The sequence below is a fragment of the Berghia stephanieae genome, chromosome 4, assembly GCF_034508935.2.
Source record: "Berghia stephanieae isolate SIO BIC M18660-M18661 chromosome 4, UCSD_Bste_1.3, whole genome shotgun sequence".
Classification (NCBI taxonomy): domain Eukaryota; kingdom Metazoa; phylum Mollusca; class Gastropoda; order Nudibranchia; family Aeolidiidae; genus Berghia; species Berghia stephanieae.
This window is the reverse complement of record NC_088363.1, coordinates 63,109,734-63,169,733: the sequence shown is the minus strand read 5'-3', so window position 1 is coordinate 63,169,733 and position 60,000 is coordinate 63,109,734. Positions and strand designations below refer to the sequence as shown.

Genomic DNA, 60,000 nt, shown 5'->3' with positions numbered 1-60,000 from the left:
CGTTAACATATAGCCTGACACAAGAACCCTCCAGGACTGGCAGTTTGACGTCATTTTTTAGGTTTGTGTAGCGTCTAGTGAGTTGTCGTTAGTAGAGATCAAGGAAACAAGTTATTTCATTGGAAAGGCACACATTAAAAAATGTGGCCAAAAGCTCGTCCTTCATATTAATAATAATAATAATAATAATAATAATACACATTTATATAGCGCTCATTCTCGTGTAAAACACAAGCTCTGGGCACTTTACAATATAAATATCAATTTTAAGTGAAAAAATAAAAAAATAAAATAATAACAACAATAACAATTCATAGCCAAATCAAGGATTCATATAGAGTCAAGAAAAACAAATACAGTAAAAATGTGTCTTGAGATTCTTTTTAAAAGTAGGTAAAGACTTGCACTCCCTCAGACCACGTGGTAGTTCATTCCAAATCTTGGGGCCGAAACAAGCAAACGATCTATCACCAAATTTTGTTCTTGATCTTTTTTCCGAAATTTTCGTTTGGTCATTACATGATCTTAAAGTGTAATTTTCAAATTTACACATGACCACGTGATCTGTGAGATATGCCGGTGCTATACCAGCCAAACACTTATAAACAAGACACGCTGCTTTGTAATATTTGCGCTTTTCAATGGGCAACCAGTGGAGAGAGGCCAACAAAGGGGTTGCATGATCAAATTTTTTTTTTGCCAAAAACTAATCTTGCTGCACTGTTTTGCAGTAGTTGCAATTGTTTAATAGAAGCCGGAGGCAAGTTGACAAGCAGCGAGTTACAATAGTCTAGTTTCGAAAAAATGAGGGAAACAACCAATGTTTTACATGTTCCAATTGCAATATACTGACGGATCGAACTGATTTTCTTCAATTGAAAGTATAAAGATTTACAGAGAGCAGAAATGTGAGCTGACATTTTCATTTCTGAATCAAAATAGACACCCAAATTTTTCACAGTCTTTGAAACTTTGATCTTTTCACCCCCAATCAACACCTCAAGACCATCATTCACCTTCAACTGCCCTCTATTTCCCACAATCATCACTTCTGTTTTTGACTCATTCATTTTCAACTTGTTTGCATCCATCCACTCTTTCACATCCGTCACACATTCTTCCACACGTTTCACAACATTTTCGAGATTTTTAGTTTTATCAGTAGCATAAAGTTGCGTATCATCTGCATAGAGATGATAGCGCAGCCCATGACCAGTGATGACATTAGATAATGGAGAAGTATACAAAACAAAAAGAATTGGACCCAAAACAGAGCCTTGAGGAACACCAAAAGACAATGTATGTTGACGAGAAAGTTTATCTAAAATCATAACCTGTTGCTTTCTGCCATCTAAATAAGATTCAAACCACTGCAAGACAGTCCCAGACAAGCCAAAGGTTATATTAAGTCGTTTAATGAGAATACCGTGATCAATAGTATCAAACGCCGCCGAAAGGTCTAACAATGTCAGAAGAGAAACAGAACCTTTATCTAAAACATCAAGCAAATCACTCGCAACACAGCACAGAGCAGTTTCTGTGCTGTGGTAAGAACGATAAGCTGACTGAAATTTTTCCCATAGATTGTTTTCATGGAGATGTTGTGAAAGACGTCTGAGTACAACTTTTTCAAGGATTTTAGAAAGAAATGGCAGATTTGAGACGGGACGGTAGTTACTAAGGTCATTTACATTGAGATTTTGCTTTTTTATGAGAGGCTTTACAATTGCATGTTTATAGATATCTGGGACTTGTCCTGAGATAAGTGACTGATTTATAATATAAGTTATGCAAAGTAACAATTCAGGAAGACATAATTTCAAAATATTAGTTGGTAAAGGATCTAAATCACATGACTTCGAGGAAGATGAAAAAATTATTTTAGAAATTTCTTCTTCAGTTGTTTCTTTAAAACAAGAGAATCCCTGTGAACCCGAAAAAGGGTGGAAATTTATATCTTCATTTTGCACGAGGTCCAAATTGTTCCGAATTTTCGATATTTTTCCCGAAAAGAAATCTGAAAATGCATCCGGCTGCTTTTCTACCGGGATATTAGTGGGTAGACACATGCCCTTTTCTTCCCCTAAAAGTTCCTTTGAAACAGAGAAAAATTCCTTAGTGTCCCTCACTGATGACAGTTTTGTGTTATAATAGTTTCTTTTTGCTCTTTTGCAGGTGGTTTTATACTTATGCTTTTTTGCTATATATATCAGCCGGTCAATCTCAAGGCCCGATTTTCTCCACGATGCCTCTGCATTCCTTTTTTCCCTTTTGGCAGTTTTTTCACTCTGGTTAAACCACGGAGACGGTTTCCTGGAATTTATTATTCTAGTTGTCTTTGGCGCATGCCTGTCGATGACGTTGCGCAGTACCTCGTCTGTTTTCTGTGCTGATGGTATATCCATTCTTCCTAGTTCCTCTGACAGATTGTTTTTGAAGGAACTAATGTCTATTTTTTTTGGTATCCCTAGACACTATCTTGACTTTCTTTGCTTTCTCTTTGATGCATTTGAGAGTTGCCAGAATCAGATTGTGGTCTGAAATTTCTTTTTTGATATTTTTAATTGATTCAACAAGCGAGGGTGTGTCAATGATGAACCAGTCCAAGATGTGCCCCAATCTTTGAGTTGGAGAGGTCACTAACTGAGTGAGGCCATGTTCATTCAGCATATTTTTTATAATTTTAACGAGACTATTCTGATCAACATCAAACTGAATACTAAAATCGCCGATATAAATTTTTCGCTTATTTGATGTGTCTTTTGATACAAAATCTGAAAATTCGTCAGCAAAATCATTCTGTCTCAGTTTGTTCTTTTTGCTTGGGGGTGGTCTGTAGATACAAGTGATTAAAAATGAAATTTGAGGGTAGATCAATGTGGTTTGGACACACTCGAAACTTTTGAACGAAATTGGCCTGTTTTGTATTTTAGACGAAAGAGCGTGTTTGTATATGATGGCGATCCCCCCTCCTGATCGTCCATTTCTTGGGAACGATTCCATCTTGTAGCCGGGAGGTGTCATTTCTTTCATTATAGGTTCATCACCGAACTGACGCAACCATGATTCAGTTATATATAGAATATCGATATCGTGTTGATCTATGACATCGATTATATCGAATGTCTTGTTTCTCGATGACTGTGCGTTAATATGGCCAATACAAATGTTATGATTTCCATGACTTGGTCTTGTGTCATTTGTCAATATTTTTGTTAACGTCTGTGGTGGTCGAGTTGAACGATGACAGTTCACTGGACGTCGCGGGACTGTTGTTTCAATTACATGTTGTTTACGTCGACCACCACGTTTACAGACAATCTTTTGTTGATTGTAATGGTGTTCACGTTTGAGGTCGGAATGTGTGTTTTCAATTTGTAAACAATAAAAGCGCAGGGTGAATAAAAGTCCAACGACAGCCGACAGTAAAAATTGGTTGTGAGAACGAGTAAAAATGGCGGGGTCTTGGTGAAACATTGTAAAATAGTCCGAAACAATTTCGATAAAAATGATGTCAAAACCGTATAAAATATAATTAAAGCAATATCACAATGGTATCTTACGTGTTGTACAAAAATCCTTGAATAAAAATTGAATTGAAATAAGACGTGTAAATCCTTGAAATCGGTAAAAATTGAAGAGAAATGTCACAACAACAAAAACACGTCTTGCCTGTTAGGCAACTACACACAAGTTATTAATATCGATCGAATAGAATCTGGGACCTAGCGCGATGTACCTACCGTGTTAATGCATGGATTTGATATAGCCAGACATTCCTTAGAAAACGATTCAGACCATAACCGCCGATATAATAATAACTTGTACTGCATAAATTCTCTCAATGAATAATTCTAACTCCTTAACGTAAAGTAAAGTTGGATAACAAAATTAATTATTTGTCACAAAAAAATCAAACAGCAAAAATAACAACAAGAAATAAACAAAACAAAACAAAAACAAAACGAGGAAAACGACAACAACAAAAAAACAAAACAAAACAAATAAACAAAAAACAAAAAACCAGTAAATAGAATAAATCAAACATCAACGTATCTAATATTATAAAGCAAGTCATATTGATACAAATGCGCGTCCATTTGTCTTGTGGCTCAGAGGTACTTTTCATTTTTCAAAACCTTTTATAGGTAATTTTCTTTCAACGCAATATTCAATCGCTTAAAATATCCCAGCTCATATTATTCAGATCGACTTTGGTTGCTGAAAATAGGACAAATGTACAGAAGAATCTGGTATTGTATTGCACAAATTAACAGATCTGACAAACCGAAAGCAATTATGGGCCTAGTTTAACATTGCTATAATGGACAAATATTTTGCGTCATTTTTTAATATCTTTTTTTTTTTAGATTTTCATTACAACAATGAGCTCATTAAAAAATTAGGTTATCAGACCTTCAAATCAACGCATATCGTATTAAGGCAAATAATCTCCCAAGTAGATATTTATTTCAGTACAAGCACTGCTGTCCATTCAATGACGTGATGATAAGTCGGTCGACTCAAAAATTATGATTCAAGTATTGAATAAAATTTGAACTCAATTTCTATAGACACTTAGATAGCCACGCCTCTCGGACAGTCGTCATAATGTGAACGATGGCAGTGATTGGTAAACATAGCGAACTACACAGGTTTTACTATCGATGTAATATGTCTCGGTAAAATACTCACTATTAAAAACCGCTTGATCAATAGAACCAACACCGAAAACTATGTGTAAATTTAAACAATTATAATATTATGATCGAGAAAATCGTGTGATAACTAGTCACCCATTTGGCATAAAACAATAGGAATGATGAGAGATCTGTCTTTATCATTCACGTTATGTTTTATTAACAACCAACTATGTTTGTCCGAGCACTTGTGAAGGTGTGTCATAAATTCTATGATTTTGATTGATCTACCGGTTAATTGTTTTAGTGTCTTACAAGAAAATACGTTTTTCAACTTCGTAAGAGAACTTCACTGGGCTTTTTGTTTGACACAAATAGATATTTTCTGCATTTGATATCTTATTTATCTCGCTCACCTATCAAATAATTATTTCCCAATGTTAAGAACGGAAAATGATTCATACAAATTTTAATAAATTGATTGTATTCAAAATAATGAGAGGAACCACGAAATGGTATCAATTCATTGCAAGTACTCCTGAATCATTGTCATTCTCCTTAACCGAAAAGTTGAAATATAACCCAGTGCTAAAAATGATGGCATCAATTTTTGATGGGATTTGACGAAACAAATTAGATTTTTCGATAAAATTAACACGATGTCAAATCAATCTCATAACATACGCAAACCATCTTTATGTGAATTGTAAACACCATGCAAAATTTGGTGTCGATAGGTCCAGCTGTTTCGGAGCCCTAGTGTTACTGAAAAATCAATTTGCCAACTATACGATAAGATTTTGGTAACAGTAATAGTAATAGTAGTAAAGTTAGTAGTAGCAGTCGTGCTAGTTGTAGTAGTAGTAGTAGTAGTAGTAGTAGTAGTAGTAGTAGTAGTAGTAGTAGTAGTATAGTAGTAGTAGTAGTAGTAGTAGTAGTAGTATTTGTAGTAGTAGTATAGTAGTAGTAGTATGTAGTAGTAGTAGTAGTAGTAGTAGTAGTAGTAGTAGTTAGTAGTAGTAGTAGTCGTAGTAGTCGTAGTAGTAGTAGTAGTAGTAGTAGTAGTAGTAGTAGTAGTAGTAGTAATCGTCGTCGTCGTCGTAGTATTAGTAGTAGCAGTAGTAGTAGTAGTAGTAGTAGTAGTAGTAGTAGTAGTAGTAGTAGTAGTAGTAGTTGTTGTTGTAGTAGTAGTAGTAGTAGTAGTAGTAGTAGTAGTAGTAGTAGTAGTAGTAGTAGTAGTAATAGTAGTAGTAGTAGTAGTAGTAGTAGTAGTAGTAGTAGTAGTAGTAGTAGTAGTAGTAGTAGTAGTTTTAGTAGTAGTAGTAGTAGTAGTAGTAGTAGTAGTAGTAGTAGTAGTAGTAGTAGTGGTGGTGGTAGTAGTCGTCGTAGTATAGTAGTAGTAGTAGTAGTAGTAGTAGTAGTAGTAGTAGTAGTAGTAGTAGTAGTAGTCGTAGTAGTAGTCGTAGTAGTAGTAGTAGCAGTACTAGTAGTAGTAGTAGTAGTAGTAGTAGTAGTAGTAGTAGTAGTAGTAGTAGTAGAGTGAGAGAGGAGAGAGAGAGAGAGAGGGAGAGAGAGAGAGAGAGAGAGAGAGAGAGAGAGAGAGAGAGAGAGAGAGAGAGAGAGAGAGAGAGAGAGAGAGAGAGAGAGATAGAGAGAATTAATATTATTTGTAAAAAGGAATGGTGCATGGGGGGTAACCCAGTATATGCTAATTAAACTTATTTAAATAGTAAAGTTATATCCCTTCTTATCGATGTGCGCCACTCTGGCAAGGTTACCAAATTGAAAACAATTTGGTAACATTTTGCTAATGTAAATGTAGGGAGACATTTCTGCAAATTATTTTTTTAATATCAAGAGACCGTGTTGGCAAGGATACTCAGTGGGTTTAATATCATATGTAAGTAAATGATATCAATGAAAGTTGTTGTATGCAAAGAAAATTAAAAAAAAAAAATTGACTCCCGTTTATAGTGCAAAATTCGAATTTATACGAATCGTACTTAAATCTTTATAACGATTTATGTGTATTTATAATGATTGCAATACTTTACAGCAAAGCTTACATACGAATATTTTCTTTACCATCAATGAGCTTCTTGATTTTTTAAAGTTTGATATTATTGTTCTTTTAGTGTACCTTTTGAGCTGGAAAAAGTTCAATAGTATTAAAGTCCAATGTAAGTGAACTTCCTGGCAAATCAAACAACACTGAGTGAGTAAATAAAGCATCAAAATGGCAGACTATGTTTCTGGAAAGAGTATGACAAGGAATGTGATGAAAGTAATATGATGGGAATCGGATTCCCGTGTAATACGTAATTTATGGTTAAACATCTTACTTGGCAACAACTGACATTATCTTGAAATTCGAGGTAAATGTGATTTTTAGTCCCAATATAGAACATTTATTCGGAGTCAAAATGTCAACAACAGCAGAATGAAAATGAATGATGGTTGAAGGTTCTTCTTCTTCTTCCTTTGATTGCCCACAATCAATTGGTTGCAGGGACGGCTGGTAATAATGGGCAGGGTGGGCAAATACCAGCCTGTTTTTTAAAGTTATATGCTGTATTACCAGGTCCGAAATAATCTAATTTAAATTAGATAATTTCAAAAGTTAGTACTTAAACTTGATACTTCGTACTGAAATCAATTTGTGTGTATTTTTGATATATTGAGAATCACCATGCACCCCGTAATACATAAACCAGGATACGCTCCTGTTCTTTTTTTTATCAACCCCCCCCCCCCCCCTCTCCCCAACCACTCCACTCCGCCCACATCGTCATCCCATCGTCACGTCGCCTGACGCTGAACTCCGAGTTTGCTGTCTGGCCTCTCTAGTACTAGGTCGGGCTAATTCAAATGAGCCCACCTTATAAACTAAATGCAGATTTTGGCAAACGTACTTTTTCTAATTTATTGCCTTACTTGTGCTGGTACCATTGATGTAATGGCATTGGGAAGATTCCAGTATTGAATTTAATTTATTAATTTACTAATATATCAATTTAGTATTAACTTGTGTTGTTTTTATATATTTGTTTAACCATTTAAATTTATTTTTTTCTCGTTTTCTTTAGTGCTTCTCAAAACTCATTTATTTAAATTGTTTTCTTATTTGATTTTTTTTTTTGTTTTTTTTTTTTAACAAATTAATTTGTTCTTTTTTTTTCTTCAAATTCTTAAAGTAATTACCGCTGTATTTTTATTGCCATACTAAATATTTTTGCAAAACAATGTAATTTTCTATTGCATTTCCTCTAATAAAACAAAACACTTTTATTCAAAGGTCACGACTAAATAAATATATAAAATACAACCACCATTTTGGTTTTCTCAACAATTGAATTAGTATACGAGAAATACTCTTTTGAGAAAAGAGACAGTTGAATTCTAAGAGGAAATAGATACGAAGGGTGGGCAGATTCCGTACTTGCCCGTCCTAAAGCTAATACATACATAAGATAGTTCGTGATGAAGAGGCGGGAAGCTAGGGGTTGGTTGGGTAAGGAGTAAAGATAACACGGTCGTTATTGTTATCGTCTAACGAATGCATGAGGAGAGATTAGTAGCAATATTTTGTCTTAATTGTATTGTATGAATTATTGGCGAAAGCCTAAGATTAAATAAACTTTGTTTTTGTTTGTCTTTTTTTTTTTTGACTATGGAACTCATACTTAATAGCAGACCTGCCTACTTGAAATAGGAAAATAAAAATCGTAGTTTTCAGGGTTAATAAAATCGTAGATATTTTAACTACCCTTTAACAAAATCACCGGAATTTTCGTCTATTATAGGTATCAAATTTTAAAAAACGAGAAAAACTGATTGGAAACGTAATTATGTTGGTGGTGGTAGTAATGATGAAGGTAATACTTGTATTATTATTGTTATTATTATCATTTGTTATTATTATTATTATTATTATTATTATTATTATTATTATTATTATTATTATATTATTATTATTATTATTATTGTACGTATTGGTGGTATTACGATTTTTTTTTGTTTTTTTTGTTTTTTTTGTGTGGTTATTAATGGTATCAGTTTATTGTTTGGTTCCATTTATCATTTTTTTCCCACTTTCATGTATGTTGTCATCAAATTTTATGATTTATTGGCGAAAGCCTAAGATTGAATAAACTTTGTAATATCGTATTGTAATCATCATTGTCGACGACATCGTCGTTGTCATCACAATCATCATCATCATTAACAACAACAACAACAACAACATTAACATCAAGTACTACAATAGAAATAAAAACAATATCAACATCATCATATAATTTCCGTCATCGTCTCCACAACTATCATTCTAACCAACAGCACCATCAAAACCACTACCATAATTACATCCTCCCTCACCGTCTCCTCTTTCCTCCTCCTCCTCCTCCTCCTCCACCACCACCACCGCTACCACTATTCCAACCACTACCACCACCGGCACAATCATTCTAACCACCAAGAGAGCAGTAAAATTATGCAATTTGAGCTCTGAATGAAACTCGAGTCATATCGCTGTTGTTGCTTCTCGATAAAAACTTTACAGTTACTACGTACTACTGAAAACCAGTAATGTAACAGAAATATTAATCTCGCAGTTGAGGGATTAAAGCATCTCTTTAATTTTTCGAGTGAACGAGATGGACTTGTATTGTGAAGGTGTTGTCGCATTATGTCTCTTCGCTTTAATTTTTTGTTGTATTCTCTTTCGTGATTCATTTTTGATTACGTTTGGAATCATTAAAATCTACTGGTATTGTCATTGCATTGTGAATGTGATTATTTGTGGTTGAAATAAAATTTTTTTAAGGCGAACAAAACAAACAAACAAACAAGACAAAAAAAAAAAAAAAAAAAAAAAAAAAAAAAAAAAAAATAAAAAAAAAAAATATATATATATATATATATATATATATATATATATATATATATATATATATATATATATATATATATATATATATATATATATATATATATATATATATATATATATATATATGACCGACTCATCTTTGCCCGACCACTATAAATAGGCTAGAACCGCCACTGATTGGTTGATTATTATGACAAATATGAAACTACTTTCTAATCTCTCTGTATTCCATGTTTATAATCGTTAGTCTAAAATCAATTTCCAGGGACATTCAGGGGTCGTCAAGGTTGGTCATTGGTGGTTTGTGTAAGGTCTAAGTCTAAGTAGATAACAGTAAGTATTTGCATAGCAACTTGCCACAAAAAAAGCATCAATTATAGTGGCTTCGGTCACTTTAGCGTCAAGCTGGTTCCAGTCTCTGACCGTACGCGACAAGAAGGAAAAACCACGGTATTGTGTTCTGTGTGTTATGAGGCTGTATTGGTTGTTGTTACCTCTTCTCTGTCTCAAAGGTCCTGGTATCAGTTTTTTCTTGATAACTGGGCATTCAGCAAGGTGGTGCTTGATTTGATCTTATATAGCATTGTTAATCTTGCTGATTTTCTGCGGTGTTCTAATTTCGGCCACTGTAGTTTTTCTAGCATGTCTGATACACTTGAGGTGTTGTGATGTCTGTTCAAGACGTAGCGTGCAGCTCTTCTTTGCACTGATTCTATTTTTGAGATGTATTTTTGGGTGTGGGGATCCCAAGCAGTGGAAGCATATTCCAGAACAGGTCTTACAAATGTTTTGTATGCCTTTTCCTTGATTTTCGAGGAGCTAATTTTTAGGTTACGCCTTAAAAATCCCAGTGTTTTGTTTGCCTTACTTGTGATCTTGTTAATATACTCATCCCATGTTTAGGTCTTTTTTCATGCTAACACCAAGATATTTTGCAACATTCACTGTCTCCAATGTATGTCCATGTAAGTGGTATTCAGTTATCGTGGGTGTTTTTGATCTTGTTATTGACATTGATTCGCACTTCGCTGGGTGGAACTTCATATCCTAGCTTTCTTCCCATATTTCTAGTTGACGCAGATCCGCTTGCAGTTTGTCACTGTCAGTGCTGTAGACTGCAGTATCGTCTGCAAAGAGTCTGGCTGTTGTGGTTAGATTAAGTGGCAGGTCATTAATGTATGCCAAGAATAGACAGGGTCCTAAGACAGATCCCTGAGGGACACCCGATCTATTAGGTACTTCAGTCGAGCGACATCCATTCACAATAACAGCTTGCTGGCGGTCAAGTAGGAAGTTCTTAATCCATGTTTGGGTTGTGCCCTGTATGCCGTAATGACAGATCTTGTGCATAAGTAGGCTGTGATTCACACGGTCAAAGGCTTTGGCAAAGTCCATGATAAGGACGTCTGTATGGAGTCCCTTCTCCAGATTGGTTGTCAGTTCTTCCGTAAATTCCAGCAGTTGGGTTTCGCAAGATCGCAAACGTCTGAAACCGTGTTGGTATTCGGTTAAAACATTGTGTTGTTCAAAGTGGTTCATGATGTTGCTGACGATGATGTGCTCTATTAGTTTGCAGGTGATGCATGTCAAGGAGATGGGCCTATAATTTGTTGGGTCGTAGCGTTCTCCTTTCTTAAAAACGGGTGTTACATTGGCATTTCTCTAATCTGATGGTATTACACCTGAAGCCAAGGAGGACTTGAAGATGGCTGTGATGCCTGGGGCAAGTTCTGGAGCCAATTCTTTTAAGATGCGGGGGGATAGGTTGTCAGGACCACTGGCTTTGTGGGGGTTAAGTTTAAGTAGTAGTTTCATTACTCCTTCTTCTGTGATGGTAATGTCATTCATTATAGGAGTGTTGGTGGTCTTCATTGATGTCTTGTTAAGGAACTCTGCATTTGAAAATTCTTTTCCCTCACTGAAGACAGATTGGAACTGTTTGTTAAGGATCTCTGCCTGCTCTTTGGGGTCTGAAATGAGATGTCCTTCCTTTTTTAGTGGTGCTATGCCAACATTATTAGATTTTTGTTTTTTTATATATGACCAAGATCTTTTATTATTTTGTGATTTATTTTCATTTTCATCGCTTAAGATGCCGTTGAGGTGAGACCAGTAACTACGTCTCATTTCGCGCTGTATTGTCTGCTTCAGGATGCGAATTTCTGTTGTTAGTTTTTCATCACCAGACTTTTTCATTTTTCTGTACAGGTGATTCTTCTTTGCGATCATTCTTTTTAAATTTGATGTTATCCATGGCATGCTGGTCTTGCTTTTGGTGGTCTTGTGAGGTATGAACTCCTTGACGGCTTCCAGTAATGCGTTTTTGAAGTCGCACCATAGGTCTTCAGTTGGGGACTTATATTCATTGGTGAGAATATTGCAGCTGATATTTTTTGCAGAATTTCTTAAGTTTTCCCAGTTTGCCTTGGCGTAGAGGGGAATTTCTCTAATAGGTTGAGCCTTTTTTGTTGTATTGAGGCTAAACTCGCAGTATGGAATATCATGGTCTGAGAGGCCTGGAATGATTTTCACCCTTGGTATTAGTTGTGGTGAGTTGGTAAGGACTAAGTCTAGTGTATTTTCTCCCCTCGTGGGTTCATCGATTATCTGTTGTAGTCCATGGTCGTAAACAATATCCACGAAGTTAAGGTGTAGGTTTGGAAATGGGCATTTTTCTTTTAATTTCATAGAGTTCCAGTTCCATCCTGGAAAGTTGAAGTCTCCACCAATAAGGAGGTGCGCATTCTTCATCTGGGTTGCTCTTTGTAGGGTTATTTGGAGCCCAGCAAGACTGTCAGTGTCAGCAACATTTGGTCGATAGAATGATGCAACATAGAGTGAGCGCCTTCCTTTTAGTTTTATGTGTGCCCATATTATTTCATAATCTTCCACTTCCAGGTCTGGTACTTTGTAGCTGTCAATGTTGTCTCTAACCGCTATCAAGACCCCTCCTCCACTGCGATTTCGGTCCTTTCGATATAGCTTGAAGCTGTGTGGGAAAATTTCTGCCTCCGAAATGTCAGGGTCTAGCCATGTTTCAGTACCAATAATAATATCTGGTTTTAGACTGTCAATGAGATGGGGGAACTCTGCTCTTTTGGAACTTACGGACTGAAAATTAATATTGAGTATTCTTAGTGGCCTGTCTTTCCATTTGTTTTGTTGTCCTGCTCTAGAAGGGGTGGAAGCATGGAAAGGTTTGAATGTTTTGGTGGGGGTGGCGCCAAAAGAAGAAACACTCAGAGTTGAGAGAGAATGGGAAAGGTTTGCTAATCAGTCAACACCATGGAGGTCAAAAGCAGTCCTGCTGTTGGGATTGCCACATACAGCACAGTACCATTGTTCGCTGCTATCATTTAGTTGGTTATAAGTTGCTGACCCGATACTCTGACAGAGTCCATGGTACCACTGATTACATCTATCACAGACTACTCCTATATCATTCCATGTCACTGTTGCGTCACAAGTCCCACATATCCAAGAAGATGTGCATGATGTATTGTCATTGGACATCGTAAGGCACTTGAAAATGATAAAATTTGCCAAAAATATTCAATTTGTTTACAGAGAGAAAAGAATGACCGCCATCTTGGATGGCAGTTCAGCAGTCATCAGGTTGAAGTTGAAGTGACTGCTGTCTTTAAAAAGGCTGTGTCTACGATTTAGAGTAACTGTAATTCTATTCTTAGCGTTGTTAGTTGGTGTTGATTGATTAATATATTTCAGATAATTAACACTAACACCCTCCCTTCTCCTTCGTTCATCGGCCATCGAGTTTGTTAGGGTTTTTTTTTGTGTTTTTTAATTTTTTTTTATGGTGCATTTTCAGGGCTGAGAATCTTCCGCCTAAAGGCGGATTTCCGCCTAAATGGTAGTTTATCTCCGCCCATCCCATCACATTTCCTCCTTTTTCAAATTTGTCAAACATTTTCCTCAAAACCACAAAATCACCATTATGTAATATGTCATATTTTGACACCTGTGCTCAGTCTCGTGAAATTTAGTGACGGTCCCGTTTTTATGACGTTGGGCCAGACAGTATGGCACCAGATGTCACAATAGACACAGACGACCAGTAGTGTTCTTTGATTAGTTAGTTGATGGTTGAAGGGGAAGGGGAGGGACAAATGGGTCTGGATTTTTCCCCCCTGTTGTAGGTACCGATTACCTTTTAAATCTCTCTCTCTCTCTCCTCTCTCTCTCTCTCTCTCTCTCTCTCTCTCTCTCTCTCTCTCTCTCTCTCTCTCTCTCTTTCTCTCTCTCTCTTTTTTTTTTTTCCCTTTGCCTTTCTTTCTATTTCTCTTTTCTTCTTTTTTTTTTTGGATATAGAATTCAAAAGGTCAATACATAAGTTATTCTGGTAAAGAAGTCTCTCCTCCTCCCCCCCCCCCCCTCTCTCTCTCTCTCTCTCTCTCTCTCTCTCTCTCTCTCTCTCTCTCTCTCTTTCTCTCTCTCTCTCTCTCTCTCTCTCTCTCTCTCTCTCTCTCTCTCTCTCTCTCTCTCTCTCTCTCTCTTCTTTCGCAACCACATTAAATCATCTGGTATATAGAAATGATATATTAGAACAAAGCAATGGTGGTTGGCTTAGTTTAATCTTTTTTCTTTTTACCTTTTGACTATGGCTTTAAATTTGAGAGATTCTTGGGTTGTATTTATAAGCTGACTAACTACTAGGTTTCTTTGCTTGTGTTTGATCGATAGACCGAGAAATGTTCCTCCTTTTTGACAATTGCTATTATCATCACTGAATAAAAAAAACACTCACCAAAACCACTACATCAACATCTCTACCACCACTACTATTATAATCACCACCACATCATCATCCCTACCACCACTACTACTACAAATAGCACCACATCATCCCTACCTCCACTACTACTACAACTACCACCACATCATCAACCCTACTACCACTACTACAACCACCATCATATCATCATCCCCACCACCACTACTACTTCAACCACCACTACATCATCATCCCTACCACCACTACTATTACCACCACCATCACACCATCATCCCTACCACCTCTACTACTACAACCACCACCACATCATCAACCCTACTACCACTACTACAACCACCACCTCATCATCATCCCTACCACTAATACTACTACAACCGTCATCCCTACCACCACTACTACTACAACCACCACAACATCATCCCTACCACCACTACTACTACAACTACCACCATATCATCATTCCTACCACAGCTACTACAATCACTACCACATCATCCCTACCACTGCTATTACTACAACCACCGCCACATCATCATCCCTACTACAACCACCAAATGTTGTAAATACACTTTCAACTTTTGAAATTCCACCGAGTCGTGTTAGAAATTGCTGCGAGACAAATTTTGGATCGCATCTCAGTAAATTTTAGTGAAATTCAAATTTATAGGTTATGGTCGCATGGATGGGTTATGATCTTCACGATGAAAAATTTCCTCCTTTTTTGTGACCAGTCATTCTCACCAAAACCACTACATCAACATCTCTACCACCACTACTATTATAATCACCACCACATCATCATCCCTACCACCACTACTACTACAAATAGCACCACATCATCCCTACCTCCACTACTACTACAACTACCACCACATCATCAACCCTACTACCACTACTACAACCACCATCATATCATCATCCCCACCACCACTACTACTTCAACCACCACTACATCATCATCCCTACCACCACTACTATTACCACCACCATCACACCATCATCCCTACCACCTCTACTACTACAACCACCACCACATCATCAACCCTACTACCACTACTACAACCACCACCTCATCATCATCCCTACCACTAATACTACTACAACCGTCATCCCTACCACCACTACTACTACAACCACCACAACATCATCCCTACCACCACTACTACTACAACTACCACCATATCATCATTCCTACCACAGCTACTACAATCACTACCACATCATCCCTACCACTGCTATTACTACAACCACCGCCACATCATCATCCCTACTACAACCACCAAATGTTGTAAATACACTTTCAACTTTTGAAATTCCACCGAGTCGTGTTAGAAATTGCTGCGAGACAAATTTTGGATCGCATCTCAGTAAATTTTAGTGAAATTCAAATTTATAGGTTATGGTCGCATGGATGGGTTATGATCTTCACGATGAAAAATTTCCTCCTTTTTTGTGACCAGTCATTCTCACCCCTGAAATTTTAAAGGTTCCCATGTTCTTGAATATGGATAAATGATTAAAATGCGGAGTTTCAAAAAAGCGTCTGTGTTAAACGTACATCGTTATTGCCAGACACTATCTGGCATTTCATTAATCGTTCATCGTTATTGGTATTGTAGGCTTGGGCTTGAGTTTGAGTTTCAAGTTTCAGTTTCGTATGTGTTTAGTCTGAGATTTTCCCCTTGAATCAAAAGTCAACACTGGATTCTTGGCAAATCCGTCATATCCAACTAATTTATGACAAATGAAATACTTTACTCAATTTGAAAAACATTATTAATATATGGCATTTATTTATAATAATAGTATGGTCAGTATGGTAGTGAAGGAACCATTTCAATCACAAATCAAACCAACAATTTCTCTCAGCTCACATCTGCATCAGATTGTTTTCATTATGATAATTTGAGAGAATGCTAATTAACAACAAATAATATTCCCTTTATTCATCCCATAAGGAAATTTGTCTCTAGGGTCTATTCCACGGGAGGTTGAGCTAGGGCGAGGTGACTTGCTCAAGGCTCTACAGTGCAGCAGCGGGTTATCGAACTCGGTACCTTTCAGGTATGAAGCAAAGACCATACTGCTGAGCCATGCAGTTTCATAAATTCTATTCAATCAGTTTTATCTGGGACAAATTAGCCTCAGGTTGAAAATTTCTCCTTGCGATTATTTGAAGATTGTTTGTGATTATTTAGTCCAGTGACTAAGTCTGATACTGGTAACAAATGTAATGATAAGATAACGTTAATGATCATAAAAATATTAATAATGTCATTCTTACACTTACAGTTCTAGTAATCTCATTTCAGGTATTACATATTGTTTTTATGCCAAGAGGTCCACCAAAGCATTGATCAAGATAATAATTGTAATTCAACCCATTGAGTCAAGACCATGGAGCCTGGTTTAAGGGTGGTGAGAGGTCCCAACTGGAAATGGGGAAATCAGGATAATGGCGAAGGTTATTTAGGAACAGTCGTTGAAATTGGCAAACCAGGCAGTCAAACTTCCCCAGACAAAACTGTTGTGGTGCAATGGGACTCAGGAGCTCGAACAAATTACAGAGTGGGCTACCAAGGTGCCTACGATCTTCGCATTTTTGATAATGCACCAATTGGTGAGTTATAGTCAATTATCAAGGAAGACAGAATTTAGCTTATTTAAATATTTATTAATAGCCATGAGGGAGTGGGTTAAATGTCAGTGAGTTTGTTATAAATCTTTGGAAGAAACTTAAAATTTTGAAAATATTTGTTTGTAGCCGTCAAGGTTTTTATGTAGATAATTGTCAACCATTTATAAGGTCTAATTTTTCCCCCAAAACAAACTTATATTGTTTTTGTCATTTATTTCAAGGGGTTTGGAAATATTTGTAACCATCAAGGTTTTTATGTAGATAATTTTCAACCATGTATAAGGTCTATTTTTTCTCCCAAAACAAATTAATATCATTTTTGTCATTTATTTCAAGGGGTAAAACACAACAATATCAAATGTGATGGATGTAAATCTCAAGGTGTTCATGGATTGCGATGGAAATGTACACGATGCAGGGACTTTGACCTTTGCACACAATGTTACATGTCAGACAAGCATGATGTGAACCATTCCTTTATAAGATATGAAGCAGATGCCAGAGAAGGGTAAGGGTAAAGTTATGGTCTTGTTGACTCTTGGTTTATAGAATTCGATCCCCACACTACTCTAAATATATTCATAATTTATATTCTTCTACTTTTTTATCCCAGGTGTATTTCGAATGATTACACCAAATACTTCCTTAAACTAATTCCCAAGGGGAATTTGTCTTTAGGGTTTATTCCAAGGGAAGACTGGAACAATCTAGGCCTCAGTCGCAGTGCAGGCTGCATAGTGAGCTAGCGTGAGATGAGTTGTTCAAGGCCACTCAACTTGGCTAGGAGTCTAACTCCACAGTGCCCTATGCAGGGTCGAGCAATCCAATCAATGACTAAACAATAAACATGTTCTTGAGAGCTAGTCTCTCTATTGTTAATCAGACATAGACTGCCCATTTCATATGACACCTATCGCCTATCTGCTATCAGGAGACCTTTTTGTTAGGTTGATATTAGACCCTGTCCATAATTACTGATTATTGTGGAAGCAGACCTGGAAGAATGCATATATGTAATTCTGATTTTGATAATATAGTCACCAATAAAACAAACCAAAAATTTAATTTTGTTTTAATCATGATAAATGGTATTCAAGACTGAATTTTCTCTGTTTTTAAACCTACTTTGTTTTGATATATAATTATTCGACGTTTTAAGCTTATTTACTCCCTTATGTATAGAAAGGTCTAAATTTGAAATATTTAAAAAGTTGTATTATTTTTATGTCATCCAATACCGCTTTTAATTTATCACTACTAGTGAAATCTTCTTTTTCAAGTTGTTTATTTTGCAAATACTCGATTATATGTTAACTTTGATTGTAGTTTTTTTTCCCAAAATCATCATTACAGTGTTAAAGTTCCCAAGCGTTCAGCTAGTCAAGGTCAGAAGTTGACAGTGATGGGTGTGTTTGCAGGGGCAAGGGTTTGTCGGGGCCCTGACTGGGACTGGGGAAACCAGGATGGTAAGTTAGAAATGATAATAATTTTTTAAAAATATATAAGCTTATAGTAAGTAGTTTAAGAAGTGTTAAATAGCACAGAAAAAGAATGAGTGCTGTTGGATACAATTAGGAGAAGGCAAATGAGATTTTTTTGGACATATATAGAGAGGGGACAGAATTGAAAAATTGGCAACATCAGGATTTTATATAAGGGGAAATGAGCATACAAATCTAAGACAGAATACATTAATAATAAACACACAACCAGAATATGCCAGATTCCCTGAAGCATGGAGCAAAATGGTTGGCGATGCACCTGAAAGAGCTCGCAACACAGAATGAATGAATGAAGTTTTTATGTTGAACAAAATCCCTTAAATATACTCAAGGCTCTTTACAAGAGGTCCTTTGCTTCAATTCCATTCTCTCTCTCTCTATCTCTCCTCCTCTTCTTCTTCTTCTTCTTCTTCTTCTTCTTCTTCTTCTTCTTCTTCTTCTTCTTCTTCTTCTTCTTCTTCTTCTTCTTCTTCTTCTTCTTCATATTATTATTATTATTATTATTATTATTATTATTATTATTATTATTATTATTATTATTATTATTATTATTCGTATTCTTCTTCTTCTTCTTCTTCTTCTTCTTCTTCTTCTTCTTCTTCCTCCTCTTCCAGCCTTTTCCATTACACAATCTCAATGAGTCAATTGATATTCTAAGCAATATTGAATTGTCTATGGACAATTGTTCAAGAATTTTTAAAGATAGTTGTGGCATACCTGCGGAATCTTACGAATTTTTCGTAATTTTACGAATTTTAGACAAATTTCATGGACAATTACTAAATTTTACGGAAAATTAGAATTTTTAATTCTTAGTAATACTTAAATGATAATAATAATAATAATAATAATAATAATAATAATAATAATAATAATAATAATAATAATAATAATAATAATGATGATAAGAAGAAGAAGAACAACTACTACTACTATTACTACTATTACTACTACTACTACTACTACTACTACTACTACTACTACTACTACTACTACTACTACTACTACTACTACTACTACTACTACTACTACTACTATTACTTCTACTATAATAATGATAATAATAATAATATTGTGGTTGTTCGTACACAATTTCAGAAGTTATGAATTTCCTTGTCAAATTACTTTTAAAAATGACATAAAAATTCCTGTTTCCTGCTCGTGTAGATCTAATCAATGTAAATGACTTTCTGGTAGGCAGCTTTTGTACAGTTGCTATTTCATGTGAGATGATCTGAATGAAATGGGAATTTGGTTCCATATGGCCTGCTGAGGGAATGTGTGAAGCTTTGGGATGCGTTTTAAACATGTGATACTTGTAAATTTACTGTGTTACATATACGCAAATATTTATTTAAAATTTATTCATTGTTTTATATTCCTAGGCGGAGAAGGCAAAGTGGGAAAAGTGTCCGACATTCGTGGCTGGGACTCAGAATCTAGTCGCAGTGTGGCTCATGTCACCTGGTCATCAGGCTGTACAAATGTTTATCGTATGGGCCACAAAGGGAAAGTAGACCTCAAGTACACACATCCAGCCAGTGGTGGATTTTATTACAGAGATCATTTGCCAGTGTTAGGTAAGAAAATACAAGGTAGATGTTTACAATTGATAGCTTAGTTTGCAAAGTATATGAAGCACTGGTCAAACCACTCTGGTTGAATATACTACAATCATTTGATGCCCTCACACAAAAATTTTTCGTCGATGTGATGGAAATGGTGTCTATGAGTATAAGATGGAGCTGCCAGTTTTGCAACACGATTATGCAATTAAACAGTCGGTGTGAGTGTTATTTTTCATGAGCTTAATATGAAATCTCTTCAGTTAAGCAGAGAGGAAGCCAGATTACAAATACTATACAAAATAAACACTAATATGGTTTGCCATTTTCAATACCGGACATCCAAAGACCCACACATTGTGGAAACAACCAACAAAAACATACTCATCAACTCCTTCTTAAACCAAAAATTATTAATAATTCTCTTTTTATCTTAAAACTACAATAAAATGGAACAATCTTGAAAGAAATCATCAAATAGTTATTAATTATTTTATGAAATCTTTCAGCAAGAATTCTAAAAAAAACTACAACATATGTTAAACACTGATATAAATTGATATTTTGATGTATTCTGTTTCACGTGCATGCATTCATTTCTTTTCAGGTCAGAGTCTTGAAGCTCAAAGTCAAATTCATGTCTGTAACTTTAAAGTTGGAGACAAAGTTCGATGTGATTTGGAATTAGAGGTCCTTAAACAAATGCAGGAAGGTCATGGAGGTTGGAATCCACGCATGGGAGAGGTAAAGCAAGAGGTTTTTTCTTAATCTTTTAAGTCTAGTTTAATGGGGGAAAAAATTCACAAATCTATATGGATGGTTAGAGAGGCTATTGATATGATCTCTTTTTTTCCCACTTAACATGCTATGTGTCTTTCTCTTCTTGTCTGGGAGATAATTGACAGTGAGAGAATGTGTTTTTCCCTGAGATGTACTTTTTCTTGGTAAGTCATCTTCCTGAATGAGTGTGTATTTGATTTTCATCAAAACGTCTTCAATTTTTATGGAGATCCCTTGCCAGTGTCAAAGTGAGGCTAGGTTGTTTCACTTCTGCCCTTTCTTTGAACTATTCCTATATCTGATGCTGGGGAGATTTCAGTCTTATCTTAAAATATAGTTTTCAATGAGATAAAAGAAGAGAATTTTATTTTATTCCTCATAATTTATCTGATTGACCCTTGTAGGAAGTACCAACTTCATTTTCCAACTACTAAAAGTATACAAGCATCATTCAACTTCTAAAATTTAAACTGTATGTCTGTTCGATATTGTTTCTTCAAAATTGCTGACTGAAAAGTATTTAACAATAGTTTCATTAATTGTGTTTGTTGTTAAAATATGCTTTGATATTATGATGTGTTGAAATTTATTTTTCAAAGTTTGTCTTATTATTTTTACCTACAAACTAGATCATCTGATATGGTTATGATCAGGAAAAAGGTCTTTGCTTCTCTTGTGTTGTCTAACCATTTTCATATCATGTGTTTATGCACAAGATTATTTTGCTGAGAAACGAATCGATGTTGAATTACAATAAATTTGACATACTTTTCTCTTAGTATCTGTATAAGGTGGTGTTTAATAACAACAGTTAATTTTTAAATGCTCTCCTTTGACAGTATCTGCATAAGCTGGTGTTAAATTATAATAGTTAATTTTGAAATGCTCTCCTTTTACAGTATCTGCATAAGGTGGGGACAGTTCATCGAATAACAGATAGAGGTGATGTACGTGTCCAGTATGAAGGATGTCCCAACAGGTGGACTTTCCACAGTGATGCTCTCACTAAGGTAAGCATTGCTTAGATAAGTCTGGGTTTTGGATAAATTTTATTTATAATGTAATAATGACATTGAATGAACCGGAATGCCGCCTAATTATAAAGAGTAACTTTTAAACAACCCCCCCCCCCCCCCCTTTCCCAAAAAGAAAAGAAAAATATCAAGAGAAAAAAATTTTCAGGTAAAAAGTTCTTCAGCATCACATATAAAAAATAATGAAATGATACCACAAAATAGATTTATATCCAAGCCATTTATTGTATTGTAGTATCGTTTGATTTCTATGAAAAATATATTTTAAAGATAAAGCCCTTCCATTAGGCATCGCTGCGGTTATAACCAATTAGCTTTTAAATGGTAATTATGATTTGAAGAGAAAAAAATCAGTCTGTCATGATTAGATTAAGGCCTATGGATCTGCCTCTCTAAGGATTTAGACATTATGCGTAGTACCAGAGTAACCATGACCTCTTACAATACGTCATAATACAGTCATCCTGAGGAAAAAAGACTGTATGTGGCTACATATTACAATTAAACATATTGCCTTTTTCCTTCTTAAGACGACTGAATGGTCGTCACTACCTTGTGCTTTGAATTATTATTCATCATTTTGTCTGTTAATAAAGGAGAAGCCTAAAATGACCTCACCTTTTTTCTCTGATGCTGAACTTTTAGCTCATTGTTTTTGAATTTTTCAAGTTTCATGCAGCAATTTTTTTTCCAAGAGAAAATAAGTATTTAAAAAAAAATAGTCTTAGGGTGAGGCTTTTTATACACATTACCCAACTCGACTCAGATGTGAATGAGTACCTAGCTTTAGGCAGTGACAAAAATTGTAAGAGAGCTTTTGCAAAAAGATGACTTTTGATGATTAATTGGGAAAATGTATTGAGCATTTCAAATCCATATAAATGTGTTGTATTAATGTTTATTATAATATCTTTTTAAAACCCAATTTTCAGGTCCAAATTTTCCAAGCAGAGGATTATGTTCGAATCTCTGACAATCTCCAGCTAGTCAAACATTGGCAACGGGAACACGGAGAATGGACTGAAGTCATGAGAAATGTAAGAACTGTGATCAACATATATAAAATTATAATTTCTTTGTTTGTCTTACGTTTTGTCTTCAAAGCCACCAAGTGTACACACACACACACATACACACACAAAATAATTATTTTTGAACGGGTTTTTATTTCACACCTCACTGTTATGATTTTATGTTTCCCATCTTAACTGTGTGGCTATGTGGTCTTGTGGTATGACACTCGCTTTCGGATCGGAAGGTCCTGGGTTCAAGCCTTGCTCGGCGCATAGTTGAGTCCTTGGAGAGGGCTCTAACATTCTCTCCCCGTACTCAGGTGTAAAACGAGTACCTGGCCGTTAACAGCGTTGTTTCTGTCCGAAAAAAATGTAATATCGCCTAACAGGCGTCATGTCCCGTCCTACATGTTAAATGTTGCTGTTGGCCAGGGACTACTTGTAAAGCACTTTGAGCACATTTAGTGGATATTGCGCCATATAAAAGCTCATTTTTTTAAAACCAAATTTCTAAAAACAAAACGCAACACTCTTACTCTCCTTAATGTTGTGATAAATAAAATCCTCTCCATATTTGTTCTCTTACAGACCCTGGGTCGAGTGGGTGTAGTCAAGAAGGTGTATACAGATGGTGACCTCCGTGTCCACATCAATGGACAAGACTGGACGTTTAGTCCTATGTGTTGTACTCTAGTCCCCCACGGAGCTGATGATATGAATAACACACTGAATTCTGCCAATGAGAGGGAGGACCCATTACGTAAGGACATCTATTATGGTTGATGCTGTGAGATTGAAAATGCTATTTAGAATTAAATCGTAACATGCAATTTCAAGTTTAACATTGGTTTTAAAAGGATATGTTGCATACTTATTTATTTACGCCTTTTTATCTTCTTAATTAATTACCTAAACTCTCAATAGCATGAGTTGTAGCGCTTTAGATTTGTGCCATGCATGACATAAAAATAGGATGTCTTCCATTGTTGTTGCTGATGGCTATAAAATTATGTTTGGATTAGGTGGGTGGAAGATGCATATAAAGTCTTCCAAAGGTTTACATTCACTGTAAGGATATCAAGTGGTGCATAAAATGTCATTTGCTCAACGTGACTTTCAGGAATAGTTGAATTTATTAACCTTAACAGATCCTGAAAAGCCCATAACTTTCACCCAATTAATTTTGGTACAGAACTCTAACGATAAGAATAACAAGTCTTTTATTTTATATACAACTATTTAAACTGATAAGATTTGTTTTAAACTAGATCAACAAATAAATGTTTAAATTTGTCCTCAGCGGCCTTCACATCTATTTTGGAACAGTTAGCAGAGTTGAGATCACAGCAAGGTCAGGAGACTGGCCCTGACAGATTGGTCAGAGAGGCAGCTCAAGGTCATGTGGAAATCGTCAGGGATATTCTTGGCAAACATGCAGATAAGGTCAATCTTCTACTTTCAAATCAGTTTTTTTTTGGTTGGTTGGTAATAAAGAATATTATTATGAGTTGCTTTTGTTTTGACTGACAATGAGCAGAAAGTTTACTTATTATACAATAGTTCAGTTGATTGTGTAAATAGTGTTACTGGTCCCTAATCAGTGCTGCAGCTTCAGCTTAATCAATCAACGTTGAAACTTGTCGGTACAGGAGACACGTCAAGGGCCACCAACTTTTTACTTCAGGGTTGTGTCCTTGGATAAGGCACTTTATATACATTAAATGCAAAGTGAGAATGAGAACTTTGCTATTGGAAGTTGAAGAAAATGTTGAACTGCTTTTCCAATGTATCTCAAATATTCATTTTCACCCCGAACTGTCAAAGACTGGAACGCTCTTCCCGAATCATGTGTGAACACAACAAATTTAGACATATTCAAACAAATATTATCAAATTCTTCAGCCTAAATTCCAACAATAGCTGTCACATTCAACAACTTTCTCCACCCTCGAATACAAATACTCAGAATTGATTGGACTTCATGTAACATTCAGATTCAGCTCTCTAAAGGATGTCTTGCTGTTTATGAAATAATTTCTTAGTGACAAGCTATAAGGTAGATGAATCAGTAACAATAGTTTATCCTTTGTTCTATTTTTTGAAATTACCAAGAATATTTTGATAATTGTTGATGGTTCCCTTTGTTTGACAACACACTATCCTCGATGTTGACAGGTTGATCAGCTGAGTTCTGGTAAGACTGCCCTGCAAGTGGCTGGTCATCAGGGCCACCTGGCTATTGTTAAGTTACTGCTGGCATCGGATGCCAGTCTAGAGGTCACTGATGAAGATGGAGACACAGCTCTGCATTACTCTGCTTTCGGGTAATTAGATTGAAGTATTCTGGTTTATAGAGTCATCCAAGTTTTTTGTTTTTTTTAATTGAGCTTTTATACAGGGCAATATCCACGAAACATTTAGGACAGGACAGGATGCCTGTTAGGCAATATTACATTTATTTATTTTTTTGGACAGAGACAATGCTGTTAATGGCCAGGTACTCATTTTATACCTGAGTACGGTGAGAGAATGTGAGTAAAGAGTGCTCTCCAAGGACTCAACTATGCACCGAGCAAGGCTCGAACCCAGGACCTTCCGATTCGAAAGCGAGTGTCATATCACTAGACCACTCAAAAGTGGATGCTCACTTGTATTCATTCATACCATCGACATTGAGACACTGGAATACTTTCCAATGAAAGAAAAATACTCCTGTTTGCGGAATCTTTGAAATTGAAGTTACAGACTGAAAGGGAAGAAGAAGTAGTAGTAAAGAACATACAACATCCTATGATCTGATCTGTGCTTCATGGGAACTCCATTGATACGTACATCTATTCCCTGCAGGCATATTTGAATAAGGCCTGCCTTTTGTGATAAGAATGATTTCAGATAGTAAAAATAATTTTGGTATACTGCTGTTTACATCCATCATCCCAATGAGTCACTTGAGAAAAAAAAAATGTTCTTGTTAATAAATTCCCAAGAATATGTTTTTCTATTGTATCTCAGGAAATTGGAGAAAGTTTACTTTTTCAGTAACTCCTTCCCACCCATGAGATCTATCGTTTTAAAACTTATCTAAATAAGTTGTCCAGAACAGTTCCCAACATAATTTCAAATAGCTCATGAGGAAGATCTCAAAAAATATTAATACAAAAAGTGAATACCGATTATAGTTCATACCCATTATTCATACCTATTGCCTCTTTTTCATGTTGAGACATGGAAATTTCATGACTAATCAGATCCAGATCTGCCTACTTGAAATGTCAAAAATTCGGAGTTTCCAAGGGGGAAAAAAATGAAAAGATCTCAATATATTGCGTTTCAAATCAATTATTTGCCCTCAGCATAATCAAAGTATGCTCCAAAGTCTTAAATACAGTTTCTAAGCAACCAAACTCTCCTTTTCAACAAGATTTATGGAATAAAAAACGTCTGTGCAGTTCTTTAGCTGGAGCCAAAAATTCGTAATTCTGCGAATTTTTCTTAGCACTAGGCAGGTCTGCAAATCATCAAAATTAAAATTTAGAAGAGGTAACCGGTAGGAATAGAAGAAAGCAATTGATGCTTCTAAGACAACCTTCTTGATGGACAAAACACAATCAGTGAATCTTACAACCAAATAATAACTACCAGATTTATTCAAGGGGTCTGATAACTCAGTTGGTAGAAGAGTTGCTTCATGCGAAAAGGGGCTGAGATTGATCCCGGGTGTAGTCCAGATTTTATTCTGACGTCTAATGGCTCTGAAGGACTACTCCGGTTTATTCAAGTGCATGTTTTTTTTCTGGATGAAAGCAGCATCATCATCCAGCCTATAAAACATTAAATTTTAAAAATTATTTTATTTTCAGAAACCAGCCCGAAGTGATGAATCTCTTACTGGAAAAAGGCTCCAAAGTGGATGCTTTGAATAAAGGAGGTTGCAGCACATTACATGTGGCTGTCAACAAGCAACATCAAGACTGTGTCCATGTTCTCCTGAATTGGAATTGTGATGTCAATATACAGGTAGGGTTTAGTCACTTGATTTTCTTTGTACTAAAAACATTATGTCACCAAACAATAATATAGATGTTATAGATAAAGGCCTTTAGCTTCCATTTTGAGCTATGTCTCCTACCATCTCGCAGACTTGTCAACCCTCAAGAATCTACTGAGAAACTCCTGATATTCGCTCTCATTCCCGATTTTCCTAATCTCCAGCTATCTTTCCCAATTGTGGATTTTATTTTGTTAACAGTGATTTCCTAATATTTTTCTTTTGTCCCCTTTGCTGCAAGGGATGCTTATGCTGACACCACAACTCAAGTGTTAGAATTAACAATGATTTCTGGGACCTTTTGACCTCTCATGGTTGGCAAAAGGTCACTTGCTGTGTCTTCTATCCCTTTACATCTGTTTTCTGATTTGCTTTCTGTCTTTGTCTTGGATTACTTGGTTTTGTCCTTATCCTTGCCGGAGTCCTTGGCTGAGAGGGAAACAGTCAAATGTATAGTGTTAGTTTTTGGAGGTGAGATTTTTTTCATTGTAAATCATCTCTCTTTTACATTCTGATCGTTATATTTTTTTTTGTTTTGAACATATCTTGTAAACATTTAGTGTATTCCTCTTTGTGGGCATCCTGTGTTAGTGTCAAATGAGGCTCATAAGTGATCTCAAACTATGTCCATTGATAGTGTGATCTTGGAATCTACACCTGTTCTCTATCTGAACCAATTCCCCTTTGTCTTACTTTTTATTTGATGCTTTAATTTTAAATCTAGAATTTTTTTAGTATCCTATTTTCTTTTTAATGGCGCTGATATGACCTAAGTGTCAAACACTTAAAGACAATAACAATAACAATAATTTCCTAATATTCTTCTTTGTCCCTATTGTGGCCAGGATGCTTATGGCGACACAGCTCTTCATGATGCTATTGGCAAGGAGAATCAAACTATTATAGAAAAGCTGGTCAACTACAGAAATATAGATTTCACACACAAGAATAGACGAGGATTTAATGTTCTTCACCACGCTGCTCTCAAAGGCAATGTTGCGTAAGTAGATCAATCTTATTTTTAAGTATTGACAATTGTGTGTTGTTCAGGATGAATTCATGAAATCTTTTACTATATTTATTATATTTTATTATTATTTTATAACATTCTTTTCTTTTTTCTCAATTCAGATAAACTTTTCTTGCATTAAGTAATTAAGATATGTTACTCGAATCTTTAAATCCAAAGAAAAATGAATATGAAGATATGTTAAATTCAATAATACAATTTCATCAACAATAATTTTTCTAACATTAATTATTGAAGCTTAACATACCATCCCATTTATTGCTTTCTTTTGATTTAAACTGAGATCATAGAGTGTGCCATTAGACTCTCAAAAAAACAAACAAAAAAAAAAACAAAACCCGATGCTTTCTCACCTTGGAATAATTTTGTTTTCATCTAAGGTTTGATTTTGATGACATTAGAAATTTAGTTTTCTTTGGGTCTGTGTCGAAGGAACTTTGCACTGTAGACTAGATCCCTATTTAAAGTTTAGCTAGGAAATAAAACTCTCCTTTATACACAACACAACTTGGTAATGCTCTAAAGGGCTAAAAGGAGTGATTTTAGCTCTCTTCTTTGAAAGTTGAGTCTTTACTTGTCCCAGAAAATATCAGAGTTTAGGAATCATACAGATAAAAGAACTTTTATTTGATAAAACAAAGATACTTGTGTTTCGCTGAGGTGAAATGAAGCTAAAAACGCTACATCATTGCATTTTGGAAATTTTTGCTTTTATTAAATATTCTACTCCTCTTTAAATGCTCCACATGCTTTATAATAATATTTACATTTAAATGAACTACAAACTAATGACCAAGGTCATAAATTGATTGTAATCTCTTTTTTTTTGTTTTGTGTTGACAAAACACATAAAGGCTTCACAGTTATTCAATGGAATTGAACATAGTGATACGTAAATCCTTTTGAGTAATTAAGTAGTATTTATGTGATTTTATCTATTCACTTTAAAGTGGATTAATACTTTAAAATATATATTTAACATGAGAGAGTTAAGGCAGTTTACCACTAGGCCATAATTCCACACTTTTATGTATTGGACGTTTTACTCGTAAAATCATCAATTGACAATTATACATCTTCATACAGAGCAATCACAAAGATTTTAACAAGATGTCCTCAAATTGTGGACAGCAAAAAAGACGATGGGTTCTCAGCCTTACATTTGGCTTGCCTTAATGGCCATCGAGAAGTGGCAGCCACGCTTCTGAAGGTGAGGAAAATTTTTGTTGAAAAACGTTGATCCACAGTCTTTCAAAAAAGTGATACATGTGAATATATCTTGATGATAAAACCATATTCAGCTGCCATGCTACTATAAGGAGAAGTTGATGGGTGGATCGGTTTGAATTCTTGATAATGCATCATTATCTTGTATTATTGTGCGGCTATGTGGTCCAGTGGTATGACATTCGCTTTCAGATCGGAAGGTCCTGGGTTTGAGCCTTGCTCGGCGTTTAGTTGAGTCTTTGGAAAAGGCTCTTTACTCTCATATTCTCTCTTTGTACGCAGGTGTAAAATGAGTACCTGGCCATTAACAGCGTTCTTTATGTAAAAAAAAATTGTGTTGTTATCGCCTAGCAGGCATCATGTCTCGTTCTATATGTTTCGTGTTGCTATTGGCCAGGGACCCTTTGTAAAGCGCTTTGAGCACATTTAGCGGATATTGCCCTATATAAATGCTCTACTTTTTTTCTTTTTTTTTTTTTTAATTACTAGCATCTTTGTTTCATGTTGAGTCAAGAAAATGGCAATACATTGTCAAGGTATATCTCTCATTTTAAAGATGTAGATTCCGAGGGTCTTAATAGAAACGAGAGAAATTATTCCCTACTCTGCACATTTAATATTATGGAGGCAAATTATTTGAGCTTTTTATTAGCCGATGGGTTTTTAATACAAGTTATAATATCATTGTTATGCAAGAAATATCTCAGCTTTCAAGAATAGGAACCTAATTTTGTCAAAACAAATGCATTTTCAAAAATAAATTCTTAAGACTTTTATTTTTTAAATGTAGAGCTTCTTGTATCTACAGCAAACAGTCAGAATTTCTTGTTATCTAACCACTGTTACTGGGTGGGGATCCTGACCTCCCATAGTGGGCAGGGAGGTACATCCCCCCATACCCGTTTTCCAATTGTATCCTGTCGTTGTCTTGGAATGAGATTACTTAGTTTTGTACTGACCATGGCCGAGGTTCCTTGGCTGGGAGGGAAGCAGTCGAATGTATAGTTATAGTATGGGAGATGATATTTTTTTCCTTGTAAATCACCTCTCCGTTATGCATTGTATTATGTTTAGTTTACATATTATATTATATAATTTGTAATCATTTGAGTGTGTTCCTCTTAGTTGGGACCTGTGCTTGTGTCTGGGTGAGACTTTTAGATGATCTCAAACTAAGTACTTGGACGGTGTGCTCTTGGAATCTACATCTGTTCCCTATTTGAACCAATTCCCCTTTGTCTCACCTTTTCTTTTGTGCTTTAATTGTAATTCTAGAACTTTTTACTATCCCATTTTCTTCCTTTTTACTGGCGCTGATATGACCTTAATGTGTTGCAAGCGCCGTAAAACCCTTAAAAACAAACAAACAATAACCACTGTTACTTGATCAGGGTAGGAGGTTTCTTGAGTACTTTTAAGTGCAGATGTATAATCTTTTGACTGTTCCATATTACAGGTGTTGAAATGAATTGACCTATTTGTATTGCGAGAACTGTAACCCCCCCCCCCCCCCCCCTCCTGAAAAATACTAACAAAGACAAACATTTTTACTTGATAAGTCTGCGGATAAATTCTGACCCATTGGCTTGGAAGACATGAATATAATATTGATATCTATTCACATTTGTATTTTACAAATAATCTGTTTTGTCATGAAAAGTAAATCATACATCTTACTGTTATTAATTCTTTTTTTTTCTTTTTTTTTAATTCATTGAAGAATGGGGCAGACAAAGAAATTCGTAACAATCGTCAGCAAACACCATTACTATTGGCTGTGTCACAAGGTCATGTTTCCATCATTGAGTTACTGGTGACAAATGGTGCCTGTGTCAATGTCAAGGATGAGGACGGTGATACCTGTCTGCATTTAGCGCTAATGAGACAGACTGTAGCGACAGAGAAAGATAACTCTCCTATGCTGGACGTTGTAAGTGATATTTCAGACGTAGGTTACTTTATAACTTGTGTTTAAACTAAATGTCAGCAGTGCCATTCGGAAGAACAAGGAAAATGTTTACCATTCATACTTTCAACTGCCACTACAAGCAAAGAGAAGCAGTAGTTGGCTGATACAAAACTGTTGTAGACACTTAATTTAAACATTCATTTTTTGACAATTTTGAGAATACATATATGAAGAAACAAACACATACACATGCACACAAACTCAAACAGATACATTTACATTCATACACAAACATACACACACAAACTTACACCAATATTACTCACTAACATTAGTAACTTATTCTAACTTAAGACATTGAATTGATTAATTTTTTTTTTTTTAAAATAGTTCAGTTATACAGTGGAAATTGTCAGTCTGAACTTTAAATCAAAATTGGAATAAAATAAACTTAAAAATTAAAATAAGATTTAAGGGGTATTCTGTGAGCGAAACTATTTGTACGCTCTTGAAAAAAGTTCTTACCAAAATTAAGCAAAAAATCAAATACTTGATTACACGTATCTATTTGCTGTTTTTAGTTGTCATTGGTATTTAGTTTAAACAAGTCCGCTGAAAATCATGAGTTGTAAATTGATTTGCTTTTTCAAAAACAGATTCGTAACCAGTTGGGTATGCGTGACAAGGAGGAGAGCACGGGTGCAGCCATTGCGTGTTACCTGGCCCAGCAGGGTGCCAATCTACACGCCCCAAACCAACAGGGAAAGACACCACTGGATACCATCAATGACCCGCAAGTGGAGGAAGTCGTCCGCCAGTTTGGCACAGCTTTGTAAGTACAGTGCAGCAAGGAGATGTCAAACATGAGCTGCTCTGAATTCAGAGAAATTTCAAAGATATCTTTGTTCTTTCTATTTTTATGAGCAATGAAGTACTATGGACATGTATGCAAACTACAAATATAAATTAAAGAGCCGAGTAATAAAAAAAGTACTAAAATCACCGGAAGTTAGTTTTGAGAAAATGAAGTTTAAGGTGTTATTTCAGCTATAGAGAGTGATATTAGGATTGGGGACTGAAGATTATGATTATCATGATAATAATTGGTTATGTTTTAAGTTTATTGCTGATTGGCTGAAAAATCATAAAGATAATACTTATTTACCTAGGGAATCAACTGATGGGTAAGAAGTTGAAGAATATATAAATTATATACTCATTACCTTTGGCTCAACAATAATTATCTCAATCCCCCTGCACTTGTTTCCCCGCAGTTTCATATCTTGTGAAGGGTTCTTTCATAGTTATGTCGGATATTGATTAATTCTTCATCAGGCATTACTTTGAATCTGTTCAGAGGAGGAGCACTTTTTGCTTCATACCAGAGATTGCTCCAGATTTTGTTAGTACTTTCAATAACAAATTTCCCCAAATTGAGCAGTAAGATGTTTTGTGGTGGAAATTACATTTTGTAAACTGCCATGCTTTCTAGAAGGAAGTAAGAATTGTTTATTGCCCATATCTCTGTTCATTTTATGCTACAAAATCAGGAATAAACTGGGGTCCAAGAGCTGCATTCTTCAGTATGGAAAACTTTCAGTTCAAATTGTCCCATCCCTTTTGTTGCAGTGCTATCAAACAAGAGGAGTCGGAGATGAAAGAAAAACACGGTATGAGTGAGTGCGAACTCTGCTGCAATACTACACCTCTAGTCCTGTTTGAACCTTGCGGCCACAGGGTGGTGTGTGAAGATTGTTGTCTCACCATGAAGAAGTGTGTGGAGTGTAAGAAGATGATTGAATACAAGAAAGCTGCAGGTTTGTTATGTAGTCCAGAATCATTTAGAAGTTTAGTCTATTGATCTTGATTTTTGTTATCAGATATTGCCACAAAATGTATCCAGAAAAAGTAATGTGTGACCTATTAGTGGCATATCATTTATAATAATAATATATCATGAAACAAACAAACAAGAAGCATGAATAAACTCTCAAAATAAATTTAGGCTTCAAATTTTAAATATTTTTCTTCAAGGCATATCCCTGTTAGTTGCCTATAGCTTATCATCATGTCATTGAATGAGATTAAGCTGTGATAATGTTTTAATAGTAAAAGGTTTTATTATGGCACGTTTGGGACCGTGGGAAAGTTTGGCATTGTAAAAAGTTTGCAGTACAGTACTTGCTGGATTCTAACACGCTCTCTGGAGAAGCCAAAAAGTGTGTTAGAATCTGAGAGTACCAAAATCAGATGCTCATGGGAGGTAATGACTAATTATGTAGATCAGAGACACCTTTATTCCGCTATATAGCGGAATTCCGTTATCCGCGCTAAAGCTCGCAAAAACCTCTGCTTCTTCATCCTCCATCCCTTAAGCCTTAAGCTTGTAGACCTGCCATTAGAGGTAAGAAATTTTATTTTATGTCTGATAACTAATATAACCATGGTTTGTGACCCATTTCCAGCTTGTTGTATTGAAGAGTGTGCTGGAATTCAGCGTGCTTGAGCCCAGCGAGTACTGTATAACAAATAGAGTGAGAGTGGATAGAATAAAGTCCATACTACTCATCATGAAGTTGATGGTACATCATTAAACATATAGTGGGGTATAGCGAGGTTTCAACAAAATTAAATTTATTCCGTCTACTTTAATGCTGATAGGAGCCACTTGGAGGAAGCGCTGCGTCACGTGATCACTTTTTAGCGTTGCTTTAGCGTTGATCACTGGAGCCCACCAACTTCAATTTGATTTAAATTCTATATTATTATTATTCTATATTTTCAAACGGAATTGTGTTCAATTTATATGTTGTGAATTCATTCATCTGGATAGTGTATATATTCGTAAAACTTGTGCAATTTTAAACAATAGTTTAACACCTATTTATCGCCTGCCATCTCGGTCCCTTTGTTTACAAACAATGAACGCCATTTTTGGTTCCGAGTCAGTGATGGAGAAAGAAACAATCGAGAGTAGCCGAGCGGACGATAAGAAAGGGAAAGGAGGTGGTGAAGTGAAAGACGGGGCGAGCGAGAAGGAATGTGTTGGGAAAGGAAGTGTAAGAGGTGTGAAGGGGAAAGGTAAAGGAAAGAAAACGGAGGGGAGCAGTTACGGTGCTGGTAGTAGTAGCGTTGGTAGCAGTGAACTGGACTTTAATGAAATAAAACAGCAACTCAGTGTGTTGATGGGATTGGTGCCAGTGGTGAGCCAAATGAAGGAGGCCTTTGACCGTTTTAATGAAATGGAGGAGGAAGATGCTAATGTCAATATTGGCCTTTCGCGGCCAATATGTAATGATGACATTGAGTCTGATCTTTCGCGATCAGGCAGTAAAGATGTAAGTAATGCTGACCTTTCGCGGTCAGGCAGTAAAGATGTAGAATGTAATGCTGACCTTTCGCGGTCAGTTGATATGGTGCCAGGCAGTAGTAGAGATGCAGGGATGATGGAGCAGGCATTCTCATATTTCGAGAATGTGGTAGGCAGGACAGAAGTGAAAGGGAAGGTGCTGGCAGAGAATGTTTCAACTGGTGTTACACAGGTTTTATGTGACGGTCTGCCCAAGGATACGATTACTGCTCTCTCTGAAAAATATCCAGTGCCAGCAAATTGCTCTAGACTAGAGGTTGTCCAATGCAATGAGGAGGTTTTTAAACAGATATCCCCTGCCTCTAGAATGAGGGACGCATCCTTGCAGAAAGTGCAGGTATCGCTTATGAAAGGCATTACTGCTGTTTGCAGGGCTATGGAGATGGTGAAAGGAGATAACAAAGAAGTACTGGAAAATATTTCGGATGGAGTCGCTTTGCTCACCAATGCCTCTCATAGTTTGGATATTTATAGAAGACAGTCACTTCGCGGTGAAATTAGAGATGACCTCAACGCTCTCTGTACCGCTTCCTATCCTGTTAGTGACAAGTTATTTGGGAGCAACATTAAAGATAAGATTAAAGACATGAACGATTCTATTCGAGTGGCAAAAACCACAAGGAGATTTTCCCCGTACCCGTCCCATGGCCAGAAAAGGTTTCCTTTTTTAGGCAAAGGTCAACCATGGAAAGGTCAAGGAGGGGGGACAAACACCTTTCGGGGGAATACAAGGACATGGAACAACCACAAACAACACCACAAGCAACACACATTCAAAAGGAGGAATTAAAGGATAAGGTAACCCATTTGCATGGGGGCAGAACTAAATTATTTATATCTACTTGGAAAATGTATACCTCTGATCCTTTTATTATTCAATGTATTTCTGGATGTGCAATTGATTTTTTGTCCCCTCCTGTTCAAATGAAACCAGCTCATACTATCCAATTTAAACAGGATGAAAAGTTAGCTTTACAGGAGATGATAATACAATATGAAAGGGATGGTGTTATCCAGAAATGTACACCGGAGGAGGGTGATTTTGTTAATAATGTTTTCCTTAGGGAGAAACGTGCTATACCCGGTGAGCAGAGGAAAAAGTATCGAATGATATTAAATGTAAAACATCTCAACTCCTTTGTGCGTTATCGCCATTTTAAAATGGACACTTTACATTCTTGTTTACAACTTATAGAACCTAAATGTTTCATGGTTTCGCTAGATTTATCTAATGCATACCATTCTTTGCCCATGCACCCAGATTTTACGAAATTTCTTAAATTTGTTCATAATGAATCGTTATACCAATACCTTGTTCTTCCGCAGGGGTTCCGTGATAGTCCTAGAATCTTCACTAAAATCATGAAACCTATTGTTGCTCATCTGCATCTTAAGGGAATTATATGCAGTTTGTATATTGATGATTTTTATATTCAGGGCCCTTCTTATGAGGAATGCGAACATAATTTGAAGTACACGACCAATATTGTGCGTTCGTTAGGATTTGAAATATCAGATAAGTCTAACTTAACCCCATCTCAAGAAATGGAGCACTTAGGGTTTGTACTCAGTTCCTTGGATATGTCAGTGACTTTAAGTGATAAAAAGAAAGATCAGATTATTTGTATGATTGAGAACCTTCCTTCTTCCATCTCAGTTAGATTTTTAGCTAAGATTATCGGCATGTTAGTCGCCTCTTTCCCTGCTGTTGAATATGGACCTTTATTCTATAGAAGTCTTGAGTGTCAAAAAATTGAGGCTCTCAAACAAGTATATAACTTTGATAGATATATTAAAGTTTCAGTTCAATCTTTTATTGAATTAGAATGGTGGAAGTCTGAAGGCGTCCACAGTAAGAAACGATTACATATAGATAACCCTTCTTTTGTGATGAGAACTGATGCTTCAGGTCATGGCTATGGAGCAATTATGAATGATGTTGCCACACAGGGTATGTGGACGGAAGAAGAGCAGATGGATCACATCAACGTTCTAGAAATAAAAGCAGTTTATTTAGGACTTCAATCTTTGTGCAAAGATATTTCCAATTGTCACATTCGGGTAGAAGTAGATAATATGACAGCTGTTTCTTACATTAATAACATGGGGGGAACCCATTCAGTTAAATGCAATGACATCACACGAGAGTTAATTTTATGGTGCAAAACCAGGGGAATATGGATTTCAGCATGTCATATTCCCGGAGTGGAAAATACCATTGCTGATGATTATAGTAGAAAATTATCTATTCATACTGAGTGGTCGCTTAATCGAGCAGAGTTCAATAAGCTTTGTGATCATTTTGGAAATCCAGAAATTGATCTTTTTGCTTCTAGAACCAATTTTCTTATTCCCAAATATATGTCGTTATATCCTGACCCATCTGCCTGTGCCATTAATGCCTTTTATCATTTATGGGCTGGATTTGTGTATTTATTCCCTCCATTCAATATGATCCCCAGGGCTCTACAAAAGATACAACAAGACAAAGTATCGCGAGCGTTGGTGATAGCACCAATTTGGCAAACACAGACTTGGTTCCCCAAACTTATGACTATGCTGATAGCGCCCCCGGTCCATCTAAAAGCCTCAAAACACCTATTGACATTGGCATCAGACAGGGCAGCTGTGCACCCTTTGTATCCAAAACTAAAGTTGATGGCTTGTCTCTTATCAGGGCAAAAATCCGGAAACAAGGAGTTTCCAAGCACGCCTTAAAAATAATTATGAAAAGTTGGCGTCGCAACACCCAAAAACAGTACAATAGTTACTTACTGAAATTTATCCAGTTTTGTGATGCTGATGGGGTGGACCCTATGAGTAAAAATGTTCAGACTACTATAGCTTTTTTGACAATATTATTTCAATCTGGATTGGGATACAGTGCCATCAATACAGCGAGGTCAGCAGTGTCAACATTGAACGAGACCGGTTCAGATCCGCTAGTGTGTAGATTTATGAAAGGTGTATTTCATTCTCGACCCACTCGTGCCCGTTACACTACTGTTTGGGACATATCTACTGTGTTAAATTATTTAAGATCACTTTCCCCTGCTCGTGATCTTAACCTTTTTATGTTAGGAGCCAAACTTCTTATGCTATGTGCTCTAAAAAATTTTTGTTTTGTTTGTTTGTCTTTTTGCTGTTGGTTAACTTCCATCTATATTAAGTTTTAAAATATGTATGACATGATATATCTCATGATTTGTATTGATGTTTTTCAGATGGTACCATGATATCAGGTCCAGGCACAGAGAATGTCACCCCACACCAACAGCAAATGGCCCTGAAGAAACGACTGCAAGAGTTAGAAGATACAGTGAACTGCCCAATATGCATGGAACGTCAGCGAAACCGTGTTTTTCTCTGTGGTCATGCGACTTGTGGGCAGTGTGCTGAGTCTCTTCGTACATGTCCAATTTGTCGGAAAGTTATACATAAGCGCATCAACCTATTTTGATCTTTTTTCTATGCATCGTTTTCTATAATCGAAAGCCTGAAATGTAATGTGGTTAGTGACTGTGTCATTGAAAAAAGGTCATTGAAAAGAGGATTGAAAGAAATCGAGAGGGAGAGAGAGAGAGAGACAGAGAGAGAGAAGAGAGAGAGATTATGGCACTCTATTGAGAGACTATTTTATGGGTTGTCATTGTTAAACTTGCAACTGCTGTTTTTGTAATTCTTGCAAAAGAAAAGTTGGCCATGCATTGTGTCAGTGCTACTACAACACTCTCTTTGGTAATAGAATTTTCTGTTTAATTTTTGATTATTTTGTGTAAAATCAAACTAATTTTTTTCCATCGTTACAAATGTTAATATGTGAATCTTTAAGTTATTTCGTCAAATGCAATTTAGTAATTATAAGTATTTATATATACTGCTTCGATGGACTTGATAAGTTCACAGCTGCTGAGAAGTTGACTTGGGGAATCTCAGGAGAAAACAAAAGTTGTATTGGTGTTTTATGAGAGACATGCGATCTTACCATGTAAGTGAAGTTTGTCTCTGATTCTATCGCCGCTAGTCACACTTAAGATATGGATAGCCACATGTGCTGAGAGGTTTTATGAACATAGTTCTCCTCGCTAAGACTGGAAGTCAATCTCTTCTCCTCTTTTTGCATCCTGAAGGTCTTTTTTATGTCTTCGCTAGACAGAAACTTGCTTTGCTCAACTGTTACATCGCTGATGCACTGTAGGTTTCCAGAGTCTCTTTACTCTCTCTGTCAGTGTTTTGCTGTGTACCAAGGAAGGTTTTGTTCCTCGTTGAGATTTACTACCTTTTACCACGGAACGGCATTGCAGTGAGGAGGACCGACAATCGTTTTGTTTTCATTTCCTCGGAGAGGAGGGGGAAGCTGATGGAGAGGAGGAAGGGGATGATGACGAGGACAACTTTGACTTTCTCTTCCTTTTTCTGCCTCTTGATATCTGCTTGACAGTTTTGTTTGGCTCACAATCGCCTTTAATATAAGCTCTTGTGAGCTGTCCTTTTTCTTCATTCATTAAACCTGATTCATGTTTGTTTTGTTTTTAAGGGTTTTACGGCGCTTGCAACACATTTAGGTTATATCAGCGCCAGTAAAAAGGAAGAAAATGGGATAGTAAAAAGTTCTAGAATTACAATTAAAGCACCCAAGAAAAAGTAAGACAAAGGGGAACTGAGAACAAATAGGGATCAGATGTAGATTCCAAGAGCATACCACCAATGTACTTAGTTTGAAATCACCTACAAGTCTCATCCAGACACAAGCACAAAATCCAACAAAGAGGAATACACTCAAATGCTTACATTATACATTCAAAATAAAAATAATAATACATAACAGAGAGATGATTTACAAGGAAAAAAATATCATCTCCCAAAACAATAACTATGCATTTGACTGTTTCCCTCCCAGCTAGGACTCCGGCCAGAGCCAGGACAAAACCAAGTAATCTCATTCCAAGACAAAAGACAGAAAGCATGTTGGAAAACAGATATAAGGGGATAGAAGACACAGTATGTACCTCCCTGCCCGCTATGGGAGGTCAGGATCCCCACCCAGAAACCTGATTCAGTTTCAATAGTCATCTCCTCATCATGGAGAGGGGTAAAATTTCCTCCTCGGATGAAGCTATAATGATAAAGGAATGGGTAGTCAAATGAGATGAGGAAATAATTTATATTTATACTCGCTGTGTATTCAAGAATTCTCAAAAAATTTGAGACTAAGCAAATATGAATTTTACTAATAGTGGTCCAAAAGGTACCCAACAAAAGAATAATCCAAAGTAAAAATGAATGATTCAGGTACTGAGAAAACGGGAATGTGACTGACTGGTATGGCAGACAGCAGGAAATGACTGGTGGCAGGAAATGCAGCCTCCTTACGATCTACCTACGAAGCCCTGGGGGCTTGTGAGATTAACTTCCATACCAGATGCGGTACTAATTAAATTTTTTGTGTTGGAAAAGTATGAAGGCAGATATCTTACCAGCATAAAATAACAGATTTAGTCAATGGTCTTACCACGCCCAGTTCTAGGTTAAAGCCTATGTAGTTAGAGACTAGAAAAAGGCTGAAGCCTACGAAGTCAGAGATAGAAAAAGCTAAAGCCTATGGAGTCAAGAGACTAGAAAAAAGCTAAATCCTACGGAGTCAGAGACTAGAAAAAGCTAAAACCTATGTAGTCAGACTTCAGAGACTAGAAAAAGCTTGGAAGAACCATTTCTTAAGTCACTTGTTTTGCTCAGACCTAAGACTAGTTATTTTGTCTAGTCTGGTAAAGGACTAAATCTAGTCACCCTATATATAAGAATGGGCCGGGTCAGGGAAGTAAAACTGTTTGCATGTGGACTTGGAGAGTTCAAACTGAAAGAGTCTAAGAATTTGAAACTCCATCTCATTGTTAAAAAGTGATTTGAACCCATGTTTTGAAACTCCAAAAGGGTTGTAGAAAAAAAATCCATAAATTATTTTTGTTGTCATCGTCATCATTATCATCATCATCATCGTCGTCGTCGTCTTCGTCACCACCAGTTTATGCGTTGAAAATATAAATGAGCCTTTTATGAACTGAAATTGAAACACAACTGCTATTATTTTTCAATCTGATCACATTTTTTTTTGTTATAGAAAGATTATTTTGATTGGAATTTCACCACAAAAGAGCCTTTGTTTGATGAAATAATTGTCATAAGCCTGATAAAAATGTGTCCAGAATTGATAAAATTATAATTTTTATCTTTTAAAATATTTTTAACAAAACTAAAATGTTTGTAAAATTTAGCACAAATAAAAATTAAAATCTATCCAAGGAAAATGAAAGTTAGAAAGTTCAGGCAATTGTCGAGTTCATATGCTGAGACAACACTATACTCTGGTCAATGCCGAGGTAAAATGTTTCACCTGGATTATATTTTTATTTCAATTTATATTTTTAGATTCTTTTCTGTTGAAATTCTAACAAACATGACAATGGCCATCTTCTCTGCAGTGCATTGTGGGATGAGACGATTGGGATCATTTGCTATCTATCTAATAAAACCATAAGACCTCCTATAGTGGCCAGGGAGGCACTTACTGTGTTTTCCAACATTCTTTCTTCTTCTTGGAATGAAAGATTACTTGGTTTTGTCCTGGCCCTGGCTGGGAGGAAAACCGTCAAATGTGTCGTTAGAATTTTGTGAGATGATATTTTTTGCCTTGTAAATCATCTCTCTGTTATGCACGGTATTCTTTTTGTTTTACATATATCTGATTTGTAAATATTACTCTCCCATTTTCTGCCTTATTTACTGGTGTTGATATGACCTAAATGTGTTGCAAGTGCGTAAACCTTCTGAAACAATCTATGAAATACTTGGTTGCTTTGTAGATGCTTTTGATATCATTAATGATTTTCATTATCAGTGAAGATATGGGAGTATTTTTTTTTGTCTCTTACTTGGTACAGGGGTGAATCTCTTTCCTTTACTTATTTTCATATGTTCTCCTATTTTCAACTTTCAACCTTTCAAACACAAGAAAATGTACAACAAAGGGACTCGTTCAGATGGAAAAGCAGATATCAATAGCAAGCTATCAGTATGCCTCTGTAAAAAAAAAATAAAAAAATAAAACCCCCCAAAAAACCTACAAACATTAACAAAATAAACATGGTGTGCTTTGCATTTGGACTTGTGGGTAGCAGGCAATTTATCATGCTCTAAAGAGCCCTAGGGATGCGATTTTTGATTGTTATCCATCTACCAGCACTGTTTTCAAATTGGTAACATTCTAGCAGGTATGTTATTTTTGAATGAAATCAATATTATGTGACATATGGCTATCAGTATCAGAAATTGATTCATTCTATTATCAGTTTTGCCTGGATCAATCCAACACAAGGATAAAAAGGAAACACAGTGAATCATATTCGCGTCTTTCATATTACTCATACTTAATGTAAACATTTATTGCTATTATTGAGTCTTAAATGTTGATAATATTCATTAATTTATTGTCATTGTATTATAAAATTGTTTTATCATTCTTTTCGGGGTATTATTTATTTATTTATTATTATTATTATTACTATTATTATAACCACTATTATTATTATTTTTTTATTATTATTATTATTATTATTATCATCATTAATATTATTATTATTATCATCATTAATATTATTATTATTATTATTATTATTAATGTGTTGGGGGTTCCTGATAGCTCAGTTGGCAGAGCATTCGCTTCACATGCAAAGGGACTGTGATCGATCCTGGGTACAGTCGAGATCTTTTTCTTACCCCCCCCCCCCCCCCCCCTGTCCACCCAGCAGTGAATGGGTAGCCGAGTCTGTTGGATTTGTTGGAAAGTACTTTGCAACAGACTGGTGTCCTATCCAAAGGATAGCAAGCAATTGTTATTGTCCGTTTCGTGCTATAGAAACTGGGATAAAATCCGGCTCCATGGGCCGAATGGCTCTGAAGGCCTACTACTATTATTCTTGTTGTTATTCTTACTTGCTTTTATTGAATTAACTAACGATATGTAAAATCCTTTTCATTTATATGTTATAAAATGTAAAACCTAAACAAAATAAACTTCATCATTAAATATGAATTGCGTGTGTCTAAAGCTCAATTTTATATGTGTATCTATATAGGAAGAAGAGCGGCTATATGGCATAAGGTTCCAGCTTAAGTGTAGACAATGAGTGAAATAGCTCATTTAAAGCAAAAAGACTAGGTGGTGTTCCTGACCTCCCATAGTGGGCAGGGAGGCACTTGCTGTGTCTTCTATCCCCCTGTATGTTTTCAAATTGCTTTCTCTGCCATAGTGGGCAGGGAGGCACTTACTGTGTCTTCTATCCCCTTTTATCTGTTTTCCAACATGCTTTCTGTCTTTGTCTTGGAATGAGATTACTTGGTTTTGTCCTGGCCCTGGCCGGAGTCCTAGCTGGGAGGGAAACAGTCAAATGCATAGTTATTGTTTTGAGAGATGATATTTTTTTCCTTGTAAATCATCTCTGTTATGCATTACTATATTTGTTATTTTGAATGTATAATGTCAGTATTTGAGTGTATTCCTCTTTATTTGATTTTGTGCTTGTGTCCGGATGAGAGGTGATCTCAAACTAAGTACATTGGTGGTGTGCTCTTGGAATCTACATCTGATCCCTATTTGTTCCCAGTTCCCCTGTCTTACTTTTTCTTGGGTGCTTTAATTGTAATTCTAGAACTTTTTACTATCCCATTTTCTTCATTTTTACTGGCGCTGATATAACCTTAATGTGTTGCAAGCGCCGTAAAACCCTTAAAAAAACAAACAAAACAAGGGCAATTCCGTGTAATCCCATTCGAAGACAAAGACAGAAAGCAATTCAGAAACCAGATATTAGGGAATAGAAGGCACAGCAAGTGACCTCCTGCCTACCATGGGAGGTCAAAAGACCCCCCCCCCCCCCCCCCCCCCCCCACACACACACACAAGTCATACAACGATGAGTGAAAACAAACAAGTATTCAGCACGATTTTTTTTCCATAAACATTGACGTCTCACCAAGACGAATCTTTTAATAATACATGATGCTATGACTAACAATGCACACGAGGCAAATTGAATGCAATGTGTGAGCAGGTAAGAATAGAATAGTACATGACATAATAACTCAAAACAATGATTGTAAAATAGAATAGATTATTAACAACAACAAAGTATAGTATTATAATCTCCTTTTTTTTCCTCTTAAAATCAGGAATTCTTTCTTTTTAACTGTTGCGAAATGATTCGTCACAGCAGTCAATAACAATTGTTTATATGGCATTATCATTTAATATACACACAACCAATCTCAAGGTGGGTTTAATATTCTCCTGTTTGTAAATCAATGGGTTAATGTAAAATTTAATATTAAAAAAAAAAACAACCTAAAATGAAGAAATAAACTAAAGATGTGATGGTACTATGACAATAATCTTTCATAATAACATATCGAAAGGAGTTATCAATGAATGATAATTACATACAAATAACAACATGTGTATGGATATAATATAAATCACACAATTACAGATCTTCAGTTTTCAACATAATATTAGTTAGCTGTCATTATTTGTGTGTTGTTTGTAAGATGTAAAGTATGAATGACTGACACTATGTGATTCAATACATTTGGCGTTTAACTGAGAGGAGACATGAGCCGTGTGCTATAATTTTCAATCCACCTTCAATCCAATATTCTCGTCAAAAACAATGAAATATTATAAGATACATAAATCTTTAATTCTGATCAAAGGTGATGACTACAATTTGCTTTTAGGTGTTTTGCAATAATTGCTTTACTTTTATGTCATTTCAGCTCAGTCCCAATAAAAGTAAAAGAAGGTTCCCAAGAAAGATGATGGAACAGTCAATAGTCAAAAGATTTTAGACCTAGAGTTCAACTATGCGTTCAAGCACCAAATAAAATGTAAGACTAAAAAGGACTTGGTCAAACATGGAACTAAAGTATATCCCAAGAGTTATCTGTACTGACATAAGCATAGGGGAAAACAGAAGAGTGATTCAGAAATAATAACAATATATAACATACGTACAAGAAAATACCCCCCCCCCCCCACCCCTTCTTTACAAACCATTTTTTTTAAAGAAACAGAGGAATCATAGATTTAACTGTTTCTTTCTCGTTTAAGAAATACAGCCAGGAAAGGACGGAACCAAGTAACCTCATTCCAATACAAGAAAAGGGACTAACATGGAAGGGGAAATCAGTTAAATGGAGATAGAGGAGAAAGTATGAGTTGTTTTTTAAAAAAAAAATGATTTTAAGGCTTTTACTACACTTTAGACGTAATAAGGCCCACTATGGGAGGAGAAGAGCCCATCCAGCAGTAAGAGTTGGAATTACCCGGCCCACCATGCGAAATCAGAAACCCAAACCTCTCCCTCCATTGTGATAAAAAATGATTTTTAACGTAATATCAATCTTTAGTTTTGTACTTGAAGTTCACTCCCATTTTAAACGGCCACAAGAACAGGACATCCCTCAGCTTAACATCTAACCCGATATGAGATTGCAAAGCACCTTACTGTAACATGATCTAACAGTTATTAAATTAAATGCAGTTTGGTTACACTTACTTAAGGAGCACAGCTATTTAAAATGCATGTGTAGTTCAAGCTACACAAGGTTCATCACTACCAGAATGTCGCTTATATTTACACACTATAATATATACAATTGTTTCGATCTAAAAACATCGCAGAACAAGGGGCTTTGTCTGAACTAGCCTTTGACACATTTCCCTGCACAAGAACCTTAAAATCATTGCTATTTAAAAAAAATATAAATTGAGAACTCTCATTTCATTTCTTAATCTTGCAAATTGCAACGTCGTTTAGTTAAAGTACAATGGGTTTTGGGTCAAATTTATGTAAAAACAATGCCTAGAAAAAGGAAGATGGAAGAAATACAGAACAAGAGACTGTTGGATACACAATTTGTGCTCGCGACCCTCTTAGTCTTTTATGATGACACCTACTGGCTTTTGCGGGTCAATAATAGAACTGTTACATCACTGAGTCCCAGCAAACTCTATTTCCCCAGATTGTATTGATCAATGTGCAATTATCTCATTGCGTATAGTCAGTGTAATGCACACAAACTAATTCACTTCGTTGATGATGATGATGATAGTAGTAACAGTGAGTAGTAATAAAAGTAGTAGTTGCAGTATTATTATTATTATTATTATTATTATTAATATTATTATTATTATTATTATTATTATTATTATTATTATTATTGGTGGTAGTAGTAGTAGTAGTAGCGATGGTGGTGATAGTAGTATATTAGCAGCTGCGGCGGAAGAAGAAGAAGAGGAGAGGAAAAGGGAGAAGAAGTAGTAGCAGTAGAAGATGATGATAATGAAGGAGGAAAAGACGGATAATCAGCAAGTAGGTTTTAGTTAATGGTTATCAATAAGAAGAGGGGGAAAAATGCAATGAAAGATTAAAGACAAAATTATATGCACCATTGAAAACTTTTCAAACTTTAGGTGCGCAGTGAATCTTTTGTCTCTTTCAAAGTAATATTAAAATGTTTTTCTTTATTCTCTTCAATGTTTCAAAATTTAAAAAAAATAAAATTAAAAATCAACACAGTGTCAGTGAGACAAATGGCATTTAAAGATAAGATATGAGTAACAGTTTGAAAACAAATATGACGGCAAATGATGGCACAAGTCAGATTGAGATTGCTTCTTTTGTCGGTCCCTCCAGATACAATTTATCAAGTCAGGAAAATAGCATTCCAGACCTGCCTACTGTTACGAAAAATTCGTAGAATTACGAAATTTTGGCTCTAATTTCAGAACTCCATGAGTCATTAAAAAATGATTGAAAATGAAAGTTGATGTCAGACTTATTTTATTTTAAGGATTTTGAAGTTTCATTTAATCCTTGTGGGGTAAAATCATTGTATTTTCAGTTAACTATAGTGAATACAATCTTTATCTCCTAAAAACTACGTATTTTCAAGTAGACAGGTCTGTATAATAAAGCCAGAAAAATAGCATTGTTACTATTCATGTATGCTGACAAACTCGGTAAAATAAACAACAAAACAAAAATCAACAATATCCACTTAATTGACGTGCTCTGGAAAAAACTTGTATTTAAAAATTTCTCCAAAAATCTCGCTCTTCAGATATCAATCTACTTAAATGACCCCCCATCGTGGCAAAAACTCTCAAACCTGGGACTTTACGAAGCATTTAATAAAGTCCCAGGTTTGAGAGGTTTTTGCCAAGATGAGGGTCAATATTTGAAGGACAAGTATTCTAGCCAAATTTTTCAATACAAGTTTTTTTCCAGAGTACAGCAGTTAACTGGTTAAATGGGCAAGTGGAAATCGAGTGAAGTGTATATGAAAATATCAAAATCTATAAATCAATAAGATAATGATTAGGTAAAAATCATTTGACAATTTTTCAGAGGAAAGAGTGGCATTTAAGTTTGATACACAGGTTATATATGTCTATATATATATATATATATATATATATATATATATATATATATATATATATATATATATATATATATATATATATATATATATATATATATCTTTTAAATGGCAGGTGATTTTTTTTGTGTGTTTTTGTTTTGTTTTTTTGCTGTTGGCTTCTTCCCATCTCAAGCTCTTACACGACAATTGTAAATGAAAGTTTACAGAGTGAAAAACAAACAACAAAGTACCGATAATAACATGACCTTTACCCCTTATTAAAACAGGATAAAACAACAATGCTTATTTGGACAAGAATGCTGCTGAGGTTTGTGGGAAAAAAAAACAAACTTGTATAAATGCAAATGATCAAATTTGTAAAAATCAAAGCAATTCAAAAATCACATTATACTCTTTTAAAAACCCCGTTTTACCTAGTCTAGCTCACATTTCTTGCAAGTCTGAAAGTTTCTTTATATATTGTCTTCTATCAAGAAATTGATGGAGATGGTGTTTGTTGTTTATAAAGGTTTTACGGCTCTTATGCCACATTTATGTTTGTTTTGTTTTTTAGGGTTTTACAGTGCTTGCAACACATATCAGCGCCAGTAAAAAGGAAGAAAATGGGATAGTAAAAAGGTCTAGAATTACAATTAAAGCACCCAAGAAAGGTAAGACAAAGGGGAATTGGTTCAAATAGGAAACATGTAGATTCCAAGAGTACACTATCAAAGTACTTAGTTTGAGATAACCTAAATATCTCTCATCCAGACACCTGCACAGGTCCTCACATGAGAGGGACACACTCAAATGTTAACAAATCATATATAACATGTGAACAAAACATAAAACAGTGCATAAGAGAGAGATGATTTACAAGGAAAATAACATCTCCCAAAATTATAACTATACATTTGACTGTTTCCCTCCCGCCAAGGATTCCGGCCAGGGCCAGGACAGAACCAAGTAATCTTATTCCACATCAAAGACAGAAAGCATAGAAAGGATAGATGATACAGTAAATGCCTCCCTACCTACTTTGGGAAGACAAAAGTCCTCACCCAGTGATTAAGATGATATTAACTTCAAGACTACATTCCTTACAAAACATACTTTCTTCCATAATTTACTAGCTATCAACAGACCTACATGTTGTGCCAAGAGAGCAGTAACAGCTATATAAATTTACTTAAATGTGTCACTTTGAGGTTCTGTCCCTTTGTTTAAATGGTAAGATTTGATAACAGATCAGAATAAGCCCTAACCTCACTTGAAAAAAAGTTTTTTTTTAAAGATTGTGCTTTTTAAATATCGATAGGGTGCTGCTAAACGCAATGAATTGTTCTGTTCTTTTGACCTGACAATATTGAGTAAGAACACCAGTATATATTATAACTTCGTTTAATGAAGTTTTACTGGTTATAATTTGCACATGCAAATATTGATTTTCTTGGACTGTTATGGGTTTCCAAGATTGTTTCCAATTCGACAACACAAGAGCAAATTAAAATAAAACATTTTACTTTGACTTGAAAACTTCCATTATGAGGTCCGAAAACATTCCTGTCAGAGATGTACGGAGGACATAATCATAATTACTGTGATGCAGAGTCATAGCCTAACACCACTCCACACCACACAAATGTTGTGTTTTTATCTCCCATGTTGAAGCAGAAAAATTTGTGCGGATTGGATTGCATTGGAGAAGCCAACTACAAATGTGTCAAGTGTGTACCATATTGTTGCATAAATATGCACATACATGCAGACTGAACTGAGAACTCAAGAACACAAAACCGTTGATTAGGATTAGGAAAAATGTATCTATTCTAGCAATTAAAAAAAAAAAAGTGATGAAACAAAATTCCCTTTAATTCTTTGATATTATTTCACTATCGGAATAAGCACATTCACAGATACTAATATTTCACATCAGCAGATTAAACACATTCATGTTTCTAAATCCGGAGATCATTGAAAAGAAATAGAGGTACACAAATCCCCTGAAAACGAATTGTTCACAATATCTTATCAGCAGTTATTGTCTTTGTCAATCAAGCAAAGACCATCAATAATTCACATTCCAACTTTCACACCGCTAATATCTGGCACTACATCAGGGGGAGGGGGGTGCATAAAATAATTCAATTAGAATAATGAAACTGGAGTATTTTTGCTTTGTTTTCACTTCAATAACTGTGAACTCATTCTTCCTAAAAATAGCAAATTAATTCAAATCATAAATTTACAATTGTGCCCTTCATCTTAAAACGGTATTATGTCCAGATGAACAAGATGCTTAAAAAGTTAAATCAAAGCTAAACTAATCAAAAATTTAAATTATCGGTATCCAACACTCTAAATTATAATAATAATATTCATTCTCCTCAGCATAGCACACAAACTCAACGCAAGTCTGATATTTCTGGCTATACTATAGATTCAATTTTCATCATCTTAATCATCACAATTTAGACTTTGACACTCCATTTCATCACCTAGTTCATCCCAGCGTCATACCAGATAAAGGCAGTGAGTTACTGATCCAATCATAAATAGTCAAACAAGACCAATCATCTCAAATCAGTATATATTATCATGTCGCAGTGAATCGGGGGTAATAAATGGATTTAAATATCAAACTGACCACAAAGTGGGATTTTGGGTTTATGCTTCATATTAAACTATTTCTATACGTCTATTTCCATCTTGAAAACATAAAAAACAAGTGAAATGGAATAAAAGCTTCAATGTATGAATGAGATAATAATAATAATGTGGATAGATGAATTTTCATTCATCATGTTTTGTTGACAGAGGGGAAACCTGAAACGTTCACATTATCTGACTTCATCAATTAAACGGAATCTTCCATTCCATTTGACTATTGTGATTTATGTCTTCCAGCTTCAAGCAGCAACATTTGTATTATTATATCTTTAACCAGTTATCTGCTGTACCCTGGAAAAACATGTATTTAAAAATTTGGCCAGAAACTCGTCCTACAAATATTGATCGATTTAAATGGCCTTCATCTTGGCAAAACCTCTCAAACCTAGGACTTCATGGATTTAAATGACCCTCACCTTGGCAAAACCTCTCAAACCTGGGACTTCGTGAAGTCCCAGGTTTGAGAGGTTCTGCCAAGATGAGGGTCATTTAAATCGATCAATATTTGAAGGACCAGTTTTCTGGCCAAATTTTTAAATACATGTTTTTCCATAGTACGGCAGTTAACTGGTTAAAACATATACATATGAAACTGATCCAGACTTCATTTTAGAACTATAAATCAAGTGTTTAAATCACCCCGACATAACACCATTTGGAGGCAGTGGATCACAAACGGGGCCCCAAGGACCCAACTTTTCTCCTCATCAGCAGTAGCACAGATATAACCCAGCAGCATAGGTACCTAAATAATTATCCAAAACTTCATATCAGTTGAAGATGAGTAATGTGTACACTTTTATTTGAATAGAAGATAAATAATTTTGCCACACACTTAAAAAACATCGTTTATTTTATTTTCATCTGAGAACTTTTACTTTTATTTCTTTCTTTCTTTATTTAATTATATAGAGCACTTATAGCACACTATCCACTAAAACATGTTCAAAGTGCAAAGTGTTCAAAGTCTCCCGCCAATGGCAACACTTAACACGTAGGACAAGAGATGATGCCCGTATGGTGATATTACAATTAATTTTCATCACTGCTAACGATCAGGTACTCATTTAACACAAGAGTACCTTGAACCCGGGACCTCCCTGTTCGTAGGCTTGTATCATATCAAAAGACCACAAAGCCACACTTGAACTATTGACAGATCAAGAGGAGCCCAATCTTATAGAAAGTCTAAAATCTGAGACTGGAAAGACAAATATATGTTTTGTCAATGTTGGCAGAAAACTTATCAGAAAATATTCTTTTTATCTAAAACCACATTTTAAGCTCGCTCTCCACCTGAATCTGCTAACCCTTTGTCTGAGGTAGTGACCCAACAACTTAAAATTGAATCTCTTTTAAAATCAAAATGTCATTTACCATCTGAAATAAAATACAGATACATGCTTTCCAAATTCCTACTGAAATCTAACAAGAGATGCTATTAAAGTAATCAAATCCATACTTGCTGCAAATTTCCCTTCTGGATATAGTGGAACCTCTGTATATTTAAGTGATGGTGGGACCAGCCTAAAAGCCATGTTATAGCCGAATCTCAAATGGTGTAGCAGAGTAGTAAGTACCTGATGCACGCACACACACGCCCCTGTTATAGCCAATTAAGCTGGTAAATTTTACTCAATACAAAGAAGGAGAAAAAAAGGGGGGATTTTAAAGACCCTGTTATAACCGTATGTCTGTTATTTTTATATCCGGACCTGTTTTACTTATGCTCCACTTTGTTTTGTTTGTTTTTAAGGGTTTTACGGCGCTTGCAACACATTTAGGTTATATCAGCGCCAGTAAAAAGGGGAAAAAATGGGATAGTAAAAAGTTCTAGAATTACAATTTAAGCACCCAAGAAAAAGTAAGACAAAGGGGAACTGGGAACAAATAGGGATCAGATGTAAATTCCAAGAGCATACGACCAATGTACTCAGTTTGAAATCACCTACAAGTCTCATCCGGACACAAGCACAAAATCCAACATAGAGGAACACACTCAAATGCTTACATTATACATTCAAAATAATAATAATATTACATACCAGAGAGATGATTTACAAGGAAAAAAATATCATCTCCCAAAACAATAACTATGCATTTGACTGTTTCCCTCCCAGCTAGGACTCCGGCCAGCGCCAGGACAAAACCAAGTAATCTCATTCCGAGACAAAGACAGAAAGCATGTTGGAAAACAGATATAAGGGGATAGAAGACACAGTATGACAAACACCCATATTTTATTACTCCCAACCGTGATCTAAAGCCAGAAGCAATGTTTGTTCAGTCTACATACATAATTTTCAAACAGGTACTGCTATTTTTGCCTATGAATGAGAATGGCAAGCCAATGGCATTGTGGTAAGTCACCTGCTTGTGAATCAGAAGGTCATGAATCAAACTCCACGAGAGACATTTATATTTTTTTTCCTTTGTAACCTAAAAGTTTTAAAGGCTCTGTCCTATACAGTCTTACTTAATGTACACAGACTTAAAGATGGAAATGTATTGAACAAATCAAAAGTTTCAGGCTCAAAAACCCTTCTTCAAAATGAAATTTTCTGTTTTAAATTTTATTCGTTTTCGAGGCGGGTATTATCATTTTTGCTCAATATTCTTTTACAGAACACAACTTCTTCCAGCTTAGTATTCAACAAGGGAAAATGCTACCTTTTTAAAATGATCTAAAATGTTTAGATGTTAGACTATAAAACTTATGAAACTTTTTTTTGTCCATGAATATGTTTGAAAAGGTAAAAATGGGGAACGTCTCAATTCTGCACTTCTCTGGTCCGCGCTTTTCTAACAGCAAAAGACAAGGAAACTGACGTCATGCACTAGAAAAACAAAAGAACAAAACAAAACTAAATGAAATCCAGAGATGAGTGAGTGTGAAATGATAGGGCGGAAATAAAGCAGACGGTAAAATCCATAAATGGCACAAAAAGATATTTAAAAAGCCACTCCCCTGGCAGTGAGAGGAAAATGGTAATACATTGAAGTATCAAAATGACTCGTGTCAATGCCAATGAGACTGCTCTCTCTCTCTCTCTCTCTCTCTCTCTCTCTCTCTCTCTCTCTCTCTCTCTCTCTCTCTCTCTCTCTCTCTCTCTCTCTCTCTCTCTCTCTCTCTCCATATCTCTTTTTGTCATAAGCATTTCCTTCGGATTCAACATTTTCTTTTTCAACACAAACAATATGTCCTTTAAGTATAGCAAGTATTTCATTTGCTTCTGTTAAGTAGCTTGATCAACATGGTAAAAGCAGAAACAATAGAAAATATATTTTTATCATACCATAAATATACATTTTGTAGTGTTATGAGTGTGAAAACTTAAAACATGCACACTTATAAACAGACATACATAAAATGTTTCTCGTAAAGTCTTAGGTCCCGTAATATAAAAGCAAAAAGAATTATTCTTATTGATATGTCAAGACTGATTTTTAAATTCAATTTACATACTTATGACTGATATTCAGCCATTACTATTCTATTTATATATTTCGTGATCAGATTGGCAATCTAAACATATCGAATATAAAGATTTTCTGTGACAAAAACGTTCTTCAAATACACAATCAGGAGAGGCTTTTGCCATTATGATTTCCAAAATTAACTATCACTATTTGTCATACATGCTAAGCTAAACTAATTAAAACACAAATGCTCTAAGAATAGTTACTGGCATCTTTGATGATGAGAAAAAGTGAAATGAATGGGAAAAAAAACCCAACTTAAATTAGGTAATTTATTTAAATCTGAACTAATAACATACTACTTAATGTAGATTTAACTAAAGAAAATAATTTTTTTCATGGATGCCAAATGATTTTTGAAAAAAAAAACCCTGAAAATGAGCGGAAAGCATCACATCTCACCTACAAGGAATCTTGTCAATGAACCACCAAAAACATCTATCTTATCTCACCCCTTTACTTTGCAAGTGTATGGGGCCTTTTTGTATCAATTGAAATATTATTATTATTTGTCTTGAGAAGAAGGACATTCGTTGAGCTTCTTCTTAGACTTAGAGACAGGAAAAGCTGCTGAGGTGTGAACCAAAAAAAAAAAAACAACCCGGAAAAAGGTATAAAAACTGGACATTTGGCATCCATGAAAATTAAATTTAAATATGTCACTCTATTTCTAAACCAGCTGAAAAAGAAAGATATTGAGGGTATTCAACTCTAACAGTTTACCAGAGATGTGATTTTGAGAAAAACATGATAGAATGATTTATTCTCGAACTAACTGGTCATGTGTGTTTGTATCAATGACTATCCCCACCAAATAACGGGAGTGTGGTTAGTCTCTGTTGGTGACAAGTGTAGGGGAGTGGTTGGGCTTTAATATAAGCTTTAAAAATACACACTTTTACCGCCCATGGCGCTTGCACTGTCAGAATCAGACGCCAACATTATGATCTTTTCAAAAACCCTGCATTGAATTGCCATGGGTTTAGGGAATACATTTTGTTTGCAGTTTGTAGATGAAATGCCATAAAATCAACAACTTACAAAATAATTCTGAATTATGGACTAAAACTGCTGTGTGTGAGTGACAGAAAAAATGAATCGACTTTACTTCTAAATAATATTCTAAATTTTAAAATTAGGTGTAATATGTATCTGTTAACCTAACAGATTCTTTGTATATTGTACTGTGATAGGAACTCCACTGAATCTAACCTTAACAATAAATCCTTCTACAACCAACTTAAATACAGTTAAACCTGGCAGTACCGCTGATTTAACACAGATTGCACTAAATCCAATGATAAATCTATTCGATATGCTGCATACTGCCCATTTTTCCAATTATGATGGCAAAGCAAGGTTTCACTTTGTTAATATGTTCTCATCTTATCAATTAAAATCCATAACCGTTATTCAAACTGAATTAGGTGGTACTCTTTTTTTTTAAAATCTATCTTAGACCATAATGGTGATCAACGATTCATAGAATAGCACCTTGTAAAATCAAAATCCTAATTCTGGCATCCATGTTCAAATCACTTATGTCCCTGATAAGACAAGGAACAAATACTGCACTGCATTAATCAATGCATATTTCGAATACGATATGTTGTTGATGAAATCCAAACTTTTCAAAAAGATTCAGAAATGGGTTGTGTGTAAAGAAATCAAATAAAGTTCTAAAATAAATTTATAAAATGCAATAAAATTAACGAACTCCCCTTGCCCCCCTCCCCCTTGCAAAAAAAAAAAAAAAAACCCAAAAGAAACAAACCAAAAAAAATAAAAAATAAAACAAAACTTGCAAACAATATCAAAGCACCAATCTCCAAGCACATTTTATGATGAAGAGGAAAACCCTTATTGTGTCCTGTCACAACTTTTTTTTTCCTCAAAATTACTTGTAGGGAATCCTCTCTCCTTTTTATTGTGAAAATGAACAAGTGATTTTGATAGTATCAATGTGAAATAATAATAATAATAATAATCCAACAACTTGAGGCTACTTCCTCTAGTTCTGACTTAATTTCGTAAAGGGGAGAAGCAGCGTAAGTCTTCTTGACCCAGAGGTGATCGTGTACCCCCCTGCGTTGATAGGTTGCTGGGTAAATTTGCAGCACCCAGAGGCAGTTGGCTAGATGGAGTGCTGGCAGGGGGTGGGTGCTGAAGACCCCCGAGGCCTCCCATTCTCTGAGTCCCAGGGAAGTGGTGAGCTGCTGTCTGATGATATAAACCCATGTGGCCAAGAGGGAGAGGAAGAGAGCCCAGAGCAGAAGAGGATAAGGGGGATGAAGATGAGGGGAGCGAGGCAAGCGATGAGATGGGTGGGGCAGCTGCTGATGACGAGGAGAGTGAAGGGGTAGGTGGAAGATTTGATGATGTAGGGGTCGGGGTGGATGAAGCGCTGGTAGAAGACGATGGGGGAGCCTGCTGAAGCATTTGGTTGTGGGGGGAGAAGTGATCCCGAATGATGGGTACATTGAGCGAAGGAAGCTGACCACGCAGGTGCGAGTTGATGAGCTGTTGAGGGGACAGGAATCCGCCACTGCCGCTACCCATGCCCATGCCTCCAACTCCAAACTGGTCGCCTGATGAAGGGAAGTAATCCAGAGGTTCCTGTTTGATTTGTTTCATGATGCCCCCCATACCAAACCCTGTCTGACCCCCTACACCACCCATACCACCGCTGCCACTACTTCCACCTCCAAACCCTCCTCCTGGACCTCCCCTCAGCATTCCCTGGTTATGGGCAGGAATATGATTTCTGTTAGTGTTTCCATCACCACTGCTACCACTGCCGTTATTGCTGCTGTTTTCACTGTTCATATTGTTATTGTTGTTGTTATTATTCCCATTGCTATTACTACCACCTCCACTCCCACCACGACCACCACCCATGTCATTTCCAAAAACTTCACGGTCCCGCTGTTGATGATTGAAATTACCAGGCGAAGGAAATCGATCGTCGTAGCTGGACCCTTGCCCATGGCCTCCTCTAAGGTCTCCAAACCTGCTATTCAATAGCGCTGCATCCCTGAATGCTAGCTGGTCAGAAAAAGAGTTAAGAGGACCTCCCAGCCCAGGAGGCATCATGTTGTCTTGGAGACCAAATCGATTGGCAGATGCCAACAAAGCCAAGGGATCGGCACCCCTGGAAAAATTTCCCATACTGGAAAATGGTATCTGATGATTCAGGTCCTGACCTCTGCCTTCTGAACCCTGAAGCATTTGACCTTGGCCTGGACCTAAACCACCAGATGGCAGTCCTGGAAAATTTTCTCCCCTTGGGGGAGGTAACATCTGCTCTCCAACAAAGATGATTTCATCGTCTTCGTCGGAAGAAGTGGGACTTCGAGATCGTGATTTCATGGCACCCATTCCACCAGGGAAACCCCCATCTGTGGAAGAGTTGACAGGGACCATAGTTGGAGGATTTCCATACAGGTCTTTGTTTTTCCTTTTTCTCCTTTTCTTGGGACCTGGAGGAGCATGTTGGTCTACTGGCTTGATATGGATATGCATCTGAAAAAAAAAACAAAAGAAAAAACCCAATATATTGATACATAAGCTTTTAAATTGGCTTCACATCCACTTAATGTAGGTCCCAAGCAACATGCAACAATTAACATGTAGGATGAGACAGACCATCTGTAAATACAACACTGTTATAATAATAATAATAATAATAATAATAATAATAATAATAATAATAATAATAAATAATAAAAATAATAATAGTAATAATAATAATAATAATAATAATAATAATAATAATAATAATAATAATAATAATAATAACTCTGAGCTATTTTTTAAACAAAAAGTTAATAGGAATGAACCACTTGTCTGTGTAAAGAAAATTCAATGTCATCACTTACTTTAACAGGGGTCCCAATAGCTCAGTTGGTAGAACACTCGATTCACACGCAAAGGGATTGAGATTCATCCTCCAAGTGAAGGGGAGATTTTTTCCTGAACCCCCCCCCCCCCCCTTCCCCGCCTGATCACTCAGCATTGGGTAGCTGGGTGTGTCAGATCTGGTAGAAAGTACTTTGCAATAGACTAAGGTCATATCCAAAGGGTAGCAAGAAATTGCTATTGTCCCTTTCATGCTATAAAAAACAGGGATAACCTCTGACTTACCTTTAACGTATGAGACTTGAGACTGCTCTCATTGGTGTAGCACCTGTGACAGATCTGGCATTTATGGATACGCGTGGCTTCTTTCTTCACCTGGTCGTCATGATTACGCATGTGATGTTGAAGATTTGATAACTGGGCAAAGGCACGCTCACAGCCCTCAAACTTACAGCGGTAAGGCTTCTCACCTGGTAGGAAAGGGAAAGGTTAATCATTTTAAAAGGTGATACCCTTAATCAAAATAGAATAATTTCACCCTCCGAATGCAAGGGATGATACATACAGGGTGTTATGTGACAATGAGGTATATATGTAATTATTTTTAAAAGGATCATGTGAATACAATAGGCACACTTATAACAAACACGCTTAAAATGAATTGATGTGCTATCCCCTTCACACCCCACACCCCCCTCCCCCTCTACTTACTTTACTTCAACAAAATAAAGAAAAAAATTATTCTGCTTTGGATTATATTTTTTCTATAATATGGGCTCTACTGTATTTGTGTATCTGAGGATAAAGAATAGAGAGCACAATTAATAACCAATGTCCGAATTTTCTTTCTCTACACAAAAGTTACTGCTTAAAATGTCTCATTGTTCTCTACTGCTTTCACTGTAAAGACCACAAATAACAACATCTGCTCCCTTTTTTTTTTTTCTTCTCTTATATTCGAATTTTTATAAAGTCAACAATAACTATGGGTCATAATGACAGAGTTCAAATAGATCACAAAGAGATAGGAGGAAAAGTATATAATAATATCATCATAGAACAGCAGTTGTAAAAATGAAGGTGTGTCATTCGACTTCAATTAAAAATCACAAGTAAACAAAAGGCATAAAATGGAATACATGAATAAAATCCAAACAAAATCAAGAAGGCAGCAACAGGGATAATGTATGTCAAGTTTATTTCAAATCAAAAATATATTTTTGAAAAATAACAAACAATTTTCTAAATTAAAGCACTTGAAAATAACGATGCAACTGTTAACTGTTATTGTCATTATCTGAAATTCAGGAAACAATGAAGTTTATTTGATTTTACTGCTTTCTTTTTCCTTTTGTGGTGCTTACAAAATTAAATCATCTTTTCTTCTTATCCATTGTAGTAGTTAGAATATACCTATACAGTCAAATATCAAAATGCTCCTAATTTTCCTTATTATCAACTGTGTGCCTGGAACAGGTTTTTTTTCTATACAGTCCTTGTTGGTTCTAGTACACTCTCGGGAGAAGGCAAAACCCAAATGTGTTAAAATCCAAGCATCCGATGCTCATGGGAGGTAACCAATACATTAGGTCACGCTGGAATTTGGCTTTGTTGGATCCAGCGAGTACTGTATGTAAAAGTAAACCTTTAGAGCCATGAGGCTCATGGAGCTAGAGTTTATCCCAGTTTCTGTAGCAACAGTGACAATTGATAGCTACCCTTTGGTTGGACACTTGTCATGTTGCAAAGCATTTTCCACCAGAGCTAACAGACCCAGCTATCCAATCACTGCTAGGTAAAGAAGGTCGTTAGAAAGACACATGGACCCAACCAGCTCCTGTGTTATAAATTAAACTAACTGAAACCCCTTTCCTTACATAAAATCAAGTTAAAACGCATTATTATATACCCCAAACTACCAGTTCATAAATGCAATGGTAAAATATAAACAATATGTTTAATATATTTGATTTAGCTCTTTATATGCTCTTTGTGGTCTTTTAGTTTCTCTCAATAACATGTTTTTATTCATCTCTCTGTAGGTTCCTCCCATTATATTTCACCTTGACCTTCTCTCCTCCCCCCCCCCCCCTGTATTTTTTAACCCTAATATACGTAAAGTTTGAACTGGGTTTTTTCTGTAACTGTCTGACATCCCCTAATGATGACCAGTGGCTATTACATTGAGTTCTGTTCATCTTTTTTCCAGTGCCAAAGCGGCGCAATCTTTTTTGTTTTCATCTCCCTATTTAAGTACCTGAAACTTTTTCAGCTGCCACAAGCTCAGTTGTTATATAACATTTTAAGCGAATACGACTGTTTTCTCTTTATCTCTATGTTTGTTTCTGGGTGCATTAAAAGGAACAATCTGAAAGTGTCTTGTCAGCAGAGTCTGTGCAAACAATCATAAGTCTTTTAGAGTTCGTATGCAAGGCATGTTGGTAGATTGTAGACAAGCTCTGTTCATTCCTTGAACTGGTCTGTGACTCAGCATCCTCTCCTCGAAGTTTTTTTGAGAATACTGATCTGATGGGCTCTTCATCTGTCATCTTGGGTCTTGCATACCATTTCCTTTTTCCCAACCTAGAGTGTTGAAAGTTGAAAGTGCCATTAAACCTCTAAAACTAAAACTAAACAGAGAGGGCTCAGTGGCCTGAATGTTACCAGTGTGTATCCTGTAGTGTTGCTGGAGATGGGTAAGTTGCTTGAAGCCCCGGTCACAACATTGGCAGATATACTTTCTCTCACCTGGGGGGATATTGAAAAAAAATACTTTCAATCTAGATGATGATGATGGTGGTGATCGTGGTCGTGATGATGATGATGATGATGAACTTGATGATGAAGATGAAGAGGGTGAAGAGATAGATAGATAGATAGATAGATAGATAGATAGATAGATAGATAGATAGATAGATAGATAGATAGATAGATAGATAGATAGATAGAGAGAGAGAGAGAGACAGAGAGAGAGAGAGAGAGAGAGAGAGGCAGAGAGGGGCGGGGGAGAGTGAGAGACAGAGAGAGAGGGGGGGGGGCTATAAAATCAAAGCCCGATGGGATATGACTATAAAGCTTGGAAATTTAAAAACTAATACTTATTCTTTAAATC

At 35.8% G+C, this 60,000-nt stretch overlaps 3 protein-coding genes across 26 annotated transcripts in view; 1 reads left to right on the top strand and 2 right to left on the bottom strand.

Annotated features, from left to right (window-relative positions):
• Positions 1 to 6,847: 6,847 nt before the first annotated feature.
• Positions 6,848 to 39,680, top strand: LOC144970993 (E3 ubiquitin-protein ligase MIB2-like). Its single transcript, XM_078911270.1, has 18 exons — positions 6,848 to 7,015; positions 16,597 to 16,904; positions 17,259 to 17,430; positions 18,276 to 18,388; positions 19,810 to 20,004; positions 20,597 to 20,733; positions 21,669 to 21,779; positions 22,736 to 22,840; positions 23,405 to 23,576; positions 24,117 to 24,259; positions 24,992 to 25,140; positions 26,677 to 26,833; positions 27,710 to 27,864; positions 28,981 to 29,104; positions 30,842 to 31,051; positions 31,687 to 31,862; positions 32,660 to 32,847; positions 37,625 to 39,680. Exons 2-18 carry the CDS (start codon positions 16,682 to 16,684, stop codon positions 37,858 to 37,860), a joined length of 2,766 nt encoding a protein of 921 aa, XP_078767396.1. The 5' UTR covers positions 6,848 to 7,015; positions 16,597 to 16,681; the 3' UTR covers positions 37,861 to 39,680.
• On the bottom strand, positions 11,194 to 13,044 carry LOC144971822 (uncharacterized). Its single transcript, XM_078912898.1, has 3 exons — positions 12,859 to 13,044; positions 11,652 to 12,642; positions 11,194 to 11,534 (listed from the first exon to the last, which is right to left on the bottom strand). Exons 1-3 carry the CDS (start codon positions 13,042 to 13,044, stop codon positions 11,194 to 11,196), a joined length of 1,518 nt encoding a protein of 505 aa, XP_078769024.1.
• Positions 39,681 to 52,725: 13,045 nt separating the features above from the next.
• The window catches only part of LOC144970990 (uncharacterized), a 74,941-nt gene continuing 67,666 nt past the window's right edge, over positions 52,726 to 60,000 (bottom strand). For 23 of the 24 annotated variants that reach the window (XM_078911261.1, XM_078911255.1, XM_078911259.1 and 20 more), the window contains 3 exons: positions 59,553 to 59,636; positions 57,174 to 57,358; positions 52,726 to 56,552 (listed from right to left, as the gene is read on the bottom strand). In XM_078911261.1, coding sequence (XP_078767387.1) covers positions 55,053 to 56,552; positions 57,174 to 57,358; positions 59,553 to 59,636 — 1,769 coding nt within the window. In that variant the 3' untranslated portion in view covers positions 52,726 to 55,052. The remainder of the gene's footprint in view (positions 56,553 to 57,173; positions 57,359 to 59,552; positions 59,637 to 60,000) is intronic. The other variant, XM_078911268.1, reaches the window with a different exon arrangement.

Coding starts and splice junctions, on each gene's coding strand:
- LOC144971822 (XM_078912898.1), bottom strand. CDS start 13,044: ATGTCCAATGACAATACATCATGCACATCTTCTTGGATATGTGGGACT. Junction 12,643..12,858: donor GCGAACAATGGTACTGTGCT/GTATGTGGCAAT, acceptor ATTAATTTTCAG/TCCGTAAGTTCCAAAAGAGC. Junction 11,535..11,651: donor AATACAGCGCGAAATGAGAC/GTAGTTACTGGT, acceptor ATGTTGGCATAG/CACCACTAAAAAAGGAAGGA.
- LOC144970993 (XM_078911270.1), top strand. CDS start 16,682: ATGGAGCCTGGTTTAAGGGTGGTGAGAGGTCCCAACTGGAAATGGGGA. Junction 26,834..27,709: donor ATTGTGATGTCAATATACAG/GTAGGGTTTAGT, acceptor TATTGTGGCCAG/GATGCTTATGGCGACACAGC. Junction 27,865..28,980: donor GCTCTCAAAGGCAATGTTGC/GTAAGTAGATCA, acceptor ATCTTCATACAG/AGCAATCACAAAGATTTTAA.